Genomic DNA, 72,089 nt, shown 5'->3' on the forward strand with positions numbered 1-72,089 from the left:
GCTCAGACAAATTCATGGGCCCCAGAGCAATGGCATGTGCTGCACTATCAATCTCTACGCCACTAGTGGACATTACAGGACCAGTCTGCCATGTTGCCGTGTTAGTCATACCATAAGTTGTACTAGTTTTTCAAATGGCTTTATTAACTGCAGGTGCAGGAAAACTGACAGGATGCCATGATTAGTCAAACCTATAGAAAGGTCACGTTCCTGTTTAAATATAATATACAAATATAGGTCCAAAAAGGAGAGAATGTACAATGTTCAAAACTTTTTTCCAAACGGCAAGGAGAGGTAATACATACATCTTCAACCGCTTATCCAGGATTGGGTCGCGGGGGCAACAGCTTCAACAGGGAACCCCAGACTTCCGTTTCCCAGGCCACATTAATCACCTCTGACTGAGTGATATTGAGGCGTTCCCAGGCCAGTGTGTAGACATAATCTCTCCAACTAGTCCTGGGTCTTCCCCGGGGTCTCCTCCCAGGAGAGGTAATATCGATCTCAAACCAGATTCAAGAGCAGTTCAGTTTCCAGTGTTGTTTATCTTGTGCGTTTTCAAATATGCTATCGCACAGCGAAGCTCAGTTTATTTGCTCACACTGACTACCACTGTCACAGACCGAACAGTTCCACCTAAAACTGGTGCGCCCTGCCTTCACTGCGCGTGCGCCATTTGGGACCACTGCAGCTCATCTGAGACTGACTCTCTGAGTCTGACTCTCTACATCCAAAGTGATGAAAAGGAATAATGTGATTATTAACCATCACATGACAAAGTAAAACCTCTAATTGTAAAGTCAGTTTTAAGCAGAAACGAGGCAATAATCGGCGAGTCATTACTGACGCTCGTCTTGCTGTTGCTGTCACTTCCTCCGTCTTTTATTATGAAATAATGCTGAATTTATGTGGAAATGATTGCTGAACAAAAGCGTCAGAGATCTGTCGCTGAGATAGATGATGGAGTGCAGTTTGAAGCAGAAACGAGGTGATAATCAGTGGACTGCGCCTGACACACAGAAATGAGGCATGTGCAGTGAAGGCAGGGCAGACTGATTTTTAGGGAGACCGTTCGGTCAGCGACACCGCTGTAGGAAAAGCACTAAAACAATGTTAGTTACAAAATTCAGGAAAATCAATGGATGAGATTTTCCGCTTTAATTCACAGATGAACTCTGAAATGATGTCAGTGGAAGTTTAGTTTGTCAGTCAGAAAGAAATCCTGGAGGCTTTTAACGTTTCCACTTTACAAAGCAGCTGTCACGTCCTTTACACTGGAGTCTATACTTAAAAACTAAAAATCATTCATTTCAATGTCAGTTTGGGCTTTTTATTCAGGGGCATTTATTTGATGGCTACAATTATCTCTGACTTTCCAGATTTGAAAAAGAAACTTATGATTATGATGATCGACAGCACTCATTTCACTCAAGGACCTTTTGTTTCTGCAGATGTTTCTGAAATGTTTTAAGCCATAAGATACTGCTTCAAAAACAAACATTTGCTGAGGTCAAACACAAAACAAAGGCAAGCCAATCTGAAACCAATGCAGAATTTTACAATTGGCAAGATCTCTTTTTATTTTTATTGATAGTTTTGGGTTATTTTTGTGGGGGAAGGGGGTGGTGACCAAGTAGTTGTGACTGTTGAATCTTGTTTGTTGAATATTTTACTGAAATTTGAATTTAAACGTATCTAGGATTTCTTTAACCAATCAGTGCAATGAAGAAAAAAATATTCATTTTTATGATTTCGTTTTGACATTACATCAGTTCTAAGTAGAGTTGTGACTGTGTGTGTGTGTGGGGGGGGAACGAGTGGTTCTGAAGTTTAATGTCAAGGTCAAATTTGTATTTTCATTCCAGGGACTCAAACTAGCAAAAGTTATGCTTCTGTTTTGATGACTTTAACAAGCTTTCAGAAATAATGGTAAAAATGTTTTCTGGTTCTCGTTCAGGACACTTCTTCCCAGTGGCGGCTCCAGAGTTTTTTTTTCTGCAGGTGCTATGAGGGGGCTTGGCATTTTTGTGAGGGTGCTATAGGCTCATGTATCACGACGGCTCTCTGCTAAACCTCTGCCACATTCACGGGTAGGCGTACACATTCTGATCTGTTCCAGTCACTAATGGCATACAGAATGTCCAAAAATCACACACACTAACCTAGGCTATTGTTCAATACAAATATCCACAGACCTACACATGTAGCCTATAGCCTCAGGAGAAAAATGCCAATGTTTTTTATTCTATTTTATTTTTTTCCCTATTCTGCTGTTTTTATCTTAAGATTTTTTGTTTTATTCTATTTATCCCTGGTTTTATTTTTGTTTTTTTCTGTAGCACTTTTGAGATTTTTATTAATGAAAGGTGCATTATAAATGAAATTTATTATTATTATCATCATGACATTGTTGAACATGTCACTGAACATTAAGTTACACTTATTTTGTGTAAAACAATCAGTTGTGTTGATGAATGTTAATTTTCTTTTATGAGTGGAATATTTACCTAATCACATAAATTTGAAGTGTCTTACTGTGGATAACTGAAAGGATGTGACATTTTATGTGACAATTAACCCTCAGAACACGGCCCCGGACAGCAACCAAATCATTGATGCTTTTGCTCTTAACCACAACAGGCGCATCGTGCTGTTATAAAGAAATCAATGGTCATTATCATTTTTTCATGACAGCCATCGTGACACACGAGCCCATAGCACCCTCATAAAAATGCCAACCTCCCCCATAGCACCTGTAGAAAAAAAAATCTCTGGAGCCGACACTGGACGTGTTTAAAGTCTTCATGCCTGTGTGAAAGTGCTGCTGCGGTCCCCACGTGGGCAGAAACTTGAGAAAGCGCATTACCACCTGCTAGTGGTGAAAAGCTGAACTGTATCATTCAGAAAGCAACTTCTGTGCTCACACAGAGGGCGCGGACTTTACCCGCATGCCCTCTGTGTGGCAAAACCAAACCAGCTGATTTCAACAGACAATAAAGCCCGAGCGTATTTTCAGCGGTTGGCCAGTTGCAGAAGTACGAATTCTCGCTTTCGGATTCGCCACTTTGCCGGAAGTGATGCGTACCCGCGCCCTTCTATTACGCTATTAGTGAGCATTCCAACGGGCAGTGTGGTGGCGGTTTGCACACTTGCTTCCAAAGCAGAAGATTTCTGGCTCAAGACCCCCCGTTGCCAATCTCCGTAATGCCAAGATGTGTCAGGAAGGCCATCCGGTGTAAAATTTGTGCCAAATCAACATGCAGATCCATTGGATCTGTTGTGGTGACCCAGAGTGATAAAAGAAAGACGACAAAAACAACTTCTCACCAGGTTTCAACTTATCCCCCCATAAATCAAAGAATAAACAGTCAAAATCATGACAGTGCACATGACCAAATAAATTCAGACTGTTTTTGAGCCTCCTGTACTGACTGATTTATTGCCATATTCAGGAGCCATTTTAATTATTTGCAGCCAACAGTCATAGTGTGTGTTTTCAGGGTACCAGAGGCACACTACAAACCAATGACTCAATTTTATCGGCCAAAATAATGTGCAAAACATCACAGGCCTCCACAGGCTGCTGGCTGTGAGTGCACAGATTTCCTGCAGCTACAATCAGCAATCATCGTGCCGCTGGTATGTCGGTACATTCTCCCTGATTTAATGAAAAGGGAAACTGGTACATTGTCCAAACGTTCAACAGTGATGAGTGAAAGGTCTCCAGTGACCTATCAAGCATTTTTTATTGATTTTTTTTTTAAGTATCAGTGTGTCAGGCTGTTTGCAGAAATATAAAGTGGACATAGTGTCTGTTGCACACTGAAAAAATAGAGATCTTTCCATTAAAGAAAATGTACACAAAAATTATTTCCCACAGCAGTTGACCAGATGTCAGTATTCAGTCAGCAGCTTTGCACACGGACAGGAAATAATATTTCCAACTGAAGTTTGTGTTTCCATTTCTGTATTTCCGTGTCACATTTTCTTTGGGCACTGAGTGAAGATCACATAAGACCCAATAACACACTCCTACAAGGTGTTGCCACATCTGAAAAGAGCAATGTTATGGTTTCACATCAACCAGCAGTTCTTCACAATCCATCCAAGTTTGAGCATCTAACCTTTATAAAGTTCAAGTTGATGCATCTTCCAAAATATTAAAGTACACTTGTTAGAAGGAAACTGTAATCAAAGAAGTGAATAAGATGATGAATAAAATGAAAGGTCAACTGCAAACTTTTAGCAATACTGTAATAACAAATAACAGCCTTTAAATATGAAATTCGTATGATATGGATGCATGTTCCTCAACCATCCAGCAGATGGCAGCACAGCATCTGACTTACCTCTCTTCACATGGACTCTGGAACAGTGTTCGAACTGTCTGTGTTCCAAATGTTTCTAAAGATTTTAGAGGTTTTGCATTTGGTGTAATTTGCAGTACAGATGAAAAGTTTTGGTATCATTTCTTTAGTTTTCAGTAATTGTCATTTTAAACAAACAAAAAGCAAATCTTCAATGGTAGATACCAACCATAATAATAATAATAATAACAATAAATTATCAATCAATCAATCAATTTTTTTATATAGCGCCAAATCACAACAAACAGTTGCCCCAGGGCGCTTTATATTGTAAGGCAAGGCCATACAATAATTATGTAAAACCCCAACGGTCAAAACGACCCCCTGTGAGCAAGCACTTGGCTACAGTGGGAAGGAAAAACTCCCTTTTAACAGGAAGAAACCTCCAGCAGAACCAGGCTCAGGGAGGGGCAGTCTTCTGCTGGGACTGGTTGGGGCTGAGGGAGAGAACCAGGAAAAAGACATGCTGTGGAGGGGAGCAGAGATCGATCACTAATGATTAAATGCAGAGTGGTGCATACAGAGCAAAAAGAGAAAGAAACAGTGCATCATGGGAACCCCCCAGCAGTCTACGTCTATAGCAGCATAACTAAGGGATGGTTCAGGGTCACCTGATCCAGCCCTAACTATAAGCTTTAGCAAAAAGGAAAGTTTTAAGCCTAATCTTAAAAGTAGAGAGGGTGTCTGTCTCCCTGATCTGAATTGGGAGCTGGTTCCACAGGAGAGGAGCCTGAAAGCTGAAGGCTCTGCCTCCCATTCTACTCTTACAAACCCTAGGAACTACAAGTAAGCCTGCAGTCTGAGAGCGAAGCGCTCTATTGGGGTGATATGGTACTACGAGGTCCCTAAGATAAGATGGGACCTGATTATTCAAAACCTTATAAGTAAGAAGAAGAATTTTAAATTCTATTCTAGAATTAACAGGAAGCCAATGAAGAGAGGCCAATATGGGTGAGATATGCTCTCTCCTTCTAGTCCCCGTCAGTACTCTAGCTGCAGCATTTTGAATTAACTGAAGGCTTTTTAGGGAACTTTTAGGACAACCTGATAATAATGAATTACAATAGTCCAGCCTAGAGGAAATAAATGCATGAATTAGTTTTTCAGCATCACTCTGAGACAAGACCTTTCTGATTTTAGAGATATTGCGTAAATGCAAAAAAGCAGTCCTACATATTTGTTTAATATGCGCTTTGAATGACATATCCTGATCAAAAATGACTCCAAGATTTCTCACAGTATTACTAGAGGTCAGGGTAATGCCATCCAGAGTAAGGATCTGGTTAGACACCATGTTTCTAAGATTTGTGGGGCCAAGTACAATAACTTCAGTTTTATCTGAGTTTAAAAGCAGGAAATTAGAGGTCATCCATGTCTTTATGTCTGTAAGACAATCCTGCAGTTTAGCTAATTGGTGTGTGTCCTCTGGCTTCATGGATAGATAAAGCTGGGTATCATCTGCGTAACAATGAAAATTTAAGCAATACCGTCTAATAATACTGCCTAAGGGAAGCATGTATAAAGTGAATAAAATTGGTCCTAGCACAGAACCTTGTGGAACTCCATAATTAACTTTAGTCTGTGAAGAAGATTCCCCATTTACATGAACAAATTGTAATCTATTAGACAAATATGATTCAAACCACCGCAGCGCAGTGCCTTTAATACCTATGGCATGCTCTAATCTCTGTAATAAAATTTTATGGTCAACAGTATCAAAAGCAGCACTGAGGTCTAACAGAACAAGCACAGAGATGAGTCCACTGTCCGAGGCCATAAGAAGATCATTTGTAACCTTCACTAATGCTGTTTCTGTACTATGATGAATTCTAAAACCTGACTGAAACTCTTCAAATAGACCATTCCTCTGCAGATGATCAGTTAGCTGTTTTACAACTACCCTTTCAAGAATTTTTGAGAGAAAAGGAAGGTTGGAGATTGGCCTATAATTAGCTAAGATAGCTGGGTCAAGTGATGGCTTTTTAAGTAATGGTTTAATTACTGCCACCTTAAAAGCCTGTGGTACATAGCCAACTAACAAAGATAGATTGATCATATTTAAGATCGAAGCATTAAATAATGGTAGGGCTTCCTTGAGCAGCCTGGTAGGAATGGGGTCTAATAAACATGTTGATGGTTTGGGTGAAGTAACTAATGAGAATAACTCAGACAGAACAATCGGAGAGAAAGAGTCTAACCAAATACCGGCATCACTGAAAGCAGCCAAAGATAACGATATGTTTTTGGGATGGTTATGAGTAATTTTTTCTCTAATAGTTAAAATTTTGTTAGCAAAGAAAGTCATGAAGTCATTACTAGTTAAAGTTAATGGAATACTCAGCTCAATAGAGCTCTGACTCTTTGTCAGCCTGGCTACAGTGCTGAAAAGAAACCTGGGGTTGTTCTTATTTTCTTCAATTAGTGATGAGTAGAAAGATGTCCTAGCTTTACGGAGGGCTTTTTTATAGAGCAACAGACTCTTTTTCCAGGCTAAGTGAAGATCTTCTAAATTAGTGAGACGCCATTTCCTCTCCAACTTACGGGTTATCTGCTTTAAGGTACGAGTTTGTGAGTTATACCACGGAGTCAGACACTTCTGATTTAAAGCTCTCTTTTTCAGAGGAGCTACAGCATCCAAAGTTGTCTTCAATGAGGATGTAAAACTATTGACGAGATACTCTATCTCCCTTACAGAGTTTAGGTAGCTACTCTGCACTGTGTTGGTATATGGCATTAGAGAACATAAAGAAGGAATCATATCCTTAAACCTAGTTACAGCGCTTTCTGAAAGACTTCTAGTGTAATGAAACTTATTCCCCACTGCTGGGTAGTCCATCAGAGTAAATGTAAATGTTATTAAGAAATGATCAGACAGAAGGGAGTTTTCAGGGAATACTGTTAAGTCTTCTATTTCCATACCATAAGTCAGAACAAGATCTAAGATATGATTAAAGTGGTGGGTGGACTCATTTACTTTTTGAGCAAAGCCAATAGAGTCTAATAATAGATTAAATGCAGTGTTGAGGCTGTCATTCTCAGCATCTGTGTGGATGTTAAAATCGCCCACTATAATTATCTTATCTGAGCTAAGCAATAAGTCAGACAAAAGGTCTGAAAATTCACAGAGAAACTCACAGTAACGACCAGGTGGACGATAGATAATAACAAATAAAACTGGTTTTTGGGACTTTCAATTTGGATGGACAAGACTAAGAGACAAGCTTTCAAATGAATTAAAGCTCTGTCTGGGTTTTGGATTAATTAATAAGCTGGAATGGAAGATTGCTGCTAATCCTCCACCCCGGCCCGTGCTACGAGCATTCTGACAGTTAGTGTGACTCGGGGGTGTTGACTCATTTAAACTAACATATTCATCCTGCTGTAACCAGGTTTCTGTTAGGCAGAATAAATCAATATGTTGATCAATTATTATATCATTTACCAACAGGGACTTAGAAGAGAGAGACCTAATGTTTAATAGACCACATTTAACTGTTTTAGTCTGTGGTGCAGTTGAAGGTGCTATATTATTTTTTCTTTTTGAATTTTTATGCTTAAATAGATTTTTGCTGGTTATTGGTAGTCTGGGAGCAGGCACCGTCTCTACGGGGATGGGGTACTGAGGGGATGGCAGGGGGAGAGAAGCTGCAGAGAGGTGTGTAAGACTACAACTCTCTCAAATTATGATGGTGTATTATTAATCAGACCCTGGCACATGTAATTGGGTGAAGCTGTTGTGGTTCACAGTACACCACGGTGCGTCATGGGTCTTACACTCAATCATCTTCAACTGCTTATCCAAGATCGGGTAATGGGGGCCTGGAGCCTGGTTCACCCTGGACAGGACGCCATTTTGTCACAGGGCCACACATATACACAAACAAACACATTCACATCTATGGACAATTTAAAGTTTCCAGTTCACCTAACCTGGGTGTTGTTGGATGTGGCAGGACCCCAACGAAAACACAGGGAGGACATACAAACTTCACACAGAAAGGCCACAGGTGGGAATCGATCCCATGACCTTATCGCTGTGAGGCAACTTGTTAGAGACAAAGGCTGATCTGATTCATGTTTAATTTTAATCAAAATAGTTTCAGCAGTAGAGTCATTTTTACAGAATTTGAATGTGTGTTGGTCACAGACCAGTCTCACAACCATATCATGCTATAATTTGTCTGTCAGTCTGTTCGTCTACTTCTCCCAGATGCTTTGTCCTATTTTCATCAAACTTGGTATGTTGGATGAAGGTTAACCCAAGAATTTTCCGAAAAAGAGGTGTTTTGCCAAAGGTCAAGGTCATTGGGGTAATTTTTTTCCTTCATTCCGATTTCCACCAAACAATCCACATTTGTAGGTGGGTTGTGGAATTGCCCAGGTGACAAATTTGTAAAAGGTCAATCATTGAGTTGAAGATCTTTGGGGTCAAAGGTCAAAATTTAAGATTTTCAAACTGATTTGCACCAAACCTGGCACACATATGTAGGGTTTCTGGAATTGTTTACAAGATATGAAATTTACTGAAGGTCAATCACTGGGGTCAAGGTTATTGCTGTCAAAGATCAAAAATTAGGTTTCTTATTCGAATTTGCACAAATTTGGCACACATATGGTGCTGGGTTCTAGAATTGCCATAGGTCAGTCATTGGTGTCAAGGTCATGTCTGTTTGTTGGCCAACCCCTCAGGTCCATTTGCTAATTTCTACCACACTTGGTAAGTCGATGAAGGTTGACCTCACATTGCCCTCACTTTGGCAAAGGTGGATTCCATAATGGCCCTGCCATCCTGGAAAGGTCAGCCAGAGGTCAAACATTTAGGTCAAACATCAAAGTCAAGGTCAGTGGGGTCAAATGTCAGATTGATGTAACCCTGACTTTCGTCATGCACATGGGTAGTATCGTGTTATAATCTGCCGTCAGACTGATCTTGATGGCTGTATTCACATTATCGTGGTGAAACGTTTATGTGCATCTCCTCCATGTGTACATGGGACGTTGCGACAGTCTTGCAAGGAAACTTCATATCGTTTGACCTTGATAAACTGCAAATGCAAAAAAAAGTAGCCAACGGAGGGAGGCTAACGCTAATAATATGGACGTGGGAATTTCTGAGAAATTAGTTTCAAGAATAAAAATCAAAGCTGCATGAAGAAACATCAACTTTCAAATGTAGATGTTCAGTTTGTTATAAAAATAGTTCTGAAGTCTGAAATAAGTGACACTAATTTGCTTGAGCTGAGACATGGCCAATGCTGGCAACCGGTGCAAAGCAAAAGAAAGTATAGTGACACCAACAGTGCTGGGGTGGCAAGGCTCTGCAAGGGTCAGTGTGGCGCAAAACGGCAATATTGTGAACACACCACGAGGTTGAAGGTTGCACCTCAGCACCTGATGATTTCACTGGGACTCATTTGAAGGACACTTTAGCAGAGCAAACACTGCCAGAACCGAGTCTCCACAGCATGAGATGAGAGGCTTTCTGAAGACTTCTCCTCCCTCGTTCCTAAAGCTGGTTCCTGCTCCCCTCTGTCCTGCTCCTTGTCTCCACATTTGGCACTTCCAGGCTACAGTCCTCTGTTTTCACAGAAGACGACAAAGGATTATGGGGAGGAGCCACCTCACTTTCCTGCATATCAGTGAGGGTCATGGGGGTCTGAGAGCCGCTGGATAACACCGGGGCTGAGGCAGTAGACAAGGGTCCCAGAGGGCAGTACCGTCTCAGGGAAACACCCTTCAGGTTCACTGCCAGCTCCAGAACCAGCTTCCTAGAGGTCCGCGAGTGACATGACGGTACAGACCATTCTGGGGATGTAAGAGCCAGTCCAATCTGTGCTGTGGATCCACCTGGACCCAGGCTGGAGGCTTCAGACTGTGGCGCCCTGCTAATACACGTCTGTGGGGACACAGCTGATAGTTCGTCCTCCTCTTCCAGACTGTCCACAGCTGAGGACAGTGGCGACAACAGGCCATCTGACCTTCGGAGCTCCACATCCATAGCTGTAAAGCTGCAGGAGGCCCACGTCTGACTGGCGCCCACGTCACACTCGTTCCTGCCTTCCGGTCTGGTGTGGGACCTCTGCTCTGCACCGATGTCAAAGCTGCGGAGCCCCAGAGTGTTTGAGGTGGGTGCAGGGGATTCAAGCAACGGGGTGTGGCTTCTGATGCGTGTTCCACAGTGAAACCAGCGACTCCACAGATGGCCGAGACGCCGACGAGAGGAGGTGTAGCGCCGCGCTGCGTGACGTCTGATCTGCCGACGCATCACCAACCGCAGGTTCTGTAACATAGAGACCTGAAGGAGGCAGAGAGACAGACAGAATTTGAGAAAAATGCAAATTAGGAAAAAACATGTCTCAAGTCAGGCCTACTTTGTAAAGTGTCCAATGTTTATACGAGCGTACTGTTAGCTCCATATATATTTTAGCACAGCATATTAGGCAATACAGCTCTCCTTGGGTGTAGTTCCACATTTGTGAAAGACCAAAACTATTTGGACAACTGGCTGCGGAACCATTGCACATCTGTGGTTCTGTGAATATGGCACAGCGTGACACCAGTGCATGCTTCCAGACTTGACTTAATGTTTTTTTGCGCCACTATGTAAACAATGTATACAATGACCTTGATACTTGCGCGAAATTTGTGTGTCAAGGTGGCTTTACATTGTAGCAGGGAAACTGAATTAAAGCACACATGAAACAGATGGTTAAGGATTTTAAGGCAAACAAGAACAAACATTTTGGGGGGAGGGGGGGGTGCCAAATAGGCTTGATGTGACTTGAAGACTTGACTTGGCAAGGAGAACTGATTGGGTATGAGGAGACTTAAACTGACACGAACCATTGACATAGGGCAGTGGTTTTCAAACTGATTTTCCTTTATATATCATTGGTTGTCTGGATCTGAAATTTCAGTTAAATATATCATATAGCAGAGAAACACACTGATATTTGAGAAGTGAAATGAAGTTTCTAGTATTTACAGAAAGTGTGCAATAATTATTTAAACAAAACTGGGCAGGTACATAAATTTGGGCACCCTGATTTGAATACATGTAACACTAATTATTGGAACACAAAATTGGTTTGGTAAGCTCACTGACCCTTGACCTCCTTACACAGGTGAATCCAATCATGAGAAAGGGTATTTAAAGTGGCTATTTGCAAATGTTTCTCCTCTTTGCATCTCTTCTAATGAGTGGCAACATGGGAGCCTCTAAACAACTCTCAAATAAACTGAAAACAAAGACTGTTCAACATCATGGTTTAAGGGAAGGATACATAAAGCTATCTCGGAGATTTCAGCTGTCAGTTTCCACTGGAAGGAACATAGTGAGGAAATGGAAGCCCACAGGCACGGTACTAGCTAAGGCCCGAAGTTGCAGGCCAAGAAATATCTCAGATAAGCTGAAGCGAAGGATGGTGAGAACAGTCAAAGTCAACCCACAGACCTGCTCCAAAGACCTACAACATGATCTTGCTGTAGATTGTGTCTCTGTGCATCGTTCAACTATACAGCGGACTTTGCACAAGGAGATGCTGTATGACACTGTAATACAGAGGAAGCCTTTTCTGCATACACACCACAAACAGAGTCGCTTGAGGTATGTTAAAGCACTTTTGGACAAGCCAGCTTCATTTTGGAATAAGGTGCTGTGGACTGATGAAACTAAAATTGAGTTATTTTAACATAACAAGGGGAGGTATACATCACTGAAAAAGAACACAGCATTCCAAGAAAAACTCTTGCTACCTACAGTAAAAGTTGGAGGTGGTTCCATCATGAGTGCAGGTACTGGTAATCTTGTTAAAATTGAGGGTCAGATGGATTCCAGTCAATATCAGCAGATTCTTGAGAACAATGTTCATGAATCAGTGACAAAGTTGAAGTTGCGCCGCGGCTGGATCTTTCAACAAGACAACGACCCTAAACACTGCTCAAAATCTACTAATGCATTCTTGCAGAGGAAAAAGCACAATGTTCTGGAATGGCCAACTCAGTCCCCAGAGCTGAATATTATTGAAAATCTGTGGTGTGATTTTAAGCGGGCTGTCCATGCTCGGAAACCAACAAACCTGAGATGTTTTGTAAAGAAGAATGGTCCAAAATACCTTCAACCAGAATCCAGACTCTCATTCAAAGCTATAGGAAGCATTTAGAATGCTGTTATTTCTGCAAAAGGAGGATCTACTAAATATTGATGTATTTTTTCTGTTGGGGTGCCCAAATTTATGCACCTGCCTAATTTTGTTTAAAGAATTATTGCACACTTTCTGTAAATCCTATGAACTTCATTTCACTTCTCAAATATCAGTGTGTTCATCTGCTATATGATATATTTAACTGAAATTTCTGATCCACACAACCAATGATTTATAAAGGAAAATCGTGAAAATTATCAGGGGTGTCCAAACTTTTGCATACCACTGTAAATGCAGTCCATTTACCATTTATTTACATTTAAAAAAACAAAACAAAAACAAAACAACAAAAAAACCACAGATGTTTAAATGTTTGAAATATGACAAAAGATAAAAATAGAAGAATAGAAACACATTGAAAATGTTTGAAAAGGTTGTAAAATGTGTGAAAGAATAGAAAGTTCTTGTTTAAAATGTTTACAAAGGCACACAAAATGTACACTTTTAAAATGTGTTTAAGATGTGTAAAAGAATAAAAAGAAACACACAAAGATGTTGAAATTGTGTGTATGTGTGTTGATGGGGGGGCGCAGAGCTATTAATTTGTTCTCTGAGGGGGCGGCTCACTCTCCCACACTTTGAAAACCCCTGGCATAGAGTAAAAAGGTATAGCGTCAGCCACCCAGGAATTTCAGTAACGCCATCACAGACAAACCATAAAATTGCTATTTGTCATTTTTATTTTCACTTAACCATTCTTCAAGGATCAGGAATCAAGGTTATTGTTATTTTTGTTGTACAGTCAGAGGTACCAACACAACCAATCAACACACTTTAAAGCAAAGCTTAATTAAAAGGCCACAATAACATTAAAATCACACTAGTTAGAATCAGGGATCAGACCCTTCAGTGCACGGGGATCAGACCCTTCAGTGCACGGGGATCAGACCCTTCAGTGCGCGGGGATCAGACCCTTCAGTGCGCGGGGATCAGACCCTTCAGTGCACGGTGATCAGACCCTTCAGTGCACGGTGATCAGACCCTTCAGTGCGCGGGGATCAGACCCTTCAGTGCGCGGTGATCAGACCCTTCAGTGCGCGGGGATCAGACCCTTCAGTGCGCGGGGATCAGACCCTTCAGTGCGCGGGGATCAGACCCTTCAGTGCGCGGGGATCAGACCCTTCAGTGCGCGGTGATCAGACCCTTCAGTGCACGGGGATCAGACCCTTCAGTGCACGGGGATCAGACCCTTTAGTTGATCAGACCCTTCAGTGCGCGGGGATCAGACCCTTCAGTGCGCGGGGATCAGACCCTTTAGTGGATCAGACCCTTCAGTGCACGGGGATCAGACCCTTCAGTGCACGGGGATCAACTGAGCCAAGTCATGGCACCTATTTTAAGACCATGCAAGCGGTTTTGTGTTTGTTTCTTTTAGAGTTTTGACACAATTAAGACCAAATGTGGTGGAATGGCTGAAGATCAGTTGAGGTCAAAGTAATTTGATTTTGAGAAAAAAAAAAAAAAATCGGTTAAAAGTCAAAGTCACAGGCCAAGGTCAAATACTGTAACCTTATATATATATAGGAGATATTTAAATTGGCTATTCCGATTGATTAAAGATACACCAACAGTTACTAATGAACATGAATATGATGTCTCCTTTCTGTTGGTCACATGAACTTTGAAACTGGGTGACTCTGACACGTCAAACTCAAAATCATACCAGTTTTGCCAAAATTTACAAATCTGTATTTGTGTCCGTTCAGAAGGGTAATCGTTGTGATCAGGTGTGCACTGTACATGTGAATTAACATGTATGTAACAGGTACTTGAAATTAAGCACAATTTATGCTGCTACACCCCCCACACCCCCCTAAAAAAACATAACACAGAGCCACCACTGCTCAAATACTGTCGTGTCCAAATAAATATGGACCTGAGGGTGTTCAGGGTGAATAACGTTACCTGTGTGGGATTGTATGCTGGGAAATCCTCCACAGGAGGGATGAGACCCTGAGCGATCAGCTGGCCGTAAGAGGGAGGAGCCTCTCTATGAACAAACTCCGCCTCCATGCGAGTCATCTGAGTTTCAAAAGCTCTAACACAAAGAGAGCAAGACCAGAATTAAAGGGGAAACAGTGAAGTCAGAAAAGACAAGAGCAGTTCCCACCTGTACTCTCTGCTCCTCAGGGAGTAGAGTTTGAGTGCACAGCCCAGTGCAATGACCAGCAGAAGGCCACACACTAAACTGCCAATCAGAGCAGCTGTAATCACTTTCCTCGGCACTGCTGCCAGACAGTCTTTCTCATCGCTGCCGTCTAAGCAGTCCTCCTGACCGTCGCACCGCCACGCCTCAAAGATGCACAGGTTAGTCCCACAGTGGAAGTTGCCAGGTTGGCAGTCGTGGCAGTTCTTCTCGTCTGATCCATCGGGACACTTCTTCTGGTTGTTGCACCGCTCCGAGGCCGGGTAGCAGGAACCGGTATCGGCCTCGCAGGGAAATTCTCCATCCGGGCACACCGGGCAGGCCTCCTCATCGCGGCCATACGGGCAGTGCCAGTAGCCGTCGCATTGCTGCCGTTCAGAGTAACAACCCTGGTCACTGCCACAGGGGCGTTCCCCTGGGAAACAGTAACCTTTGACCTGTGGAGGCCAGAGAGGGAACATGTCAGAGTCTGGACACGGATGTAGTTCTGTGATGATCAACCAGATGTATTAGGAAGAATAAAGTGAAATCACTGTGGGAGGAATTCTACACCAAAACGTTTAGACAGTTTGTGCAGATCTGGATCTGATAGTTGTTATCTGTCCCCCAAAGGGCTCTTTGTACTGCAGTTGGAACACCCATAATCAGCCACACGGGGACTAAACCACAACACTGGACACAATCTGATCCCTGATAACTGATGAGAGCAATAAAATGTATGTAACATAAGAACATTTGGGCATCGCTGAGGAAAACTACAGCAATAATCTTGTTAATCTTGCAGACATGATTGAGGATTATTTGGTTTGATACAGAGATGAACTATGTGTTTTTCCAGTTTTACAATGAATCAGAGTGAATGACATAATGATGGCCTTTCAGATCATGCATTTTTCTGCATCTGGAAGCAAAGAATGCACATGGGGGGGTTCTACGTCACTGTGTTTTTATTCTGGAGGCTGAACAAGTCGGAAAGTTGGAATGTTTGTGAAGACTCATGTGTTCCCGAAAAAGAGTGAAGTAAAAAGCGAAGCACTCAATCTGCAAATCATAAATACAAGATTAGCAGCAAAAAGCATAAGAAGTAACGGACATCACCCTGCTGAGAGGAGCTTTTTTCAGCGACTGTTCATCAGTGAGTCCAGGCGGTGCTGAAGCAGCCGGAGTATTCGAGTAGACACATTCAGTCTGAAATTCTTCACTTTTGGACATATACACACAACCAGTTTGAGCAATGGGGCTTCTGGACATTTGTCTGAGGTGAGTGAGTAACCTGAAAATAAAATGTGATGTTAATGCACCACTGAACACTAAAGTTAACGTTAGTTTAGCCTTTAGCTGCAGGATGTTGAATCAATCACTCAGCCAAGATGACTGAACGCTTTGCATTTGTAAACTGTTCAATCTGGTTTTATTTTTACAAAATAAATCTTCACACTAGTTTTTTAATTGTTATTGCTGTGATTAGAAGAACGGTCTCAACTTTAAATAACTTGGATTTTTTAGCTATTTAGTAATAAGACCTTAAAGAAAACAGCACAGCACTGTTTCATGTTTCTTTATATTTTAAGAAATATATTTCTTCACTTGTCCCACATCAGGAACATTTCAACATTTGCTGTGCAGAGAACCTTGTAAATACAGATGCACTTCAAAACCTCCAATGATGAAGCTGTAGCTCAAAACCTGAAGCCTAGAAGGAAGAAGAGAACATCTCTGCTCTTCAAAATGAAATGAATGTGTCTCCAAAAACTCCACCAAGAGGTTGAAGTTGTGGAGGGGACCTTCCTCCGGTTAAAGGTCCTGAGGATCCAGTTCACCTGTCATCTCTGAAAACAACACCTGCTGCTAAGTTTCTAAATAAAACAAAGGCTCTTTAAGGAGCAACTATTTTATTATTTGAAAAAGCTATTTTAACATTAAATGAATGAATCATTAAACATGTCCATGAAGTCAAAGTTTAGTCAAAAAGACATTTGCACGGGTAGAAGAAGCCCCGCCCATTTTGTGCATATTTTCAAAGCATTCACCGTCACTAGAATAGTCAAATTCATACATTCAACACAACAGTTCAGTCATAGTTTGAAATACCTATACCCTAGCTACCTTTGACGCACACCAACAGACAGTAGTACATGTTCATACTGTCCAGTATGAACACCCCAACCAAGATTAGCCTGTTAGCCTTAGCTTGTTTGGTAACTATGAGATGGGGAAGTGTTTGGGGTTCATTCATCCCACTCAGGCCATGTCAATCTTACCCACACTCCACCTACAGTAGTGTTCAGAATAATAGTAGTGCTATGTGACTAAAAAGATTAATCCAGGTTTTGAGTATATTTCTTATTGTTACATGGGAAACAAGGTACCAGTAGATTCAGTAGATTCTCACAAATCCAACAAGACCAAGCATTCATGATATGCACATTCTTAAGGCTATGAAACTGGGCTATTAGTAAAAAAAAGTAGAAAAGGGGGTGTTCACAATAATAGTAGCATCTGCTGTTGATGCTACAAACTCAAAACTATTATGTTCAAACTGCTTTTTTGTTGAAACACCCATTTCAAGGGCAGGTCCTCTTCAGCATAAGGCAACATGACCTCTTCAAGTATTCTGACATATCCAAACTGATCCATGATACCTGGTATGCGATATATAGGCCCAACACCATAGTAGGAGAAACATGCCCATATCATGATGCTTGCACCACCATGCTTCACTGTCTTCACTGTGAACTGTGGCTTGAATTCAGAGTTTGGGGGTCGTCTCTCAAACTGTCTGCGGCCCTTGGACCCAAAAAAGAACAATTTTACTCTCATCAGTCCACAAATTATTCCTCCATTTCTCTTTAGGCCAGTTGATGTCTTCTTTGGAAAATTGTAACCTCTTCTACACGTCTTTTATTTAACAGCACTTACAGGTAACTCCAGACTGTCTTTGATCATCCTGGAGCTGATCAATGGGTGAGCCTTTGCCATTCTGGTTATTCTTCTATCCATTTTGATGATTGTTTTCCGTTTTCTTCCATGCATCTCTGGTTGTTTGTCCATTTTAAAGCATTGGAGATCACTGTAGATGAACAGCCTATAATTTTTTGCACCTGCGTATAGGTTTTCCCCTCTCCTATCAACTTTTTAATCAAACTACGCTGTTGTTCTGAACAATGTCTTGAACGTCCCATTTTCCTCAGGCTTTCAAAGAGAAAAGCATGTTCAACAGGTGCTGGCTTCATCCTTATATAGGGGACACCTGATTCACACCTGTTTGTTCCACAAAACTGACGAACTCACTGACTGAATGCCACACTACTATTATTGTGAACACCCCCTTTTCTACTTTTTTTTACTAATAGCCCAATTTCATAGCCTTAAGAGTGTGCATATCATGAATGCTTGGTCTTGTTGGATTTGTGAGAATCTACTGAATCTACTGGTACCTTGTTTCCCATGTAACAATACGAAATATACTCAAAACCTGGATTAATCTTTTTAGTCACATAGCACTACTATTATTCTGAACACTACTGTATTTACTCATTTATGGGATGTAAGGATGTTAAAGTTGGGCACTTCCAAGATGGTGACATTTGAAACTGCACCATTTGAGCTTTAAACACACTCTTAAACAAACAAAAAAAAATTTTCCTACCTGATATGTGGCATTGAATCCATGTCCAGGACTGTGAGGCTGTGCCAAGTACAGCACACTCATCTGTCCGCGGCTCGACTCCAACAATGCCGGGCGCCGGTTGTTATGATATGACAGTACTTGTAAGAGATGCTCTGCCCGCTGCACGAGGCCGTCATAGATGTGCAGCAAGTCTCCAGGCCCCAGCTGTAAGTCCAGCTGCAGCACGATGGGCTTCGGATCCTGAGTGTCCAGCATCCAGGAACACCTCAGCTCTCTCGTGGCACTCCGGTTTGTTCTGAAGAAATCAGGGGAAGCAAAGGAGCCATAGAAGTTCCCCAGATGCTTGCCACAGGTTGTGTCAGGACAGCCGAGCTCGTCCGTGCCATCAGGACAGTCTGCGGCTCTGTTGCAGTGCAGCGAGGCGGGCAGACAGCGGGTGGACTGGGCTTCGGTGCATGGGAAAGAACCAAAGGGGCAGAGACCAGCATGGGCTTGGGTGGGAGGAGGAGAGCAGTTGTGTTCATCACTGGCGTCACCACATTCATCCATGCCATTGCACTTCCATGATCGTGGAAGACACTTCCCATTCCCACACAGGAACTCGTCTGATTGACAGCTGCTCTGACCCAGGCGACCTACAGAGGAAACAAACAGCAGAAACACAGAAGAGATAAAAGTAAAACAAAGTGATGGCAAGATTGTGTTAAACATTACAAGCTTACACAAAACCACACAATGCAAAAGCCAGAAATACTAAATGAGATTACTAGGAAAAAGCCACTCCAATTTCTGACAGAAATCCTGTAGGATTCCTACTGATGATTATCTTATAGTATTCCTAATGAAGAAAATCCTACAGGATTCCATCCAACCATCCATTTTCTGAACTTACTTGTTCAAGTTAAGGGACACAGAGAGGCTGAAGCTATTTCCAGCAGTCTTTGAGTGGGAAACAGGGTACACCCTGGATAGGCCCCTACAAGATCCCTATTGTCCAAAATTTCATAACATTCCTACAGACCAATATTTTATAGGATTCCTATTTATGTCAAGCATATAGAGTTCATATTGACCAAAATCACACAGGATTCCAGTTGTCAAAAACCTGTATGGTTCCTATTAACCAAAATCCTCCAGGATTCCTATTGATAAAAATATTATAGGATTCCTGTTGACCAAAATCCTATAGGATTCATATTGATGAAAGTGATTTGGGATTTATATTGGCCGAAATCCTACAGAATTCCTATTGATGAAAATATTATAGGATTCCTGTTGACCAAAATCCTGTAAGATTTATATATAAGTAAAATCCTACTGATGAAACCATTGTAGGATTCCTGTTGACCAAAATCCTATAGGATTCCTCTTCATTTTGTCAAAAATCCTACAACCCCAATTCCGATAAAGTTGGGACATTGTGTAAAATGTACATAAAACAGAATACAATGATTAGCAAATCCTTGTCAACCTATATTCAATTGAATACACCACAAAGACAAGATATTTAATGTTCAAACTTTATTGTTTTTGTGCAAATATTTGCTCATTTTGAAATGGATGCCTGCAACACGTTTCAAAAAAGCTGGGACAGTGGTATGTTTACCACTGTGTTACATCACCTTTCCTTCTAACAACACTCAGTAAGCGTTTGGGAACTGAGGACACTAATTGTTGAAGCTTTGTAGGTGGAATTCTTTCCCATTCTTGCTTGATGTACGACTTCAGTTGCTCAACAGTGCGGTCTCTGTTGGCGTATTTTGCGCTTCATAATGCACCACACAATGTCCAAGATTTCCAAAAACAATTTGAAATGTGGACTCATCAGACCACACCACACTTTTCCACTTTGCGTCAGTCCATTTCAAATGAGATCGGGTCCAGAGAAGGTGGCGGCGTTTCTGGATGATGTATGGCTTTCACTTTGCATGGTAGTATTTTAACTTGCACTTGTAGATGTACTGACGAACTGTGTTAACTGACAATGGTTTTCTGAAGTGTTCCTGAGCCCACGTGGTAAGATCCTTTACAGAATGATGTCTGTTTTTAATGCTGTAGGACACAACTCTCATGGAGTAAACGCTACTCTACGAGGTTGGAGTTATCAACAAGATGCCGCCCAAATCGAACTACGGAGACTTGAAAGAGTCACTTGACTCCCTGGCTGAGGATGTGTCTGCTGTCAAAACGCAGCAGACACAGCTCTTGGAACCTTTGGAGGAGGTTAAACAGCTGCGCCTCCAGAACGAGGAGAAAAGGCGGCGCATCACAGAGCTGGAGCAGCGAGTGGAGGAACTGGAGCAACATTCCCGTATGAACGACGTGGTCATCTCAGGAATCCAAATCAAGCCGCGCTCGTATGCGCGTGCGGTTGTCGGCGATGGCGAGGAGCCCAGTGAGCAGGAGACGCTCTCTGTGGAGCAACAGGTGGCATCCTACCTCCAGAGTAGAGGGATAGAGCTGGACCTGGAGCACATTGAGGCGTGTCACACACTGAGACAAACCGGAGAGAGACCAACTGTCATCGTAAGATTTGTCAACAGAAGAAACAAAAGGGCACTCTTGAAGCAAAGATTCAAACTAAAAGGAACAAATGTATTCATGAACGATCACTTAACCAAAAAGAATGCTGATATAGCCAAGAAAGCAAGATACCTAAAGAAACAGCAAAGAATCCAGCAAATGTGGGTAACAAATTGTAAGATTCTCATCAAACTGAATGGTACACCAGAAGAAGCAAAAGTTATGGTGGTGAGAAATATAGAAGAACTTGACAAATACAACTGAAAGATAAAGGTAACAACGTGAGACTCTATACACCACCATGAACATTACAACAAACACATCCACACCAAGGAACAACAAAGATACAGATCTGCTACAGAGAATCTTACAATTTAAACAAAAGGAACTGGAAACATTTAAATATACTGAGCACAACACACAAGACCAGGAAAATGAAACTGACCCGGTCAACAACCTTCTTGTTTCAATAAATATGAACTGTGATTACTATACACAAGACCAGTATACAAATGTCATGACTTCGGACGACAAACTGTCAATCATACATTTCAACAGCTGAAGTTTGTACACTAATTTTAACTCTATAAAGGAATATTTGCACCAGTTTATATCACCATTTAGTATTATTGCCATATCAGAATCCTGGTTACAAAAGGAAAAAGGTATTGATTTTGATTTAGATGATTATGAGTTGCATTATGTAAACAGGAAAAACAAAACAGGAGGTGGCGTTGCATTATATATTCATAAAACAATTCAGTTTACGGTTGTAGAAAGTATGTCAGTAACAACAGATGGAGTAATGGAATGTCTGACAGTCGAAATATACAACAAAAAGAGAAAAAACATTATTGTAAGTTGTGTATATCGGTCACCTGGTTCAAGTATTGACATTTTTAATGAACAAATGGAAAAAATGTTTTCGGAAATAAGTACTAAAAACATATTTGTCTGTGGGGATTTTAACATAGATCTTTTGAATCCTGAAAAACAGAAATCAATAGATGCTTTTTCTGACACAATGTATAGTATGTCCCTTTATCCAGCAATTACAAAACCAAGCAGAATAACATCTCACAATGCCACAATAATCTATAATATCTTTAACGAATATTATTGAAAATCAAGTAATAAGTGGCCTGTTCATATGTGATATCACTGATCACTTACCTGTTTTTATTGTTTATGACTGTGACTTTAAAAAATGAAACATGACAGAAGTAGTCCACAAACGAATAAGAACAGAAGAAACAATAAATGCCTTCAACAGCAGTTTAAATACACAAGACTGAAACACAGTCTACAGTGAGTCAGATGTAGATGGTGCATATAGCAATTTCATAGAAATTTTCTGCACGTTGTATAATAAACATTGTCCCCTTAAAGAATACTATAAAACTAAAAGATACAATAAATGTCCTTGGCTAACCAAAGGAATATTAAACGCCTGCAAAAAGAAAAACAGCCTTTATAAAAAATTTATTAATTCAAAAACAAAAGAAGCTGAAATAAGATATAAAGTATATAAAAATAAATTAACAGAAGTCATCCGAATAAGTAAAAAGTTGTACTATAATGAAATTTTACAAAAAAATAAAAACATGATTACAACATGAACAATATAGTAAATGGTTTTAATAAATTTTTTGTACATGTTGGCCCCGACTTGGCTGCTGAAATCCCAAATCCAGGAATTCAGCAGTCCAATGAAACCATAAATAGAAACATATATTCAATTTTTCTTTCAGCAACAAATGAACAGGAAATAAAATACATTGTTAATAAATGCAGAAACAAACTATCTACAGACTGTCACGATATAGACATGGTATTAGTCAAAAAAGTCATAAACAACATCTCAAAACCTCTGACCTATATCTGTAATTTGTCATTCCAAACTGGATGTGTTCCGAAAAAAAATGAAAATTGCAAAAGTTATACCACTGTACAAAAATGACAATAAACATATTTTTACCAATTATAGACCAATTTCTTTACTCCCACAGTTTTCAAAAATCCTAGAAAAATTGTTTGACTCTCGTTTGGAAAAATTCATAGAAAAATATGAGTTAATAAACGAAGGTCAATATGGCTTTAGAAAGAAAAGAACCACTTCAATGGCTATTATTGAGGCAATAGAAGAAATCACTAATGCATTGGACAGAAAAAGATATGCTGCTGGAATATTCATTGATCTTAAAAAAGCATTTGATACAATTAACCATTCAATTTTAATCAACAAATTAGAGAATTATGGTATCAGAGGAGTCACAGGAAATTGGATAAAAAGTTATCTTACAGATAGGGTCCAATACGTGAAAATGGGAAATTACAAATCCGAATGTCTTGCCGTTGCTTGTGGTGTCCCCCAGGGGGCAGTGTTGGGTCCCAAATTGTTTAATATGTACATTAACAACATTTTTAATGCATCTAGATCACTGAAACTAATATTATTTGCTGATGATACAAATATATTCTACAGTAGTGACAATTATAATGAACTTATAAATACTGTAAATGACGAACTAAGTAAAATTAAAAAATGGATGGACAGTAACAAATTATCATTAAATTTAAATAAAACAAAAGCAATGATATTTGGTAATTATAAGATTAAATCTAATTTACAAATAAGCATAGACGGTGTCCAAATTGAAAATTTAGCTGAAAACAAATTTTTAGGAGTAATAACAGACAGTAAATTAACATGGAAAGTCCACATCAGACACATAAAAAGGAAAATTTCAAAAAGCCTCTCTATTATGAATAAGGTAAAGCAATTTCTTGATCATAATGCACTCCGTACATTATAGTGCTCCTTAGTTCTCCCATACTTAACATACTGTGTTGAAGTGTGGGGTAACAATTATCAATGTTCAATACAACCACTATTTATATTACAAAAACGAGCAATAAGGATCATACATAGAGCTGGATTTTTAGAACATAGCAATAATCTTTTTATGCAATCAAAATTACTTAAATTTCATGATCTTGTAAAATATTCTACATTACAGATTCTATTCAAGGTATTTAATAAGTCACTGCCAAGTAACATTCAAAAGTTCTTCTCAGTCAAAGAGTGTGCTCATAATCTTAGAGGTTTTGCTAAATTCACATTATTAAAAGTTAGAACAACCCAAAAAAAATTTTGTGTGTCTGTATGTGGAGCAAAGTTATGGAATGGTTTGGATGTCAAACTCAAGCAATGCCAAAATATTCATGAATTCAAGTCACATTATAAACAGAGGGTCTGGGATCGGTATAGAATGATTGAGACTCTTTACATTCATGGCTCATGGCTCTGTATCACAATTGTTGGTTTGTGCATTATATGTTTCTTTCCTTCATATGTTTGGTTCTTTATCGTAATTGGTATTGTTGCTCTCTTATCATTGTTGGTATGTCTTTTATATGTTTGTTTCCTTACCGTAACTGGTATTGTTGCGAAGGCCAGAGGTACAGCTATTCTGGTTGATAAAAAATATTCCATTTGTTCCCTCTACTGTTGTATTAGATAAAAATGGTCGGTTTGTAACAGTGTCTTGCAAACTGCAATAAGATTGTGACCTTGGCTAAACTTTATGTGCCTAATTTTGATTATGTACAATTCTTTCGCATCCTGTTTTCACAGCTCCTGGACTTAAATACCCATTCTTTAATTCTTGGAGGTGACGTTAATTTGTATATAGATGTGGTATTAGACTGCTCATCCTCCAAACCTGCTACTCTTAACAAATCTGCAACCTATGTTAAATCTTTCCTTGAGGATTACAGCCTCACAGATCTTTGGCAGAGGTTATCCTTTCTTTTCTCATGTACACCATGCTTATACCAGAATAGATTTTTTTATTGATAATTTATTGATTAGTCATATTAGTTTTTGCAGCTATGAAAGTATTACAATTTCTGATCATGCCCCCTTTGTACTGAAACGGTTGCCCTCCAATACTTTTGGAGGGCACTGTAGTTTCATCTTTACTGCTTAATAGGTATATTTTCAGTAAAAGAAATTATGTAAGAGTTGGACAACAGATATCCTGCTTACCTCTGATGTAAGAGAGCCGAAAGCCCTGAGCTTGACCGGAACTGTTGGCAGCAGAATGGAATAAAAGCCAAATATGCCCCCTGGTGGAGATGAAGGGAGGAGGTAGTGTAGAACCGCAGAGCCTGGATTCTCCATTCCACATAGGGGTCAGCAAAAGCCAGTCTCCCATACATCCTGCTGACTCTGCGATGTCAAAGCTATGGAAGCTATCAGAGAAGATACAATAATGCGTGAGCAAAAGTGGAACATTGTGATTTCTGCTAGTTTCAGGTGATGGGAGATGACAGTTCTACATGTTTAGTAAAAGCTGTAGGAACTGCTGTTGCACATGTTTCATAGGACCTGTTGAGGAGTATGATTGAGCTCAGCTTGGTGGCCCATGTTGTGTTTGATCTTTGTGCTGATTTGGCCAAATGCATCATGCATTTGGCCAAAACCTTGCAATGTCTCTGAAGGACAGTCATATTAACTCTGGTAGAATGGATGTAAAATTCTGTTTTATGGTAGCATCTGTGGATTTTTTTTTTTTTTTAATTCTTAATGAGTCACTAGCGTGTTGCCTGTGGGGATCCACGGGCTCTAGACTGGGTAGCGTTTATAAAATAGATAGATGACATTTTTCAAGGGTGGTAAGGGTGGTAAGTCTAGAATGTTTTTAGAACCTTAGACCTCAAGAGTTTTTAGAAGAAGAACTCAACCCTTTTATTTCCTGTTCATAACATATTTTTGAATGATAATTTGCTGTCTTAATGTATTTATAAAGTGTTTAGGTTCTTTTTATCATACACACACTATTATTATTATCAGTATTATTATCAGTATTATAATTATTATTCTATTTTAACTTCTATTTTGTCATTTGATTTTTAAATGGACCACAATGGAAATAAGTGTTTTCACTTTCTTGTGTCATCCATGCATTTTTAATGTATTTACAATTATATTATGTACTTACGTTGAACTTACGAAATAAAATCACACACGCATCACCCTAGCAGCTGACTTAGAACTGGTGCAGACCAGGGGAATCCGACTGTTTAATTAAAACATTTACCAAACCCAACCAAACACCTTTAATATATTCATGATTTACTGCCCCCTGCTGGAATGGCATGTGAGTCCAGAATGTAATTATCAATGTCCATTGTTCAGTGTTGTTAGCTAATATCCGTAGTTTCTCCAAAAATATTAGTCCTATTAATGTTGTGTTTTGGTGGCGTTCATCCTTGACCAAAATACATAAGCATACCAAACAGTAAATGTCAGCTCTCCCCAGTTTGACCGTGATCAAAGTTACACACATACACACACACACGCACGCACGCACAGCTTTTTGTCTTTTCTGCATTCCGCTACAAGCAGGTGCTGCTGTTTTTAAACACCCACAAACGCACTACAGTTCTCACTCATGGCAACATGGCACTTAACTAAACTGACTAAAGCAACTGAACTACAAAAACAGAATAAATCAATAACACTAACAACACAGTTAAACTAACATGAACCACAATAACATTTAAAACCCCAAAACCCTGAACTCCCATGGTGCATTGCAGCACAACAACCAATGTTCACTGTTGTTAGCTAAAATAGTACTAGTCCTATCAACTTTCCGTTTTTGTAGCATTCATCCTTGGCCCAAAATACATAAGCATACCAAACAGCAAATGGCAGCTCTCCTCGGTTTTTCTGTGATCAAAGTTCTACACACACACACACACACACACACACACACACACACACACACACACACACACACACACACACACACACACACACACACACACACACACACACACACACACACACACGGAGAGGTTCTTGTCTTTTCCACATTCTACCGCAAGCAGGTGCTTCTACTTTTAGACACAGACAGAGATGTGGCGGAAGACATCAAACGTAAAACACATTTCGCTCATGGTACCAGCAAAAAGACACTTAACTCACTCATGGCAACAGCAACATGACACTTAGCTAAACTGACTAAATGACCTGAACTACAAAACACAATAAAACAATAACACTAACAACATTGTTAAACTAATATGAACCACAATAGCAACATTTAAAACCCCAAAACCCTGAACTCCCATGGTACATGGGAGTCCATGGGAGTTGTGTTCATGTTGGCGATCCTCCTGTCCTGTGCACCAATAGCATTTCTTGTATATTTGTCCGTGAATTGTTCTGTAATTTATGTTTTGTAGCATGGCCCAAGCAGAGGGTCACCCCTTTGAGTCTGGTCTGCTTGAGGTTTCTTCCTCAGAGGGAGTTTTTCCTTACCACTGTTGCTCTGGGGGTTGGTAAGGTTAGACCTTACCTGTGTGAAGCGCTTTGAGTCAACTCTGTTGTGATTTGGCGCTATATCAATGAAAATTGAAATTACATTGCAACACAACAGCCATTGTTTACTTGTTAGCTGAAATCACTAATTTCTCAAAAAATATTTGTCCTATCAACTTTCTATTTTTGCAGTGTTTATCCTTGACCCAAAATACATAAGCATACGAAACGGCAAATGTCAGCTCTCCCTGGTTTCTCCGTAATAGAAGCCATACACATGTATGCACACAGAGGCCACATGGCTATTATAATATAGAATTTGTATTCTATATTAGAACTGCATTACAGCACAACATAAAACATAAAGAATTTCCTTACAAAATGAGATTTTAAATGTATTTTCTTGTCAGAACAGACATAATTTGACAATTTGACAGCCGGCTGCTTTTCAGCTCACAAGCCAAACTGACAGAATGAATACACGCTGCCCCCTCATTGGCATAAACTCTCACTGTTAATTCTCAGCAATCAATGTGGCATTTCAATTGCAGTTCTTATTTGGAATTCCACAATTTTCTCACATTCGAGATGATTTAGGACCACGAATGTTGTGAAGGTGGAGCATATCTGTGTGTGGTTCTACCTGATGGTAATGACCTCTCCCTGGCTTCCCTGGATATGCCAGCTGCAGTTGATCCCAGGGTGGTAGTTTAAAGGCCATGACGGAGTGTAGATCACACCCCTCCGCTCAGTATGAACCTCCACCCGTTCACTGCAAGCTGCTGGAAAACACAGACACAGATGGAGACATGCATATTAGTGTGCATATGCACAAAAACGGACAAATCAACACATTATTACCCTGAGCAGCCCACACTCTGTATGTTCGAAACCTCCTGACTGCACAGGAGATGGGGCCACTGTCTGTGTGCCATTCGTTGAGAGCTGAGGTGCATAAACACAAAGATCGTAAAATCTTATTACCCTCAGCAGCCCAGCTTCTGTACTTTTGAAGGAGGTGAGGCCATTCTGCCTCTGTGACCTGTGTCCAACTCAGTGACAGCTGTAAGAAACTACAGAGAACAATTCCTATAAATTACAATTTCCATTTCAAAATAATTGCCACTGCAGTTTAGAATTCTGTAAATGCCAAAATACAGGATGGCCCAATAAAATGTTACCACTTTTTTAATTCATACAATTTCCAAAATAACAAAGATTTCTTTTTCATTTTCAGGAATATCAACAAGACCAACATCTGTCACCAAATTTGGAGAATTCTTCTTGAGATGTGTGACAATGTCATCACAAACGTCAATGTGTGTGTTGCAGCTGTAATCCAAAGAAGAGGAGCGTGGACTGAACATGTCATCAACTACTGAACTGTGCGGAAAACAAGAGACAAAGTGGGAAACCTTTGGTATCAAATGTTAATTTGATGCTTCTGTTACAAGTCTATAAATAAAGTTCTCATTTCAAAAACTGGTGTACGATCAAAAGTGGTAACGTTTTAGCCAGGCGCTATGTTAACCAATTCTGGATTGAAATTTGCAAAGACATCCAAACATCAGAAGATACGGGAAACATGAGAAAGATGTGTGACGAATCAAGAAGGCCCTGGAATGTGCACCAACCAAGACAGCATCCCTCAAGTCCAAGACAGGAGACCTCATCTCAGACCCTGCAAAGAAAATGTAGCGCTGGGTTGAGCACTACCTGGATGTATATGGAACAGAAAACACTGTCACAGAGCAAGCCATGTACTCCAAACCACAACTGCCTACACTGGAAGACCTAAACTGTGAGCCAACTGAAGAGGAGCTCAACAAGGCCCTCAAACAGCTGGCCAGTGGCAAAGCAGCGGGTAGCGATGGCATTCCCCCAGAGGTCATAAAGTGCGAATCCTCAGTCCTGTTAGAACCACTGACTAACCTTCTAAAGTTATGCTGGAAGGTAGGTTTAGTACCACAGGAAATGCAGGACTCAAACTGCATCAACCTGTACAAAAACAAGGGTGACCAAAGCTGCTGTGACTACTACCGAGGGATATCACTGCTAGTCGTTGCAGGAAAAGTGTTTGCCAGAGTAGTACTCTCTTAACTTCAAAAGCTTGCAGCTAGAGTCTACCCAGAATCTCAGTGTGGTTTTAGAGCTGGCTGCTCAACAACTGACATGGTCTTCTCCTTATGGCAAGTGCAGGAGAAGCATAGGGAGCAGCATAGATCCCTCTATATAGCCTTTATCGATCTGACCAAGGCGTTTGATTTTGTCAGCAGAGGAGGCCTCTTCAGGACTTTGTACAGGATAGGATGTCCCCCAAAGCTTCTCAGTGTTCTGCAATCATTTCACGAGGACAAGGAATGCACCACTGTAGCTGATGGAAGCAGATTCAAACCATTCACCATTACCAGCAGTGTTAAACAGGGATGTGTCCAAGCCCCAATACTCTTCAGGATATTTTTCTCATGTGTACTGTACCATGCGTTCTATGACCACTCTGAAGGCATCAACCTACACACAAGGTCTGATGGCAAGATGTTCAACAAGGCCAGACTTAGGGCCAAGACTAGAGTATGTTGTGTTTTAATACATGAGTTGCTATTCGCTGATGATGCTGCCCTTGTGACACACAGCGAGCAGGACCTACCATACTGACTGATGGAGCACCATACGTTGTGGATAGCTTTACCTATCTGGATTTAAAAGTAAGCTGCAATGTATCTCTCGACTTAGAGCTGAACACTCGCATTGCGAGCGTGGACAAACTGTAAACTCACAACAAACACCAAGATCCGTATCTATGAAGCATGCATACTGAGCACCTTACTCTACGGCAGCGAAACCTGGGCCACATACGCATCACAAGAAGATCGTTTCAACAGCTTCCACCTACGCTGCCTCAGATGCAGCCTGAAGATAAAGTGGCAGGACAGAGTCACAAACAATGAAGTGCTAGAGAAGGCCAAGTCCGTTAGCATACATACACTGCTTTCTAAGCGCAGACTGAGATGGTTGGGGCACATGAACAGAATGGCTGATGGCAGGATCCCCAAGGACCTCCTCTACGGAGAACTGGCAGAGGGGAGGTGTACGATCGGCAGACCGCGCCTCAGGTTCAAGGACGTCTGTAAAAGAGATATGAAATTTGCTGGAATAGACTGGGAGACCTGGCAACAGATGGCACCCAACCGGATCACCTGACATCATGTGACATCAACTGGAATAAAACATGCCGAGCTACAAAGAAGAACTTGCAGTGAAGACAAAGAGGCCAAGAAGGAAAAGAAATTGTCCAAACTAGGAGCACAGACCATCATCTATCGAGACAGAAGGAGCCAACAATATATCTTCTTCTTCTTTGTCTTTCGGCTGTTCCCGTTAGGGGTCGCCACAGCAGATCAATCGTTTCCATCTCACCCTGTCCTCTGTATCTTCCTCTGTCACACCAACCACCTTCATGTCCTCTCTATATATCATATTTAATTTTTTGTGGTGGGTGTATAAGATGTCTTTTTTGTGTTATATACAGTAGCGCTGCGGGAGCACCCCCAATTTCGTTGTCTCCCCAATACAATGACAATAAAGACTATTATGTCATTTCAAAAAGTTTACCAAAAGTAAATTGCCCATAGATGGCAATAAGTACAAAACCACACTAAAATGCACAAAATGCAACATAAAATAAATGCTGTGCATTTTGTGTCGCTCACTCCCCCAGTAAACTAATCCATGAAAAAAAAAAAAAAATCCATAAGTATTTCAACATTTAATACACTAAATTACATTTTTCCAGGAATTTCAACTTCTTTGAATGTCAGACTGAACTCACCTTTTGTCTCCTGCAGCTGGCAACATAGTTGCTAATAATTATTCCTGAGCTTTGCAAAGTGCTAAACTCCCCAACGGCGCTTCATTATTTTACCCAGTGACACTTTGACATGTAGGCATGAGAACCTGGGAATCAAACCAACATCCCTTTGGTTAGCAAACTTCTGCTCCTGAGCTCCAGCTGCTTCAGCACATCTGGGCAGCATCACATTTTTGCTACTTAAAATAAGCCCTGTGACCCTTAACTGGAGTAAGCCGGTATAGAAAATGGGTGGATGGATGTTAAAATAGAGTGTAACAAACTTTTAGTTAAGCCAAGACTCAGTCGTCTTGGTGCCGGCAGTGACTGTCCAGCATCATAACACAGCAGAGCGTCCACCAGCTTCCTGCTGAGTGTCAGTCGGCTGAAGGTGGAAGCGTTTAGAGCTCGGTGATGGATATCGACTGTCTGAGCGTTCAAACACACCAGCTGCACTCAACAGTCAGAGTGTGATGTCACTGCCACACCCTTCTGCACACATGCCGCTGCTTCGGCCGCGGCTTTCTTCCACAGTTTATTTTTGATCATTAGTGACAGGATCAAAGGTGATCTTATGTCAGAGTGACAATGCCTCAGGGACCCTCAGCGGACACAGACAGCACCTTTAATGACACGCAAAGCCTCAAAAGCGTTTATCAGTGTAGCATTTACAGGATTAAAATAGAGGAAAATTATGAAAAAAAAAAGACATTGCACAAAACCAGCAATGATCATGTAAAAGTCATTATTTACTGATGTCACATTTGTTTCTATTCAATTTGCAACAAACTGTAGAAGCTTGTTTTTACTTTGAAGTTGAGAGAGAGAGAGAGAGAGAGAGAGAGAGAGAGACTGACTGCATGCAGTGAGGCAGTGATGTAATCCTGAGAGCAGCATCTGTGTTGCCAGGTCTGTTTATTATAAGCAACTTGAATCAGTTTTTTTATACATATTATGTATGACTCAGAGATGTCGCCCCCCCCCCTTTTCCAAAACGCTTTCTTCATTTGTGCAACATGATCCAAATACCAATCATCAAAAATCAATATGAATGGTTAAATATCTTCTCCCGCTGTTACATCACAGAGGAACATAAACATCATTCTTAATACAAAGTTTCATTGTGAATAAGGGTTGTGGCTGAATTACCGCTTCAGTATTACGATTTTTAAAATACATTCATGAAATTAACACATGGGCCACCATGACTTTGTGGGGGGAAATATTTAAAAGATGCAAAAATATATGAGGCTGCCTCAACTTCATTGATTTCTGCAAATGTAAAATTCCTAAAGTGAATACCAAATAATAATAATCATAATAACATTATGATTATTATTATATGAAGAATGATAATAAAATGGGAGGAGACGGTGGCTTAGTGGTTAGCACTGTTGTCTCACAGCAAGAAGGTTGTGGGTTTGCGTTCCCCTGCGGGTCCTTTCTGTGTGGAGTTTGCATGTTCTCCCCGTGTTTGTGTGGGTTCCCTCTGGGTGCACCGGCTTCCTGCAGGTTAGGTGAATTGGAAACTTTAAATTGACCGTAGGTGTGAATGTGTTTGTTTGTCTGTCTGTATGTGGCCCTGCGTCCCGCCTCATGCCCCATGATTGCTGGGATAGGCTCCAGCCTCCTGTGAACCTCGATTGGAGTAAGTGGAAAGAAACTGAATTTCAAGAAAGGAAGAGTTGGTAAAATTTTGGCTGTGACCTTAAACTGTTTCATTTTGTCTCTTTCCTTGTCAATGTGAAAGAAAATTTCCTTTGAACTCTTCTCTGTCTGGACTCTTACATCTATGACATCACAAAGATATGTAATCTTTGGCCATGTGAACAATAAGCTCAAAGGATGTAATCTGTTTTTTTTTTTAAAGGTGTCCAACATCTTTGTTCTACTACTACTATTATGTTTTATTAATTTTTATTTTCATGTTTTAAATTATTATTGTGCATGTTCCTGTTATGTTCTTTTTCTTTTTTGATTACTATGTTTTTTTATGTACGCTGGAAATATTTGAGCCACTGTCAATTTTCAGGTTTTCCCACCAACACTTCAAATGTGAGAGACAGAATCTAAAAAAAAAACAAAACACAACAAAAAAACAGAAAATCACATTGTATGATTTTTAAATAATTAATTTGCATTTTATTGCATAAAATAAGTACTTGAACACCTACCAACCAGCAAGAATTCTGTTCTCACACCTATTTTTTAATTAATTGCACCTGTTTGAACTCGTTACCTGTGAAAAAGGCACCTGTCCACACCGGTATACAATTTTGTCCACACTGTCTAAGGACATCAGGGACAAAATTGTAGACCTGCACAAGGCTGGGATGGGCTACAGGACAAGAGGCAAGCAGCTTGGTGAGAAGGCAACAACTGTTGGCGCAATTAATATAAAATGGAAGAAACACAAGATGACTGTCAATCTTCCTCGGTCTGGGACTCCATGCAAGATCTCACCTTGTGTGGTAAGGATGATTCTGAGAAAGCCCAGAACTACACGGGAGGACCTGGTCAATGACCTGAAGAGAGCTGGGACCACAGCTGCAAAGATTATCATGGTTTAAAATCCTGCAAGACACACAAGGTCCCCCTGCTCACATGAGCACATGTCCAGGCCCGTTTGAAGTTCGCCAATGACATTCTCCTCTGTATGATCCAGAGGAGGCACTGGAGAAGGTCACATGATCAGATGAGACCAAAATAGAGCTTTTTGGCATCAACCTCACTCGCTGTGTTGAGAGGATGAGAACAACCCCAAGAAAACCATCCCAACTGTGAAGCATGGGGGTGGAAACATCATACTCTGGGGGTGCTCTTCTGCAAAGGGGACAGGACGACTGCACCGTACTGAAGGCAAGATGGATGGGGTCAAGCATTGGGAGATTTTGGCAAACAACCTCCTTCCTTCAGTAAGAGCATTGAAGATGGGTCGTGACTGGGTCTTCCAGCATGACAATGACCCCAAAATCAGCCAGGGCAACTAAGGAGGGGCTCCGTAAGAAGCATTTCAAGGTCCTGGAGTGGCCAAGCCAGTATCCAGACCTGAACCCAAAAGAAAATCTTTGGTGGGAGCTGAAATTCAAAACCTGAAAGATCTGGAGAAGATCCCTGCTGCAGTGTGGAAACATGGTCAAGAACTACAGGAAACATCTGACCTCTGTAACTGCAAACAAAGGTTTCTGTACCAAATATTAAGGTCTATAGTTCTATGGTATTAAATACTTATTTCATGCAACAAAATGCAAATTAATTATTTAAAAATCATACAATGTGATTTTCTGTCTCTCACAGTTGAAGTGTACCTAAGATAAAAATTGCAGACCTCTCCATCCTTTGTAGGTGGGAAAACTTGCTAAATCAACAGCCTCACTGTATGGTGTTTTATTGGATTTTATTGCTTTTTATTCTGTATTTATGGGAGGAAAAACTGTTGGTTTGCATATAAATATGATGCAGATTAGATTTGCCTTCTGTATAGGATTTTTTTCATATTGACAAAACCAGCATCTTATCACAGTCACATGATCTCCCTTACCAAAAAGTAGTATATGCAAGTATGTTTCAAGTATACTTCTAGTTTACTTTTTATATACTTATCAGTACTATTTTTTGGTAAGGGCTCCTGAGCAACCCATCTTAATAAATGCTAACAAAAATAAAATAAAATAAAATAAGGACATGCCATCTGGCTTAATGTTATGATTTTTTTAAAAATATTAAGACTGTTTTGGAATTCACATAAATAATCCATAGGTAGTGTGGTCCAAAACCGTCTCCTTAATATACTGAAATAAATATTGTTTATCCTTCATGGTGGTTCCTATGGTGCGCGTTGCATTGTGGGAGGCTGAATCCAGCCAAGTACACTCTGTGTGACAGTCTAATAAAAAAAAAAATACAAATACCAGAACGAATTTGTAAAACTGATAAATTACAGACACTGATGCTTGTTTTGCTTTGTTTTGTTTTTTCAGCGAAATCTGGCAACAACCTGACATTTGTGAAAGAGCATCCATGTTTCCACACCGACACTGATCATCTGTCCACCACAGATCAATAACCGCACAGGTCTCTGCAGAATATCATCACACTCACAGTCACAACACGAAAACACTAATCACACACACAAAGCATCACAAACTGCGGGGGCTTTTAATGTGCAGACAAAGCTGTGAAAACCGTGAGGAACGTAAACGCAACACGGCTGTGGTTGTTTTATTGTGACATCACACGGACACGAGCAGGATTTTGTCTTTTCGGGTTGAAGTTGGAGGTTTGCTTTCTTACCAGCACAGAGCAGAGCGCAGCGGAACAGCAGGCCCGTCACTCCCATGATGCCCCACTCTTACGTCGGACACAGTCTGGTCCACATCTGGACCATCTACTTGCAGCTCAGCCGCACCGCGAAACCACAAAAGTCCCAGATGTGAAGCTGCACACCGTTCTTTCCAGCGACAACAATCTAGGGTTAAGCCACGTAAAATAACAGAAGTTTCCGGTCACTTTCTTCAAAATAAAACCCAAGCAAGCTGGAGCAATATTGACAATCGTTTCCTTTTTTAAATAAAATGTATTATTATTAATAATTTTGTCTTTTATGCAATACTGTGTTTTATGTACAGTGCTTCATGTATTTTTCCTACATACTACATTCGAGGAGTCCAAGATTCAAGTATTTTGCCTGACCAACATTTCTTACTCACTGGTATTCAAACACCAATTAAGGGTCACGGGGGGGCTGGAGCCTATCCCAGAGGTCATAGGGCATGGGTGGGGTCAGGAGTGCCAAAAAGGGGAGAATAGGAAGAAGATTCTAGAGGCCCATGATTGACAGGGGCCCAGAGAGGCCCCTAATACAATTTTAATACTGACAAAATAATACGGGGGGGTGATTTATTTTCATGGTGCCCAAAATTCCTGGTGGCGCCCATGGGCAGGGTACACCCTGAACAGAATGCCAGCCTGTTGCAAGGCCATATATAGACAAACAAACACATTCATACCCGCACGCACACCTACGGACGATTTAAAGTTTCCAATCCACCAACCCTGCATGTCTTTGGATGTTGGAGGAAGCCGGAGCACCCGGAGGGAAACCACACAAACACGGGGAGAACAAGCAAACGCCACACAGAAAGGCACAGGTGGAAATTGATCCCATGATGTTCTTGCTGTGAGGAAACAGTGCTAACCACTAAGACACTGTGCTGCCCGCCTGACAAACGCTATTACATATTTAAATGATGTAAAGCAAAAAAAGACGTTATCGTTAAGGCTCAAAGGACTTCTTTGTTTTTTTTCTGGATGGTGCAAAATATATCTTTTGATATATTTTTCCTGAAGTAAAAAAAAAGCCATTGTAGAAGGTTTTATTTTGAAGTCTGAGCCACCGTATTTCCGCTCGGATTTTTTGTTTTTGGTGAATTTCACGAGACAAAGTGATTCATATTTTTCTTTGTGCATGGATGGATTTGTTTCTTCATACTATACTGTAGACGGCCAGATTAAGTTGTGGTTATGAGCATACAGAACTTAGTTTAAAGTGTCGCTAAATCCTGATTTTTCCGCGTTTACTGTCTGACACGATGAGAAAAATCCAGGCACACTTTTCCGGTGTCCGATTCAGAACGTTTCACTAACTGCCCCCACGTGGTCAAATGGGCGTATTGCAAAAGGGTGTTCCAGGTTGCTCGAGGAGCCACAGAACGAGGTTGTCGACGCGGCGACAAAAAGTGATGCAGCAATTTATGATGTATGGAACATATAGATTAAGTTAGCTGTTTTCGTTGACAACCGAAGGCTCAATAAAAAGGCAAAGAAAGTAATTAAAAGAGGAGCGCAGGAAAATAGGCACCGCTGGGATTCGAACCCAGGATCTCCTGTTTACTAGACAGGCGCTTTAACCAACTAAGCCACGGCGCCGGTTAGGGTCTAAGTGGAGAAATATATGTACTGTAATGTATGTACTGGCCAAGGAGCCATATATATATATATATATATATATATATATGTATATATATATATATATGTATATATATATATATATATGTATATATATATATATGTATATATATATATATATATATATATATATATATATATATATATATATATATATATATATATATATATATATATATGGATAATTCAATTGGCTACTTGGCCAGTACCTTTAATAATAATATATATATTTTTTTGGACCCCTATTAAAAACGACGGAAAATAAAAACTGACCAAATTCTTAAAAGACTGCTTTGAGCTAGATATTTCAATAGGGCGAATTCTTGCAGTGGCGTGTCCAGATGTATTTGACTGGGGTGGCCCTGGGGAAGAAGGAGAAGTGGTTCATTGTGGTGCTGTGTTATAGTGTACCTGTAGTGCATTTTAAAAAATAGCTATTTAAATAATTACGCATGATACTAGTGATCCCGTCAGGTTACACTGGTAGTGAGTCCTCGTCAAGTACACTTGAGTTCTAAGCCGCTGATCTGTCCGTCAGGTAAGGTTGGTGACATGTTGCCTTCTACATGGACTGTTCCAGCCCCGGTAGTGACGCACGGTCATTGATTTTTCGATTGGCTGGGTTGCAGTGGACTGGTCAGCCCTGTCGGTCGGCCAGCATTGACAACAATGGCAGAGTGCAAAGCTTACGGGTGCAGCAACAACAAGCTGAAAAACCCAGGTAAACATTTCTTTTGCGTGCGTAAACCAACGGACGACACGAAGTTGGAGTTAGTCAAACACTAAAAACCCTCCTGTTCAGACGGAATTCAGTGGTATTTGAAGACCACTTCACGGCGAACTGCTACCTGCGAGATATGCAGGCAGAACTGTTGGGCACAAAGCCCAAGTGTTTACACTTAAAACCATATGCAGTTCCGAAGCAATTTGTGCACAGAAGTGTCAGGAATGGCGACAGACGAGAAAAGAGTCTGATCAAACGGAATACATCAAAGGTACGATACTAAACTTGTGGTTTTATATAATAAGTACGCCAATTGTTTTAATATTTTAATGTATAAGTTTTAATATAAGCACAGTTTTAATATAAACCCTCTGGAGTCATTCAACGCGGATCCGTATCAAAATTCACATGACCGATTTTTGCTGCGTTATTATTATTATGGTAATGTGTGTGGAGCGGTTCTCCGTTCGTGCGCTTGTCCAACACGCCCTCAAACGGACTACTCACTCCCTTTCCTCCTCTCAGCTTGCAGCAGTTTCAAGGGGAAAGAAACCATGACTGTCCTTTTATGATTTAGTGTTAAACGCACACTCAAAACCAAACCAAAATTGATCATAAACCCACGTTTTTGATTGCGGAGGCGCTGCATTCACCACGCTCGGGGGGGAAAAAACATTCTCCTTTATCAATGGTGGAAAAACACGACATAAACCAATCAAAACCACTGATTCCACATGGATTGTTTGGTGGACCCCACATGGATTGTTCTTGAGGAAAAAAAAAATATTGCCTACCTACCTCACTGACCTCCTCACTCCACATACCTCTGGCAGAACCCGGTCAGGCCAACAGCACCGTCTGCTCCCGCCCAGGACACGGCTCAAGACCATGGGGGACCGGGCCTTCGAGGCTGCTGCTTCCCGCCTGTGGAACGCCCTCCCAGATCACCTCAGGGCCCCACAGATGGTGGATGCTTTTAAGAAAGGATTAAAAACCTTCCTTTTTAGAAAAGCTTACAGCTAGTTTTTAACTAATGTATGTATGATGTATTGTAATTTTATCTTCTCTTTTATTGCTGTTTTATGTGCACTTTAAGATTTGCATTCAAATATAAAGTGCGGTACAAATAAAATGTATTATTATTATTATTATTGCATGTAAATTGCTGTACAAAAAAAAAACCCACCTGAAGCACTCCTCTATTTTAATGCAAATAGATGTATATAACTTTGTTTTTGCAACATTTTTACACATTTTTGAAAGTTACAATTTATGTTTGCATTCTAAGTTATAAAAATGGTTTGTTAAAGATGCTTGTGGTGTTCACTGTAAAAAAAAAAACAACCCTTTTCATATCCAAATTTCATGTTTTTACAGTTTTTAGATACACAATGTCAGAATGGAAGAAAAAGTGCAAAATCACACAGGTGAGGTTCTACCCCAGACTCCAGAGGGTTAATATAGTAAACTGAAAAAAGAAGAAATAGTCGTGGTATAAAGTAATGAAATATCAGAAGATAAGAATTTGAACATAGTGTACATATCTCTCAATTACAGATGTTCACTACACTACTGCAGACTTCAGCTTCGATTGCCCCAAAAAGCACTCCCGGTAAGACAAGGTCACAAGCTGAAGAATGTGCTCCAGATGACATCACAAGTCCATGTTACCACCCAAATGCAAGTCCTTACTGTCTGTACAATGTCATGAAACAAGCAAACAGTTTTGTGGGAGACAAATCTTGTTGTGTGGGCCGCCAGAAGAGGAGGTACTGCTGGCCCACCACCAGAGGGCGCCCTGCCTGAAGTGCGGGCTTCAGGCACGAGAGGGCGCTGCCACCATGGACACAGCCGGGGGTGACAGCTGTCACTCATTACCTCTTGACAGCTGTCACCCATCTACTCAACATCATCTCACTCCATAAAGACCAGACGTCATCTCCGCCTCGTTGCCGAGATATCATACTTCATAGGAGGTACTACTCTCAGCCTTTTTTTTGAGATTTATAAATCTGTGATTGTGAGTGTTTGCAGGAGAACCGGTCGTTTTGGTGGAGGCTGTGCATGACGGCGCTCCTTTTCCTCTGAGACCACTGCAACGTGTTGAGTGAGAGGTGGAGGTGGCATTCCCACCGTTGTTGTTACTGGGTGTACACACACCCACACTTGACTGTCTTTGTTCTTCGCCAGCAGTACCAGATCCGACAGTCGGGGACGGTGATCACCTGGGAATTCGGGACTTGGCGGCTCCAGTATTCACCAGGTTCTGGGGCGGCGGAAATCGTGTGGTTCCGGCTCTTCTCAGGACAGACGTCTTCTATCCTCGAGCCTGCCCACACGTCACCTCTGTGTATTGACTGTTCTGATATTCTGTGATTGTCTGTATGTTCGTTGTGCACATTCACAACATTAAATTGTTATATTTTGGCTCATCTATTGACCGTTCATTTGCGCCCCCTGTTGTGGGTCCGTGTCACTACACTTTCCCAACAAATCTAACTGGTTTATTTCCATATTATGATCAAATAAGCATTATAATGTACCTAAGTATTTATGTGGACCAAATAATCTTTTCATCCAGTACAGCCCTTCATTTGTGAAAAAACATATTATGAATTTCAATCATAATAGCTTATTCCTGTGACTGATGAAAAATAGACAGAAGAACAAACAGAGCATCTCAGAATGCTGACCACTGAAAGCCAACCATTGACTTTGGCAGGAGATGGCAGATGTGACAGTCCAGGATTCAGTGCAAAATACTGTAGCCTACTTATTCATTTATGGATAGTACTACTCAGAAAATTGTAGATTTCGAACTTGTCCAGGTAACCCAAACAACTAGTTCTGAAGCCATGGAAAAACTGGGATTCTGCAAATCATTAAACCACCTCCTTGATCAGGGTATTAGAGTAGAAAATATTGGAGGAGTGGGGTACAATTAGTTATACCTAACAGCTAACGTTAGCTTATCTAGCCGGCCTTAGCAACGTTCATCGTAGCTTACAAAATATAGTTGGTTCCTTTGTGTTTGATAACAATCTTCTCCTGTGATGTCTTATCCTTCTTATGTCTTATTACTTATTATATTATACGAGGTCTGTGAGAAAAGAAAGGGACCTATTTATTTTTTTTCAAAAACTATAAGGATTTGAATCACGTGCGATTACGTCAGCCAAGCTTGAACCCTCGTGCGCATGCGTGAGTTTTTTCACGCCTGTCGGTTGCGTCATTCGCCTGTGGGCAGGCTTTGAGTGAGTACTGGTCCACCCCTCCCGTCGGAATTCCTTTGTCTGACTAGTTGCTGAGAGACTGGCGCTTTGCTTTATCAAAATTTTTTCAGAAACTGTGAGGCAGATCCAAGTGGACACCATTTGAGAAATTCAGACGGTTTTCTGTGAAAATTTTAAGGGCTGATGAGAGATTATCAATCAATCAATCAATCAATTTTTTTATATAGCGCCAAATCATATGGAGTGAATATGGAGTGTTACTGTCGCTTTAAGGACTACCCACGGAGCCGGACGGCGCGCCGCGCCCCGAGCCGCCGTCATCAGCCTGTTTCGAGCTGAAAACTTCCAAATTTAAGCCTCTGTTGACCCAGGACGTCGTGAGAGAACAGAGAAGTTTCAGAAGAGGTCGGGATCAGCAGTTTATCCAGACATTCCACTGTTAAAGGAGATTTTGTAATGAAAGACGTGGGGATGGATTCGCGAGTCGGGACGCAGCGGCTCATCGAGCGGCGCCACATGAAAACGCCTCCGTGTTGATAACCATTCGTAAGATTTAGGCAGCTTTCGATGGCTTTCAGTTGAGTGAGTATCCGAGAAATTGTTTAACAGCTGGGCATGTTCAAACTTGTCCTGTGAGACTTTCAACGGAGGTGCTTTGCTGTGGCGCCGCGCCATGAGCGGCTGGGTGCCGACGCGCGAATCCGTCTGCACGTCTTTCATTACAAAATCTCCTTTAACAGTGGAATGTCCGGATAAACTGCTGATCCCGACCTCTTCTGAAACTTCTCTGTTCTCTCACGACGTCCTGGCTCAACAGAGGCTTAAATTTGGAAGTTTTCAGCTCAAAACAGGCTGACGAATTTTGATAAAGCAAAGCGCCAGTCTCTCAGCAAGTAGTCAGACAAAGAAATTCCGATGGGAGGGGTGGACCAGTGCTCACTCAAAGCCTGCCCACAGGCGAATGACGCAACCGACAGGCATGAAAAAACTCACGCATGCGCACGAGGGTTCAAGCTTGTCTGATGTAATCACACGTGATTCAAGTCCATATAGTTTTTGAAAAAAATAAAAAGGTCCGTTTCTTTTCTCACAGACCTCGTATATACCTTTTTCTTAAGCTGCTTGGCTGGGTAGGGAGAGTTCCCATGGGATAAAAAAGCTTTTCAACCTACCATCCCTGGTTCTCAAGACCAGGCTCCTAAGTGGCTCTACTCTACTCTTTTCTACTCTCCTATTTTACTCTTCCTTTTTAGATATTTAGATATACCTTTGTATACTGGCATAGTTCCACCTTAGATTTGGAATATAATATATAAGATATACCTTACTGAATTTTCATGCAGGTAATAGAGCACAAAGGAAAAGAGAGTATACTCCAAAATTCAGCATCAGTCATCAATTTGATGTTTATCAAATGGCTAATAACTTAAAGAAAAAACTGAAAAAGCTGACCAAACAAAAAAGACATTCTACACTTGCTCTATGGACACAAAGCATCATCAACCATATGTGGTTCAGTGCACGCCAGTGTGATGGAAACCAGACAAGCTCATAGAGCTGTTTACCAGTATAACCTACCATATTGCTGGCAAACACAAATGGTTTGATAACAAATATGTAAATGAATGCTTGCATGAACCACTGACACCAGCACAACAGAAACGAAAGCACTGAATACATAACACCAGATTATTACACAAAATGAGGCATAATAATTTGGAGTAATTTTTGATCCTACATTGTCCTTTGACCTCCACATTAGAAATATTATGAGGACTGCTTTCTTCCACCTGCGAAATATAGTGAAGATTCGTCCCATCCTGGTTATGGCTGATGCTGAGACCCTGATTCATGTGTTTGTCTCTTCTAGATTGGACTACTGCAATGTTCTATTTTCTGGTTTACCGCAGTCCAGCATTAGGGGTCTCCAACTGATTCAAAATGCTGCTGCCAGACTTTTGACAGGAAGCAGAAAGTTTGACCACATTACAGCTATTTTGGCTTCTTTTCACTGGCTTCATTTCCCAGTGAAATCAGATTTTAAGGTTCTGCTACTAGTCTATAAAATTGTTCATGGACTGGCACCTCCCTACTTAGCTGACCTAATTAAACCCTACGTACCGGCCCGAGCTTTGCGTTCTCAAGGTGCAGGACTACTTTGTGTCCCTAGGGTGAATTAGAAGTCTGCAGGTCACAGAGCTTTCTCTTATCATGCCCCTGTTCTGTGGAATGATCTCCCTGCGTTAATAAAACAGTCAGATTCTGTAGAGACTTTCAAGTCCAGACTTAAGACACACTTATTTTCCCTTTCCTATGACTAGCATACTGGTATAGTATATGTCTATGCTTTTTACCCCTTTTAAATTAATTTTATTAGTGAAGCTTAGGGCTAGTGGTCGGCGATCACCTTAGTATTTCCTTTATTTTTCTTGTTGCGTAATGCTGACAAATTATACTGTATTTGTTGTCTTTCTGATTCCTCATTCTGTTCTCTCTCTCTCTCTCTCTCTCTCTCTCTCTCCTCTCTCTCTCTCTCTCTGTTTAAGGTGCGGCTCCATCCAGAGATGGGTGTGGTGTCTGTTTTCTGCTTCTGTACCCTCCTGTCCTGTGTATCGGCAACATTTCCTCCATTTTTATTTTGTGAATTGTTCTGTAAATTGTGTTGGTAGCATGGGCCAAGCAGAGGGTCACCCCCTTGAGTCTGGTCTGCTTGAGGTTTCTTCCTCAAATCATCAGAGAGTTTTTCCTTACCACTGTCGCCTGTGTGCTTTGGGGGTTGGTAAAGTTAGATCTTACTTGTGTGAAGCACCTTGAGGCAACTTTGTTGTGATTTTGTGCTATAATAAATGAAATAAATTGAAATTGAAATTGAGGCAGCTTTGCTTATTTTGCCAAACAGGCAGCTTGGAGAACTTCCATTCCAAGCTGCTGGCATAATGCCCAAAGAGACAAGAGTTTGATTTCCCTTGCATGTCTGCTTGGGTAAAACTTGGCAGCATTAGACCACAATGCTAATGTTGAAAGGAAACAGGTGTGGTCAAGCAGTCACAAAAGGCAGCAGTCAGGTTGGCAAACCCAAATTTAGGCAAGTCTGGAAGAAACAATCTCACAACTGGGTAGCTAGAACGACATATGAGCCCACTAAACATGAACACATGAAAGATTTAATTGTTCGGGTTATTCAGTTCAAAGAACAAGAAATCACTTACTGATATCAAAAAGACCATCAACTAAAACTATTGCACCGATTCCGGCACCACCAAAAATTGATCTTGTGAATAAACATGCATCAAGATTTGACATAAATATGAATTAGTCTTTACAGGTTTTAGGTTGATGCATTTTAACCATAACCTTTGTCTTACTGCTTGACCCTCCTGACAATACTTGGATATTTGGAAAACGGCAATAGAAGATTCAGACCAAACGCACACACAAAGGCAGTCTTGCATATACTCTTTATTAACCATGTGATAAACTCAACCAAAAAATTTTAATTACAAAATTAACTTTGAAAATGTAACATGTACAGTTAGTCCACATAATCTTCTGAATGGTTCTGGCTTCTCCTCACTTCTTTGTAGCCCTCATAAACTCCATTAGGCAATGGAAATGCCTATATTGTACACAGCATGATGGCACTGGTGTCTGGACATGTCTGCCCAACACTTGTCCCCTGTGTGTGTATCTTGTGAAGCAGCGATATGCCATGAGCCGGTACTGTCTGGAAAGAGAGAGTTATTGTATATTAAGAAGCTTTGATGTGATGTTCTTTAATGGATGGGGGGTCAAACAGTTTGTGTATCAAACTATTTTTATATGATTGTTGTTTGGGAATAATATAATTGTATATATGTCAGCTGTTACAACTTTCAAAGGCCCATCATGAAATTGATGTACTATTTTTTGGGGGGGGGGGGGGGGGGTTATATGTTGAAAATACAAGTTAATGTTGGCAAAAAGGGAATGATTGTCTCATTGTAATTGCAACATTATATATGTTTTGTTCACTGGTTCACCACTGTTTATTCAACCATGAAACACAGGTCTTATAAATAAACAGAATATTAAAGTATATATTCTCAGAGGGAATTACCATTTGTACATTACTGCTGTAAAATGTTTATTTCCAGTTTATTGTTTTTGACTTCAATTCTACATGATAATATATGGACATATTTGTTACACTGGTTGACTTTGAAAGACAGCATTAAAATATTTCTTGCAAGGAGGGGAGTTACACTCTCTGAAAATAAATATTTATTGCATTTCCGTTCAAGTTGTGTCTGGTGGTTCTGTCTGCATATAATAGCAGTTAACATTTTAACAGAATTGTTATCTCCATGTACTTTCTTCCAACCATGTACACACTAAATAAACACACACTGAACATAATTCAATCAATTATTTACGTTTTAAAAATCTAGTATATCAAGGTTTATTCAACATATTCTGAAGTTAATTGACTCGGAACTGTTTGTCAGCTTTCCTTCAGGTGCTGGTCCTCGGAGGTACCTGCGGATCATGCCATCAATAAAGGTCATTTCCAGGGACGGTTTGTTCAGTATATATTTGTGAAGATGTAGAGTTGAAGTTATGCAGCTGTCTAATAAGCGGTCTGCAATGAGTTCATGCTCTTTCCAACAGTATGACTCCATGTCTGTTCACACAACAGAGCAATGCCCGCATCAGCACCATGGAGTGCTAGCCATTTTGGAACTGCCGTCACGCATATCTCTGGCTGCATTTTCCTCCTCGGAATCACTGGAATGCGAGGACCCGTCCCCCGAAGCCTCCTCCTGCCTCTCCAGTTCATACAGGTAGCAGTTTACACCGACTTCATCAAAGTGATAACACGTAATTTCGCTTAAAGTCAACTGCTGCCATGTAGTAGTTCTTGTTTGTCTTTCTGAGGTGATAATCGGTGAATTGCTGCTGGCGCTTTGAAATGACGCATGCGCAGTGAAGGCAGAGCGGACTGATCAGATGGGATGACCAATCAGACCGTGACCCTCGACCTGTGGTTTGATGTTCCTGGCAAAAGCTCATCACTCTTGTGTTCCACTATGTCAGAAATTACACTCGGGTGGGGTTTTTTTTGTCTGTATCTCTTATCTGTTTGAGCTACTGCAGCAGACAGAAGTTTCTAAATGTTTCAAGTGTAGGCCAATGAATAGTATTTGATCAGCACTGGGCATCCTTGGTGAGGGTCAACTTTTTTGGGTGTATCTGTTGGGCCTAGTGCAGCAGGTAATTTCTCTGGTATCAGCCATTCTGTACCCTATCAGATGTCTCACAGGATATAAACTTTGTTTCAAGTGGTACCAATAATGTTTGATCCAGCCAAAATTTTTACACCCTTTTTGAGTGTCTGGCAGGCCTAATGCAGCAGAGATTATGTCTAGCATGAACCACTTTTTACTCAGTGTGACTTTGTGGACCTATCTGTTTGATCAAGATGTTTTTTAAGCCTCTTTTGGGGGTCCCCAGGGGCCAAACGCAGCAGGGGGTTCCTGGAAGACATCAAGTTCTTCGCATGCCCTATCATTCTCTATGTGATCCTGTATGCCACAATTAGTACCAAGTTCGTTTGACCAAACAGCTCTTGGCTGCTGGTCTAAAATGGTACTGTATGTTATCTTATGGCCCAGTCACACGGCATACAACGATACCTGAATGAAGTAAAAAAAGCCACAGTCATAAATCGTCAAGAAAAGGTGGACGAATGAGCTTTCACTTTTGCCATGACTGAATAGCCTGCGAATCAAGAGCACAAAAGGAACAAAAGAGGAACAAAATGAAACCAAAGCTAACATTGACTTGGACGCTTTAAAGGAAACACGCCTGGAGCCACTGCTGGAGCAGTGTGTGTCTGCGTCCTGCTCTGTGTTCCACGACTCGGCGCTGGGACGGAGCTCTGTAGTGCCTGAGTCCTGGAGAAGCTTCAAAGAGAAGTGCACAATGCGATGTGGGCACATCGGTGGATCCACCTGCTCTGGTTGCTCGTCCAGAACAAAAGAGGGATCATCTCTTCCATCATCAGAATCCTCACTGTCTGGTTCAGACTAATGACACACTGCGCGCTCTGTCTTGCTGCAGTTCAAAAGAAAAAAACTGAAGCGCTTGCTCAACATTCATAAGACGCCTCATTTTTACAAAACAAAAACAAAACCAAAAAAAAAAAAAACACTACCACACTAACCACACATGCAAAATACTCTATCAAAAATAATACACACACCAAATATTTTTCAAATCCCTCAAAATGTTCCCATTTCTTGTCTCAGCTTTGAGAGTAAGACAGCGGGGGAGACAGGCACTGCATACATGAATCAGCCACACACACACGCGCGTGCTTTACCTTTTCACTAGCCGATTCACTCTGGATTAATGCATTCAGTCTTTGGATGTGTTGTAGTGCATGCACACGTACACTCGCGCACAAAATTCATACATAATTCAGCGACTGAAATGTTGTTCAGAGAAGAATGCAGCCATTTAATTGCGATCACACTGGGTTTTCTGTTTTCATATGTCACACTACTTTGGATCAAAGCTGTTCACAAGTGAATGTCCGCTGCTGCTGGAACTTTTTCACACTGGCTGCTCAAAGTCATGCTTCTGTAAACTGCCGCCAGGTTTGCACAAACTGAGGTGCAGCTCTGAGAGATGACCACAGACGATACGAAATTACGTTGTGTCTTCATCCCGGACGCTTCACACTCGGCTGCAAACCGCTCCAGTGCACGCTGAAGGTCCTGATTTGACGAAGCCAACAGAACCACATCATCCGCAAACAGCAGAGACGAGATTCTGTGGTTCCCAAATTGGACCCCCTCTACACCCTGATTGTGCCTAGAAATTCTGTCCATAAAGGTAATGAACAGAACCGGTGACAAAGGGCAGCCCTGGCGGAGGCCGACATGCACTGGAAACAGGCTTGACTTACTACCGAACCAAGCTCCTGCTGCGGTCGTACAGGGACCGGATAGCCCTTAACAAAGGACCCCGGACCCCGTACTCCCGGAGCACCCCCCACAGGGTGCCTCAAGGGACACGGTCGAATGCCTTCTCCAGATCCACAAAACACATGTGGACTGGTTGGGCGAACTCCCATGAACCCTCGAGCACCCGATGGAGGGTGTAGAGCTGGTCCAGTGTGCCGCGGCCAGGACGAAAACCACACTGTTCCTCCTGAATCCAAGGTTCAACTATCGGTCGAATTCTCCTCTCCAGTACTATGGAATAGACCTTACTGGGGAGGCTGAGGAGTGTGATCCCCCTGTAGTTGGAACACACCCTTCAGTCCCCCTTCTTAAACAGAGGGACCACCACCCCGGTCTGCCAATCCAGAGGCACTGTCCCCGAGTGCCATACGATGTTGCAGAGACATGTCAACCAAGACAGTCCCACAACATCCAAAGACTTAAGGTACTCTGGACGGATTTCATCCACCCCAGGAGCCTTGCCACCGTGGAGCTTTCTGACCACCTCTGTGACTTTGGCCTGGGTGATGGATGAGTCCGCCTCTGAGTCCCCAGTCTCTGCTTCCTCTTTGGAAGATGTGACGATTGGATTGAGGAGATCCTCGAAGTATTCCTTCCACCTCCCGAGAGCATCCCCAGTCAGGTTCAATAGCTCCACCCACACTGTCTACAGTGTGGGTGGAGAGCTGTTTCCGCCTCTGGAGGCGTCGGACGGTTTGCCAGAATTTCTTCGAGGCCGACCGATAGTCCTCCTTCATGGCCTCCCCAAACTCCTCCCAGACCCGAGGTTTTGTCTCTGCGACCACACAGGCTGCAGTCCCCCAGGAGAACAATGGAGTCCCCAGTCAGAGCACTATCTAGTACCCCTCCCAGGGACTCCAAGAAGTTCGGGTACTCTGCACTGCCGCTCGGCCCGCAGGCTGAGATAACAGTGAGAGACCTGTCCCCAACCCGAAGGCGTAGGGACGCCCTCTTGTTCACCGGGATGAACTCCAACACATGGCAACTGAGCTGGGGAGCAATGAGCAATGCTACCCCTGCTGGCCGCCTCTCCCTGTGGGCAACGCCAAAAAAGTGGAGCACCCAGCCTGTCACCGGGAGATGGGTAAATGTATTTTATAACTTTAAAAATGGCACCGATGCTAACGCGTTAGCATGTCTATGGTGTTTTCAATGTTAAAGTTAGCATTAAACTGTTTGCATCTCAGCACGTTTGTGTGCATTTGTTTTCTGTATAATAATAATTATAATAATAATTCTGTATTATAATAATGGCTCAGCGTTTGTTGTTGTAAAAGAGTCAAATGTATTACAAATTGTAAGATTTTTAAAATTTATTTTTGTTTATATATTATTATTATTAATAATAATAATAATAATAATGCTACAATACAATTTTATAGAAAGAGACAAAAATAACCTGATTTAAAACACAACAGAAAATATAAAACCAACTAACAATAAACATAAATAAATAAATATTGAAATAAGTGTTTCCTGTGAACACCTAGTGACTCTCACACCTCCACTTCATCCCTGTTTTATTTAAGTTTAACGATGATTTGTTTCGGTCAAACCATATTTTCAATGTGTTAATTTCTTTAGTAATTTCCTCCAGAACTATCTGCCAAGTTACAAAACTGCTGCATCCTGTTAAGAGCAGAATACTACTGGAATGAATTTGAATAAAGGAAGTTGTTTTTTTTTCTCTCATCTAAATGGATGCTGCTCTCACTGCAGTTTATTGTCCGGAATAGTCCCAGATTGCATTTCAGAGCTTCTAAAATTCAAACATTTTCATGTGGGTGGTGGTGGGGTAATTTTGGGTTACAGCTTTTTTTTTTCATTTTTCAACACTTTCATCCCTGAATATGTCAATCGTGAGTCACTTTTGTGCAGATTAAAGTCACTAACTGGGACTCCTGTCTTGTCGGGAGAAAGAAACAAGAATCATCCTCCGTTCTGTTCACACAGCTCCAAACGCTGCGCGGCTCTCTACCGAGTCAAGTTAGAACAATAGAATCCAGTCGGAATTAATACATTCAAAGCAAAACGCCGTTTAAATCAAATGACACCTCTTTACAAATGTTGTAATACAAACTGCAATCGATCAAAATGTTTTTTCCTCCCAAAATGAGACGTCCTGCGCTGACGTGCAGCAGCTGGCTGAGCTCAGCTCAGAGGTATGGAGAGACATTCATGCCAAAATGTCTGAAAGGAAATGCTTTTGACAAAAACTAGATTTTGTTTATTTTTATTTATGTCCAGAGATCAAGGATCCAGTGACCAATTTCATATTTATTTATTTTAAGACTCAATAAAATACATAGAAAACCTGTAAAGCCTACTTTTAGTACACAGAAAATTCACAAGAGGTAACGATAAGGGAATCGGATCGATAAGCAGAATCGATCATGGTATCGATATCGATAAAATCTTATCAATACCCATCCCTACTCCTCAGGTGCACGCAGTACTGGCCAACACCAGGATCATGGACCGTGTATTGGCGGAGGAGGCTGACAAATTCTTCCTGGCCGGCCAGCACCACGGCATGACCAGCACCCCCCGCGGAGGAGCTCCATCTCTCCTCCACAGCAGCGCTCACAAACCAGCTTCTATAGTGTATGAAAACATTCAGCTGGTCGAACGAAGTCAAACTAAATGCTACAAAAATTAAGCAAATGATAAGAAACCGTCAAGAACAACAGCAAAACGAAATACGGACGAATTGAGGTTTTCGGCAGCATTCGTTCAAGTTTTTCAACAGTTTAAAAATCCTGACAAAGCACCAGCTGCAGGAACGAAGCTTCGTGAAGGTTAAACAATACCAATGAAAGTCCAGACTTCTTGTTTCATTTGGGCTTCGTTGTCCGTTAGTGCCGTGTGACTGGGCCATTAGACCACTTCTTCATGTCATCCTCCCCCTTCTCTATTAATGTTGCCTCGTTTGAGCTGTGACAGCTGCTACGTCTCTCACCCTCATAAAACGTGGATTCGCGCAAACAGTTAACATGTAAACAAATGCTGGTTCCAGTTCACACCAGAAGTCTCACCCATAATTCATGCGAGGTCTCATGGGGGCGAGGAATAAGGTGGATAGGAACAAACTCTATTGCATTAACTTTGACTATCAGATTCATCATAGCAACTTTGGTGTGCTGATGTAGTATCCTAAACTTGTCTGCTACCTGCTGGTTGGTTAGTTGATGCTGGATATATAATCACAGCTATGCGCCGCTCAGCTATCAATTTAAGATAGCAAATGCTCAGAAATGTACGATGGGAAATCGTTCCTAAATGAGAACATAATTGAGAGTAGAAAAAAAATGTGGTGTCTCGTCTGATGAAGAGGGCGGCCACCACTGCGATGTAGTAATTTTTGTGTGTTGCCCATGTGGATCCACAGGTTTATGTTTATAAAATTTGATTTGATTTTTTTTTTTTTGATTTTTTTAATTGGACCACAATGGAAATGTTTTCATTTTCGTCATCCATATATTTTTAACATATTACAATTATATTGTGTACTTACATTGAACTTACTCAATAAAATCATGCATGCATGCACTCACGCTTGTAATATAAAAATGATTTACTGCCCCCTGCTGGAATGGCATGCAAGTCCAACATCCATTGTCGAGTGTTTTAGTCCCGTCAACATTCCGTTTTGGTGGCCTTCATCCTTGACCAAAATACAAGAGCTTTTTGTCTTTTCTGCATTCTCCCGCTGTTTCTATTTTTACACATGCACAGAGACGGTGGCGGAAGACATCACAGCCGTTTTCAGTCATGATAACAGCAAAATGACACTTAACTAAACCAACTGAATTCCTCATCAACCAATGATTTTAGTCCCCTGGTATTGAAACACAAAGCAAGTGAATGAATGAATATGCAGTGAAAAGTGCAAACTGAGTTTGTGTTTGGTTTAAAAAAAAAAAAATAATAATAATAAAAAGCACTGTTTACTATTTCCATGGATGCTTAGGATGAAAAAAAAAAGACAGCAATCCAAAGTCTTGGTAAATTAAAAGTCAGCAACTATTCGCGGCAAAGCTGCGAAACCCAACTGCCCAAGGCGGTCGGAAAGGGGGATGAGGAAGGAAGTTAAGTGCCTGTGGTGCATTTTGGTGCATTATTTGGATTAAATTTGGACTTGAAAGAGCTGTTAAATTTCTCTTGTGATCTCATGCAGTATCGCATGTTCTACCATCCTGTAGGAGTATACGTATACAGAATATAACAACACAATAGTTTACAAATATAGCTAACTCATGCAAAAAACTTTATTTAGTTTGTTTTTGATTGGGCTCAAAGACTAGGCAATTAAAATCTCAACATTCAAAGAACTAGTTAACTTCATAATGCTTTCAGACTAGAATAAAGATACATACAGTAGTGTTCAGAATAATAGTAGTGCTATGTGACTAACAAGATTAATCCAGGTTTTGAGTATATTTCTTATTGTTACATGGGAAACAAGGTACCAGTTGATTCAGTAGATTCTCACAAATCCAACAAGACCAAGCATTCATGATATGCACACTCTTAAGGCTATGAAATTGGGCTATTAGTAAAAAAAAAAAAGTAGAAAAGGGGGTGTTCACAATAATAGTAGTGTGGCATTCAGTCAGTGAGTTTGTCAATTTTGTGGAACAAACAGGTGTGAATCAGGTGTCCCCTATGTACGGATGAAGCCAGCACCTGTTGAACATGCTTTTCTCTTTGAAAGCCTGAGGAAAATGGGACGTTCAAGACATTGTTCAGAAGAACAGCGTAATTTGATTAAAAAGTTGATTGGAGAGGGAAAACGTATACGCAGGTGCAAAAAAATATAGGCTGTTCATCTACAATGATCTCCAATGTTTTAAAATGGACAAAAAAAAAAAAACAGACGCGTGGAACAAAACAGAAAACAACCATCAAAATGGATAGAAGAATAACCAGAATGGCAAAGGCTCACCCATTGATCAGCTCCAGCATGATCAAAGACAGTCTAGAGTTACCTGTAAGTGCTGTGACAGTTAGAAGATGCCTGTGTGAAGCTAATTTATTTGCAAGAATCCCCCGCAAAGTCCCTCTGTTAAATAAAAGACGTGTAGAAGAGGTTACAATTTGGCAAAGAACACATCAACTGGCCTAAAGAGAAATGGAGGAATATTTTGTGGACTAATGAGAGTAAAATTGTTCTTTTTGAGTCCAAGGGCCGCAGACAGTTTGTGAGACGACCCCCAAACTCTGAATTCAAGCCACAGTTCACAGTGAAGACAGTGAAGTATGGTGGTGCAAGCATCATGATATGGGCATGCTTCTCCTACTATGGTGTTGGGCCTATATATCGCATACCAGGTATCATGGATCAGTTTGGATATGTCAAAATACTTGAAGAGGTCATGTTGCCTTATGCTGAAGAGGACATGCCCTTGAAATGGGTGTTTCAACAAGACAATGACCCCAAGCACACTAGTAAACGAGCAAAATCTTGGTTCCAAACCAACAAAATTAATGCCTGAAAAAATCATGAAAAACTGTGGTTATACAACTAAATACTAGTTTAGTGATTCACAGGATTGCTAAAAAAGCAGTTTGAACATAATAGTTTTGAGTTTGTAGCATCAACAGCAGATGCTACTATTATTGTGAACACCCCCTTTTCTTTTTTTACTAATAGCCCAATTTCATAGCCTTAAGAGTGTGCATATCATGAATGCTTGGTCTTGTTGGATTTGTGAGAATCTACTGGTACCTTGTTTCCCATGTAACAATAAGAAATATACTCAAAACCTGGATTAATCTTTTTAGTCACATAGCACTACTATTATTCTGAACACTACTGTAACAACATAATCCTGATGAGATTCTGCTTAGGAACAATTCACTTTTGTATGCCGTCACAGATGACATTACCATGTATACATACTATTATAGTAAATACATATAAAATCAGCCTATTTGTCTGCTCTGAACACTGACATGGCATCTAATCAGTCATTCTATACTGAGTGTGTCACATTTTCTTCTTACAGAACTACATAAACACATCAACCAATGTTCCACATCCTGGTTTCTCTCCTGTGTAAAATCATATTTGAATATCACACTGACTAAATTAATATGGATGTACAAAACATGAATATCAATCTAAAGTATCTACTATACTGGCTTCTCTCCTGTGTATAATCATCATATGACACATAAATTTCCTGTGAATCCAGCACTATTGACTAGATTTGAAATATTTGAGAATACTTCCTTCCTTTTCTGGCCTGATGACTTCTTTTTAGTTTCATCAGAAGAGCTTGAATCAGTAATATTACCCTCAGTGGAAACTGCAGCAGATGTTTGGCTGGTGCTGGCTACTTTCTGGTGGTGTTGGGCTTACTGAGTGGGCCCACCTGCAGGTGTTCGACTAGTACGGGTGCTGGCTGCTTCATCTGATGCACTGGAGTTCTGGTTTTCATGCCATACTCTCAATGACATGTTTGACACCTCAGTCTCTGCTTTTGCTTTTTTTTTTTTTTTGCATTTAACCACTTGGCAGCTTATTCTTGCATGTTTTTCCTTTTCTCTTCTTTCCTGTTTCTTTTCATCCATAAACTCCAAATACTTTCTCCATGAGGTCCTACAGTTGGTCCTCGTCTTTCCATGCTGCAGCTTGTTTCTCCTTTGGCTTTTAGGTGGTACTTTATTCGTGAGATTGCTGCTTATTCTTTTGCTTCTGTTTTTAATTATGCATTTGAATTTTTTTATGTTGAACTGTTCTATGTGAGGTGACTTGAGATGGCTTTTGTTGTGATTTGGCGCTTTATAAGATGATTAAATTGAAATTGAATTAAACAACATTTTATTGTCTTAAAGTAAATAAATATATGAAATTTGTCACTGGATCCTTAAACTTTGGACATAAACTCTACATGGTGGATCCTTGATCTCTGGACATAAATAGAAATAAACAAAATCTGTAGTTTTTGTCAAAAGAATTTCCTTTCAGACATTTTGGCATGAATGTCTTTCCATATATCTGAGCTGAGCCAGCTGTGCTGTATGTTCCCATCAGTTTAATTCATAACAGAATGTCTCATTTTGGGAAGGAAAAAAAACGTTAGTCGATTGTAGTTTTTCTGTATTACAGCGTTTGGAAAGAGGTGCCATTTTATTTAAAGCAGCAATTTTGTGTCAACGGAACAGAGGACGATTCTCATTTCTTGAGTACGAGGTCTGAGAGAAAAGTATCCGACCTTTTCATTTTTTTTTGGATTTGAATCACGTGTGATTGCATCGCCAAGCTTGAACCTTCGTGCGCATGCGTGAGTTTTGTTCACGCCTGTCGGTTGCGTCATTCGCCTGTGAGCAGGCTTTGTGTGAGCACTGATCCACCCGTTTTTTATTGCAAATAAATCTGAACGATTTGGAGCTTTGCTGCATCAATTTTTTTACAGAAACAGAGACCTCCAGGTGGACACCATTCGGAAAATTAATATGGCTTTCAGGGACGATTTTATAGTATTACACAGATTAAGGAGTGATCCAGACGGTTTAAAGACCGCCCACAAGTGCTGAGAGCGTGGCGTGCTCTGAGCGCCGATCGACAGGCTTAAACCCTGCTGAAACCAGATCATTTCCAACGTGAAGGCTTTGTTGATCTGGGATGTCGTCTGACTTTCACAAAAAGGCAGAAGGCGTGGATATCAGCACTTTTTCGGCACATTCCACTGTTACAGGTTTTTTCATGGAAAGAAAAGCAGAGGGACGTGCCACGGAGCCGTTCATTATGCGGCACAAAACCACCTGTGTTGGTCTCTCAGGACGGCTTTCAGGTGGATTTCAGACGGCTGTCGGCTGCTTTTCACTCATGTGATTATCCGCGAAATTGAGCATGAGCTGGACATGACCCAACATGTCCTGTGAGGCTTCATCACGGCGTTGCTTTGTGCCATGCGGACCGCAACGCGCGGAACTCCTCCGCACGTCTGTCTCAATGTGCCGAAAAAGTGCTGATGTCCACGTCTTTTCACAATTCCTGTGCTAGTCAGACGACCTATCGGATCAAGACAGCGTCCAGTTTAGAAATGAATGGCACATTCCACTGTTACAGGCGTTTTTGTCATGGAAAGAGGAGCGGAGTTCCGCGTGTCGCGGTGGAACCGCATGGCGCAAAGCAACGCCGTGATGAAGCCGCACAGGACATGTTGGGGCATGTCCAGCTCATGCTCAATTTCTCAGATAATCACACGACTGAAAAGCAACCGACAGCCGTCTGAAATCCACCTGAAAGCCGTCCTGTGAGACCAACACGGAGGTGCTTTTGTGCCGCGTAATGAACGGCTCCCTGGTACGTCCCTCCGCTTTTCCTTCCATGAAAAAAAACCTGTAACAGTGGAATGTGCCGAAAAAGTGCTGATATCCACGCCTTCTGCCTTTTTGTGAAAGTCAGACGATGTCCCGGATCAACAAAGCCTTCACGTTGGAAATGATCTGGTTGTTTCAGCAGGGTTTAAGCCTGTCGATCGGCGCTCGGAGCACGGCGTGCTCTCAGCAGTTGTGGGCGGTCTTTAAACCGCCTGGATCACTCCTTAATCGTGTAATCCCCATAAAATCGTCCCTGAAAGCCATATTAATTTTCCGAACGGTGTCCACCTGGAGGTCTCTCAGTTTCTGGAAAAAAAAATTGATGCAGCAAAGCTCCAAATCGTTCCATTTATTCGCAATAAAAAACGACGAGAGGGGTGGACCAGTGCTCACACAAAGCCTGCTCACAGGCGAATGACGCAACCGACAGACATGAAAAAACTCACGCATGCACAAAGGTTCAAACTTGGCTGATGCAATCACACGTGATTCAAATCCATATGGTTTTTGAAAAGAAAAAAAAAATAAATAAAAAGGTCGGATACTTTTCTCAGAGACCTCGTACATGACAAGAGTCCCAGTTAGTGACTTTAATCCACACAAAAGCGACTCACGATATTTTAATGGGTTTGAGAGAAGTTAAGAAGCAGACTTGCTGCTTCTGATGAGCAGCGAATCAAAGAACCACGAGCCAGTGGTTCGAAGCATCGCTTCGCATCAAAGTGGAGTCGCGCTGCAGAAACGGTTGATTACAGAGCCGCTGCAGACCAAACCCTGAATATCCATAAGACTTTATTCATACGTCCGTATGACTCTGAAACTCGGAAAAATCCGTATAATTTACGGACAATCCGTATAGGTTGACATGTATGGATTTGAGGAAACAAAAAATTTGCTAGTTCTTTAAGACGGCGAGATTTTGCAAGAAGACGGAAATCCGTCCAGACTGTGAATAAACATCCAATTTACTTATGTTTTAATAACCGCGACCTTTGATTGGACTAAGCGGTAGAAGATGGGTGGATGGATGTTTGTGATTTCAAGGCAGAAAAAGGCCTCGAGACAGTACAAGGATTATATAGTTTAGCAATTTATTCAACAACTTCGTATCATAGAAGTATGCTGCCCGGTTTGGTGGTTAAGTGCAGGAACCAAAGCTTTTTACATGCAGATGGTTTCAGCACAGATTGAAGCTATAATGTGCCCCCTTACTTCTCATTTTTCCTTTGAAGAGGGGGGGAAAGAAAAAAAATAATTCACAGCAGCTGATGAAACTTTTCCAACAACCAGGTCAATGACATTAACAACTAAATTTTCTGTCTTGGACTTAAAATATAAAGGAAAACAAGTAAAAATCTACAATGAAAATAAAGCAGTAAAAATCAAAACCTTTACAAAAGACACTGAGTAAATTAATCCAATACATACGTCCAGGGACCTGCACGTTATTCATACACTGCTCAGCGGCTTTTCTGTGTATGCACATTGGTTAGTTTTTAAATTAATTATTGTAAATACTATGAAAACAAAAAGGCAAGACACACAGACAAGCTCAGAAACAGATCTTTAACATTAAACGGCTCTGGAGTCCCTGCTCATCCGCGGGACTTGAACAGAGGGATGAATTAACACCAGATCACGGTCACAGTGGCGTGGAATGTCGCAACCATTTGTTTCTGATACGTTACAGGTGCTTTGGGGGGAGGGGGGGACTGCGCATTTTAAATGACTTCTCCCTTAGCTTTACTAAATCTGTTTTCTGTGCAGCAGTGCGATAAACTTTGTGGCTGCCCAGAGTGTAAGAATGAGTTCCTCAGACCAAGATCAAACCAACTCAAGCACACAGGTCAACAATAGGAAGAATAAGAAGGATTAACACTTCAGGTGACACGACTCCATATGGTAGGTAGCTTTGATCTGTGCCTGGTGAACTCGGTGTTTCTATCTGACCTATCGCCCTGTTTGCTATGCAGCGTTCACATTCTCTCGCCTTGCTGGGTGAGGGTCTTGTGTTTGTGCGCACATGAGAGAATGAGACTACTGGTGGGCACACTGCACCCCCGGACCGTGGTGGCCACCCTCTTCATCAGAGCTGTCGTTGTAGGCCTCTCTGCGGCCACCTGATGACGAGCTCTGGTTAACATCGTAATCCTGCAGGTCCACCTCCTCCGTGTCTCCAGTGATGATTGGTGGCTCTGACCGTGAGGGCAGCATGTCCTCCAGCTCCTACAGAGGAAACACAGCCAGAAGGTTAGCGCTCACAGCAAACGTCTCTCTCACTCACACACACACGTCAGTGAGTGCAACAAGAAACTGCAGTGTTTCAGAAAGGTTAACATCAGCCCACAATTCCATGAGGAGAATCTCTTTTTACACATTCGAGATAATGTAGTAATACAGTCAAAGTGTACTTTTAAACTAAACTTATAAATGTGACCACATTGCACGTGTACGTGGCTTTCATCCTGCGAGCTTAAGAGCAGAGTTGTTACAAGGTGTTTTTAAGTTCAAATTTGTCTTTTATTAAAGAGGCTTTTAATCATGTTGACGATGGTTTTAATGACATCTAGTGGTAATGTGTCATACAGCAGCCAGTCGGAGGTTACATAGGCTGTGCGGTCCCGTGATCCTCACAGTTTCACATACTGACATGACCCCATACAAAACTAGTATATTCGCTATCTGAGCATGCGCAAAAAAAAAAGAAAAAAAGAAGCCTGTTCTGTACTGAGTTTACCTTTTCTGTGTGCAGAAAAGAGAGCTGGTTTCAATTTATGGAGAAAAATAACCCGCCTGTAAACCTGATTCTGGTCCACAATCTCAGTCTATGACAGTGGAGCCAACAAAGTTTGGATTTGAATAAAACCAACAAGTGAGCAGCTCCAAGCAGAACACACACTGCAGCAAGAACTGAGATAAAAAGAAAATTTGCAGAGGACAACCATCAACCACAACAATGAGAGAGCGTTAGAAGTCTTACATTACTGTTTCATTCTGAGAGGTTTTCGGTTTTGGCGGCCTCTCAGCAGATGAGGAGGAAATATTTTGTGATAGTAATTCACGTTCATCAGTAAAGTAAGAAACCAGACTTTTTTTAAAACTAGTGTTCATGAATAAATCAACGTATTAATTTATTAATGAATTAATAAATTAATTAAAATTACATAATTAACAGGGAAAAGGGTTGAGCTCCTCTTCTAAAAATGTTGTCTAAGGTTCTAAAAACATTCTGGATTCACAAACAATTCCAACGCATTATAGAAACTGCATAATTTATTACCACCCTTGAAAAATTTCAGTTACCCATTTTATAAAGACGACGCAATCTACAGCCCATGGATCCCCACGGACAATGCACTAGTAGTAAAAATAATAATAATGATAGCAATAATAATGATAATAACAAGAGAGTTGCAGCAGTGATGTCTGAAATCCGTCCTCTGGCACTGTTAGCGATCATGCTACATATAAACCGTTCCACAGCCAGCACTCATGGTTGCAGGCATGCAGGTGGTAAAATAATTTGTTAACAGCAGTCAATCTAATTAACTGTGCGAAGCACTTTGACATGCATCACCTTAAAGTGTTGAATAATAACGTTATTATCATTATCACTAGTGTGCTTGATAATGAGTCATCAGAAGTGTTTGTGTGCAAATTAGGGCTGGGCAACTAACCAAAAACATATTAAAGGCAACAGCTGGAGCCAGTTTAATTGTGGTAATTCTGTTAATAATTCAGCAGTTTGTTCCAAGTTGTAAGACGATGCTACCTGCCAGCTACAGAGTCTGACATTTTCAACATAAAAAACAAACAAAAATGAGATCATCACAGCACCTCCACCTAGCAGAAACCAATTTAATAGGGGAAAAAAGAAAGGTTGCATCTGCTGGCGTCTGACACCCAAAATATTCTAAACCTGAAAAATACATGACGTGTGCGTGTGTATGCACTGTGAAGACAAAACCAACACGACAGACAGATGAGTGACGTCATACCGCAAGTTTCTCAGGACTGATCCAGTTGTTGCTGGGGAACTGGACATCAAACTTGACATACAGATCTCCCTTCTCAAAGGGGTTACGATACTGTGGCATGCCTTCTCCTCGCACCACCCTCACTGAGCCTGGACAAGTTAAAATAGAAAATATAATGCAATGCTAAAACACCCTCAGGTGTATGAGCAATGTGTTGTTTATAATTTGCAGTGGTTAATTAATTATTAAGGTCCTGTTTTCAATCAAAAACAATGTTTATGTTTAAATGGCATCTGTGGGAGGCTTTGCATGTGTATGTGTACATGAGCTTTTGACAAGAGTGGAAGTTGTGCAAATTAAGGAATATTTGTAGATCACCCTATGTGCATTTGCAACTCCATAGGAAGTTAATGGAAGCTAGCATACATGCTAATGTCTTGTTAATGACTGCTGTTATTAGGTTACAAAAACAGCACTTTAAATTTTAGAAGTGTTTATTTCTCACTAGCTTTTACATAATATGAGAAATGTGTATATAAACACAAAATGAAGCAGTTTTGGAGAGAGCAGCCATTGATGTCACAGTGCAGCTCTCCTCTGATTGGCTGTCACGCCTGCCACTCAAAAACAAACCAAACAGATTGAAACAGAATTTGACCTTTTAACCTCTTAAAATAGGTCAAGGTTAGCCATCTTTGAACATGTCCAAGGTCTGTGTCCCAAGAATGTTCCCTGTGATTTTGAAAACTCTGGCAGTAATAAGACTGGAGTTATGCTGAGCACAGAGATGGGTGCAAAGACTTCGCAGTATCCGAAGGCCATATTGAATGGCCTCGGATAAAAACTGAGTTGCTTCAAGGCAAAACAACTTAAAATGTAAAAAGAAAGCCAATACCTGGTTCAATGACTTTGCCGGCAGGGTACTTAACAACGATTTGTCTGCCATCTAAATGTTTCAGCATAAACTGGAAACCGCACAGCGCCTCCACAAGGCCAATCTTGTGGTTCATAAAGAGGTCGTTGCCATCACGCTTGAATGTCTGAAAATGAAGAGAGAGAGAGAGAAAAAAGAAAGTGACATTTGTCAGATTGTCACAGCGGCTTTTATCACAGATACAGAGGTGACACCCTTGAGTGATGCCGGATCCTAATGAAGGAACTCAGACACGTGCCATCCTCGAGAATACATGGTGATCATATATACTGTTCAGGAACAAGTTTAAAATTTAAAAAATAATGGCATTCTTTATCATCAGCAATTATTCAGATATGACATGACAATATCAAGAGCTAAAAGTAACTCAGTAGTACAGAATTATTTTTAGCTTAAACTGTGACCACAAGCAGCTACCAGTGCAGCGCAGGTCAACCTGTAACCTGCTGGTACTTGCGGGTTGACCCACAGGTCACGCAAGTCAGAAAGTGACAGATCTCACAAAGAAATCATTGACAGATATCTAAATGGCATACAACAGACTAAGATGTGATAATCCTTGTTTTTTCTATCAGTGTCTAATGTTTTTGAAAACACATTTTACCTCAATGATATTGAATCCATCACAACATAGACTCCTTGGCTCCGCCCATAGGCCAGCTCAGATTTGGGTCATTACTCAGGGTTCTCACCAGCATTATAACAGCGTAACGGACTGTTACACTGATATAAAACGTCACACTGCAGCTGGGCTGTTACGTTGTTTTTGAGTGTGTGTGACGGGAAAATAATAATTCTGCCTTTTGTGCTCATTCAAGTCTCTAAACGAGACTCTTTCTGCAAGAATCGTCCCCCGCTTCACACAGACAGTTTTTATTTGTTCGTCATTAACATGCCTTTTTTGTGGAGCAGCTAACGACATGGCTCTCTGCCGTGGACTGGAAGATAAATATCTCCTGCTTCTCTGGTTCCTAAACTAAAGTTAGTGTCCCTTGTGAAAATAATAATGATAATATCCTCCGCTCTGTGTCTGTTGCGGGATTTGCTGTGGCTCTCTGCCGAGGTGGAAAGACGGATCATTCTGCAATCAACTTCAAAGCGAATTGCCGTTTTAAATCAAATGACACCTGTTTCCAAACGTTGGAAAAAAAGAAACTACAACCTCATCTGAAAAAAAGCAGTTTTTCCCCAAAATGAGACGTGCTCCGTTCCATCAGGGGAACTTATCCCAGTGTCTCAGTGCTCCAGACTGAGCACAGCAGCGCAACAGCGCTTCATGCGCAAGTACTATATGGGAGGCCGGGACCAAAGTAACATTTTACATTTAATATCCCTCTGAAACACTGTTGCCTGCATTTTGAGGGCCAAATTTTGTTAAGCAATTGTTTTTTTTTATCTTTGTGACAACCTTACTTTAAAGCCAAAAGAAAGACGCATCAGACCAAAACATGAAAGAGTGAAGAAATGTGTGTCACTGCACAGGAGAGAATTTATACACAGCAATTTATTATAGAAAATCCTTACAAATTTTTTTTTTTAACTTCAAGATTAATTTCTGATTACATTCTGGAGAAGAGGAAAAAAAAAAGAGAAGAAGGCGGCCCTTTATAACCTCATAAAGCAAAAGCTTCAGTGGGGTTGAAGCTTAAGCACTCCCCGGTTTCTTAAGGTGATTTTTCCATCCCATTACGCTGAGAAAAATATCCTGCTGAGAACCCTGTTACTCAGTGCATATTTTATCAGATGGGAAAGTGCAGATCAGCTCTCATTCAGGGCTGTGAAATGAAAATTGTGAAATCTGAGGAAAATTTGCAGGGGGTCTGGAGGGCGCAGGAGCTGTGGTCTAGGGCGTGGTGGGGACCCAGAAACCAAATTAATTTTTTATGTAATGATACATTTTCACCATCTCCTGGAACAAAAAAAAAAAATATCTCAAAATTAGTGCACATTTAAATGATCCTATATTCAACCTTTCATTTTAACTGTCAATCATAATGTTGAAATAACAGAATATGACATGGAAGTAGGACCTGGAAAGAATTTCCTTTTAATTGTAAACCAAATTATGCATTAACTCAGAACAGTTAAACTACACAAAATTTATGAAGACTGAAAAGACTGTTAAAGCATTTCAAAAAAAAAAAAAGCCGAGAGAATATTTAGAAAATCATGGTATAATTATTAACATACCTTATTTTAAAAAAGCCACATATTGTGTAAATCCACTCAAAGCCAGTGTCTTTTTCCCATGAAAAAAAGTCTACATTAATAAAAACTTATTTACATTCTTATGTAAATTCATGTAAATCCATTACTTAAAGCCACAATCTTTTTTTCCAATGAAAGAAAGCCTAGATTAATGATAGAAAAGTCACAATCTTTTCTAACATCCCATTTGAACAGCACAATGCTTATTTTCCAGAGAGAAAAATTCTTACTGTGTTTTCCTGAGGGCACAGTTCACTTTCCCCGTTCTTTCAGGTGTGTTCATGAAGCCAGCGACAATTCCTTGGATTCTTGTCCTTATCAGACTTTTTCAAACCATCTTTCTTGCTATCTTCTCTCTGTCCGATCATGCTCCGTGACACAGACAAGCTGAAAAATTCTTCTTTTAAAAACTTGAGAGCTAAGTTTGCAGTGTCCACCTGTTACTTTTAGCTTAAGCGTCTCGCAGGAACCACACAGCGTCACCGCAGCAACCAACCATTCCCGCTTTACGCCAACTGTCATAACAGCCAAGCTTTGAGTGGCATTTATCCTCCGCGAAGTTCTGCGGATCTGAGGAAACTGATTTGTATCTTCTAACCAGGGCTTTGAACCGGTTCAAGGAACGAAAACCGGGAACTTTTCCTGTTTTACATGGAACAGAAACGAAACCAGAAATTTTATTTCCGTAGCCTACAAAAGTCATTCTTCTCCTGCGCAAGTTTCTATGACCCGCTGGGGTTCACTTCCTGTGTGACGTCGTTCGCTGACTGAATGGAGAGAGCGGGAAGGTGGACTACTATCACGTCTCCACATCTTAAATAAGAGGTAAATATTGCAGTCTATCTTTATTCAAAAACCTGATCACTGAATGGGCTGAGGGATTTTGTGGTTGCCCACCAAGTGGCATAGCCACGTGACTTTATAATGTCATTGACGTTTGTGTTGACAATCCTTCGGTTAACAATAAACAACACATTTGAAATAATTGTTTATTATTTCTTGTCTAATTTAATGAAGGCTGTAATAGAATTTGCCTACATATGGCTTAAGCTTGATGAGACGGATAATTTTATAGCCATTTTTTAAACAGCTGACGGAACGTAATTAACCGTTCCAGGAATGAAATTTTTTTGTTCTAACCGGTTCGGGAACGTCTATTTAATGGTGGAACCCAAAACCGGAAACGTTAAAATGCCGTTTCTGTCCGGAACGAACCAATTGTGAAAAAAAATATGGTTCAAAGCCCTGCTTCTAACACACAGAGCAGTGTCAGCGGACTTATAAAACTTGCACGATGTCGAAAACAAAAAAACAACAAAAAAAAACAAACAAAAACGCTTTGCGATAGACATTTTAAAAACTCAATGACAATCACGATTAAAGAGTACAACACTAACCCCCCACCCTCCTCCCCATGACCAAATCGGTGGAGTTTTCACAGCCCTGCTCATGGCAGGAATGGGTGTTTTTTTTGTGTTTTTTTTTTTTTTTAATAAAAAAAATTAAAAAATAAAAAACACAAACCTTGACCCTGTGCATCAATAACAGGTATAAAGTTGGGAGAAATGGTCCACCCACCTCATGTTCTTTTTCTTGCAGAACAAGTACAATATCTCCTGGCTCGACGCCAGGTGCCTGGTCGGCTTCTCCTCCAAAGGTAATTTTCTGGCCATGCTTCATGCCTTTGTCCACATGCACCTCCAGAATCTTCACCTCCTTCACAACCTTCTTGCCTTCACATTTTTTACACCGGTCTTTGTCACTAATAACTTCACCTGAGGAAATACGTTCCAACACAGGCAGTTAATACATAGTAAAAATGTCAGACTGCCGTTTCACCTGTTGAGCCGTACACCTTACCTTCTCCATTACAATCGGTACACACCGACTGCATCTGTTGGACCATCCCTGGGGCCAGCTGTCTGATCACTACACGCATGCCACGACCCCTACAAGTTGTGCACTTTTGTACAGCGCCCGTCTTACCACCTTGCCTGTGTAAATACCCATGAAGAAAGAAAAAGATGATCTGTAATATCCTGTACTTCTCCATTGTTCAGCTCTGAATTGAAAGGACACTGTTGGCATTTCAACTTACCCATTACAAGTGCTACAGAGTACATTCTTGCTAAGTTGCAGTTTTGTCGTTTTTCCATTATAAAGATCTTCCAGTGATACCCTGTGGAAAAAAAGCATGCACGCTTTAGTACAAAACAACTTACAAAAACAAAAGGACAGGAGCCAATACCAATTCCAAAAGCATCAACAAAAGATCAAGAATTTTACTTCACTTGCTTAATAATTAGCCAAGAGGTGAACATGAGAGCTTACTTGAGCGGATGGACCATATCCTCTCCTCTCCTTCGACCCCCATTTCGGGAACGACTGCTCTGGCCACCCATGAAACCAAAGAGTCCACCTCCAAAGATGTGGGAGAAGATGTCGTCCATACCCGGGCCACCTCCACCTCCTTCCCGCAAGCCTTGTTCTCCATAGCGATCATACAAGTCTTTCTTTTCAGGGTTGGTCAGCACATCATAGGCAAAGCTAATTTCTTTGAACTGCAGTCAGAAGACAAAGCAAAATGCAAGGACATAAAAAAAAACTCACAATTTGATTAGACACAATCTGTATCTATCTATAAAGCAAGAAGCATCTGTGTGAGTGAGAGTATGTGGCTCGCATATCTCTCCAACTGTTTGTTAGATCAGCCTCAGCTATCTGATATGGCTTGCGGATGGCACAATGAGGTGCATCCTTTATTATGAAAATTTTGGGAATTAATTTTCAAAACCTTTATTTTGATTAACATTGTAACATTCATACTTCCAAGATGGTGTGACTCGGTGATGGTACTGCCAGCAAAGTTAAACAACATCAGACAGTACATGATGCTCACACCATTTCACAACAAAAATACTGCAAGTACCATTTAATGATCAGCTGCTCCGAGGGAAGTGTCCAGCCAGCATCCCAGCCCCCGTTAGTGTTCCTTGCGACTGCGACTGAGTTTAACTTGACAACACCGAGATGTTAGCTAAAATCCTTTTTTTTTTTGCCAACACCAACAAATTTCCCACTATTTGCACAACATTTCAGTAAATACATAAGCTAAATAAAATCTTATATTTGCCATGAGTTCAAGTTTAAATAAACTGCTGAAGTGGAATACTGTGTTTCAAATATTCCAAATGTTCTGTTTACTTTTGTCTGCGTCTCTTCCAATAGCCTGTTTTATAGGAATCATTTTATTTCCATATAAGTGATAACAGATTTTTTTATAGTAATTAAACCCATATGACATTTTCCTGTGCTGCTGTGCATTACAAAGCAAAATTCAGTGTAAATCATCTGAGTAGAGCCTTTCTCACAGATATTTATGTTTTGAGGACCAGCCCCCCCCAAACACCTTTGTTTGCATACAAAAAATTCACAAATTTCTGATTATTTAGCTGATCTTACCTTGTCACCCGCATTTGGGTTCTTGTCTGGGTGGTATTCTTTTGCCAGTTTCCTGTATGCCTAGAATTACATAAGAGGACACATTTATTTCTTAATACTGTCATTGCTGCCATTTATTCATTTATTTTCCAATATATTGTGGTGTACAGGTGAAAGTTCAGCAGTTTGTTAATCACAAACTTTTCTTCTCCTGCCTTTGAAATGAATGTATTTTCACCACTACAATTCCTATTCACTGCCATTTCCTTTGCCATGTCCTCCACATGCTAAAACCAACATGGGTCCTGGACAAGTACCATTCAGACAGACAGCTGATCCATCAACGACCTCCTGCAAGTGTCTGTGTGTCAAAGTAGGCATGTATGTGCCACATGCTGGTGATGAATTCGCGCCCTCTTGAACTCTTCTAGCTGGGGCCGTCACCACTGAGGCAACTGCATTCTGGATCACGATCAGTGAAGCATGCTGCATGCCTACTATGTTGTAGCTGATGTTGCATCACAATACAGGACTTACACTTCCAAGTCTCCCAAAGTAATCACTGATTTGACACAAAGGCATTCCAGTAGTACCAAAGGATCCTCTGAAGAAATGTTCTATTAATGACTGAGTCATGCTGGGTCTTCTCCAAACCAGCTTGAGTCCAGAGCTGATAGGATGGATCAGGGTTGGGAATGGCCACAAGTCCATGTCTGAACTCCAGTCATGAGCTTTTACTTCTTAAGGATCAATGCCATCAATTGCATGTAGCGTCTCCTTGTAGCGAAATCGCTGCTTCATCGAAAGGATTGCTGTAGCGCGTCAAAACAGAGCATACAAAACAGAGGTGTTTTTAAAAGACACTGAACATTTCTGCTTCGGCTTTTGCCTGTAGTGGGTTTCCCCACAAAATGGTGCTACACGATGCATCATAGATACAACCCCCCCCCCCAAAAAAACCCAAAACAAATGAAAAGGGGTCTATGGGATCCTAGCAGACAGCCTGTTGTCGGCCACCCCAGTGGAAAAACAACGCACATTGAGGAGTCCGATGCGAAACAGCGGACGATTCTCATTTCTGGCCCAAGTCCCGGTCAGTGATTGCAATCAGCAGAAAGGTGAGTCAGGCTGGACATCTTTAACTGGCTTTGACAAAGGTTGATCGATAACTGTCTCTGTATATCAAATCGAAATCAAATCAATTTTATATATAGCGCCAAATCACAACAAACAGTTGCCCCAAGGCGCTTTATATTGTAAGGCAAAGCCATACAATAATTATGGAAAAACCCCAACGGTCAAAACGACCCCCTGTGAGCAAGCACTTCTTACCTTATAAGTAAGAAGAAGAATTTTAAATTCTATTCTAGAATTAACAGGAAGCCAATGAAGAGAGGCCAATATAGATGAAATATGCTCTCTTCTTCTAGTCCTCGTCAGTACTCTAGCTGCAGCATTTTGAATTAACTGAAGGCTTTTCAGGGAACATTTAGGACAACCTGATAATAATGAATTACAATAGTCCAGCCTAGAGGAAATAAATGCATGAATTAGTTTTTCAGCATCACTCTGAGACAAGACCTTTCTAATTTTAGAGATATTACGCAAATGCAAAAAAAGCAGTCCTACATATTTGCTTAATATGCGCATTGAAGGACATATCCTGATCAGAAATGACTCCAAGATTTCTCACAGTATTACTAGAGGTCAGGGTAATGCCATCCAGAGTAAGGATCTGGTTAGACACCATGTTTCTAAGATTTGTGGGGCCAAGTACAATAACTTCAGTTTTATCTGAGTTTAAAAGCAGGAAATTAGAGGTCATCCATGTCTACGTCTGTAACACAATCCTGCAGTTTAGCTAATTGGTGTGTGTCCTCTGGCTTCATGGATAGATAAAGCTGGGTATCATCTGCGTAACAATGAAAATTTAAGCAATGCTGTCTAATAATACTGCCTAAGGGAAGCATGTATAAAGTGAATAAAATTGGTCCTAGCACAGAACCTTGCGGAACTCCATAATTAACCTTAGTCTGTGAAGAAGATTCCCCATTTACATGAACAAATTGTAATCTATTAGATAAATATGATTCAAACCACCGCAACGCAGTGCCTTTAATACCTATGGCATGCTCTAATCTCTGTAATAAAATTTTATGGTCAACAGTATCAAAAGCAGCACTGAGGTCTAACAGGACAAGCACAGAGATGAGTCCAATTCTGAGGCCAAAAGAAGATGATTTGTAACCTTCACTAATGCTGTTTCTGTACTATGATGAATTCTAAAACCTGACTGAAACTCTTCAAATAGACCATTCCTCTGCAGATGATCAGTTAGCTGTTTTACAACTACCCTTTCAAGAATTTTTGAGAGAAAAGGAAGGTTGGAGATTGGCCTATAATTAGCTAAGATAGCTGGGTCAAGTGATGGCTTTTTAAGTAATGGTTTAATTACTGCCACCTTAAAAGCCTGTGGTACATAGCCAACTAATAAAGATAGATTGATCATATTTAAGATCGAAGCATTAATTAATGGTAGGGCTTCCTTGAGCAGCCTGGTAGGAATGGGGTCTAATAGACATGTTGATGGTTTGGAGGAAGTAACTAATGAAAATAACTCTGACAGAACAATCGGAGAGAAAGAGTCTAACCAAATACCGGCATCACTGAAAGCAGCCAAAGATAACGATATGTCTTTGGGATGGTTATGAGTAATTTTTTTCTCTAATAGTTAAAATTTTATTAGCAAAGAAAGTCATGAAGTCATTACTAGTTAAAGTTAAAGGAATACTCGGCTCAATAGAGCTCTGACTCTTTGTCAGCCTGGCTACAGTGCTGAAAAGAAACCTGGGGTTGTCCTTATTTTCTTCAATAAGTGATGAGTAGTAAGATGTCCTAGCTTTACGGAGGGCTTTTTTATAGAGCAACAGACTCTTTTTCCAGGCTAAGTGAAGATCTTCTAAATTAGTGAGACGCCATTTCCTCTCCAACTTACGGGTTATCTGCTTTAAGCTGCGAGTTTGTGAGTTATACCACGGAGTCAGGCACTTCTGATTTAAGGCTCTCTTTTTCAGAGGAGCTACAGCATCCAAAGTTGTCCTCAATGAGGATGTAAAACTATTAACGAGAATCTATCTCACTCACAGAGTTTAGGTAGCTACTCTGCCCTGTGTTGGTATATGGCATTGGAGAACATAAAGAAGGAATCATATCCTTAAACCTAGTTACAGCGCTTTCTGAAAGACTTCTACTGTAATGAAACTTATTTCCCACTGGGGGAGTGGGTAGTCCATCAGAGTAAATGTTATTAAGAAATGATCAGACAGAAGGGGGTTTTCAGGGAATACTGTTAAGTCTTCAATTTCCATACCATAAGTCAGAACAAGATCTAAGGTATGATTAAAGTGGTGGGTGGACTCATTGACATTTTGAGCAAAGCCAATCGAGTCTAACAATAGATTAAATGCAGTGTTGAGACTGTCATTCTCAACATCTGTGTGGATGTTAAAATCGCCCACTATAATTATCTTATCTGAGCTAAGCACTAAGTCAGACAAAAGGTCCGAAAATTCACAAAGAAACTCACAGTAACGACCAGGTGGACGATAGATAACAAATAAAACTGGTTTTTGGGACTTCCAATTTGGATGGACAAGACTAAGAGTCAAGCTTTCAAATGAATTAAAGCTCTGTCTGGGTTTTTGATTAATTAATAAGCTGGAGTGGAAGATTGCTGCTAATCCTCCGCCTTGGCCAGTGCTACGAGCGTTCTGGCAGTTAGTGTGACTCAGGGGTGTTGACTCATTTAAACTAACATATTCACCCTGCTGTAACCAGGTTTCTGTAAGGCAGAATAAATCAATATGTTGATCAATTATTATATCATTTACTAACAGGGACTTAGAAGAGAGAGAGCTAATGTTTAATAGACCACATTTAACTGTTTTAGTCTGTGGTGCAGTTGAGGGTGCTATATTATTTTTTTCCTTTTTGAATTTTTATGCTTAAATAGATTTTTGCTTGTTATTGGTGTTCTGGGAGCAGGTACCGTCTCTACAGGGATGGGGTAATGAGGGGATGGCAGGGGGAGAGAAGCTGCAGAGAGGTGTGTAAGACTACAACTCTGCTTCCTGGTCCCAACCCTGGGTAGTCATGGTTTGGAGGATTTAATAAAATTGGCCAGATTTCTAGAAATGAGAGCTGGTCCATCCAAAGTGGGATGGAGCACTATATATAGCACTGTATATACACAACATACAATAAATAAAGGGCACAGGATATTGCACATATGAAGATGCTACAAGGAAAAAGTTGCTACCAGATGCTACAGTGTATTCTATACCCTACATTCTATACGGCACAGTTCTATCGATTTGTATTCAGCCGTCCCAGAATCTGCGTGTTTTGCACCTCAGGCTACAGTACTGTCTACCTGAGGGCAGGAAGGAAAACAGTTTGTTAAAGGGATGTGGTCCGTTAGGCAGCACGGTGGCTTTGTGGTTAGCACTGTTGCCTCACAGGGAGAACATCGTGGGTTCAATTCCCGTGGCCTTTCTGTGTGGAGTTTGCATGTTCTCCCCGTGTTTGCGTGGGTTTCCTCCGGGTGCTCCAGTCTATTTGTGGCCCTGCGACAGACTGGCGTCCTGTCCTGGGTGTATCCCACCTTGAGCTCTATGACTGCTGGGATAGGCTCCAGCCCCCCGTGACCCTTAATTGGACTAAGCGGTAAAAGATGAATGAATGAATGTGGTCCACTAAAGCCAGGTATGTGGTCTGGACCTGCAGCCTTCTGTGGGTTTTTTTCCCCCCCAAGGTCTGACAGACAGCTGGATCAAGGGCCAGAACCACCTCACCCTGGAGTGAAGTGGCCTTGGCCACTGGAGTGTGCTTGCATGAGCAAACCTTGAACCTTCGTGCGCATGCGTGAACTTTTTCACACCTGCCGACTGCATCATTTTCTGGTAAGCAGCCTTTGTGTGGGACGTTTGCTGTGCGCTCGGCAGATTTTCATTTCAAAGAAAAAGGCGGAACGACTGGAGCAGCGCCGCATCGAATTTTGCCAGACACTGGGCGACAGCCAGGTGGAAACCATTCGGATGATTCAGACGGCTTTTGGTGACTTTTCAGTCGTGCGAGTATCCGAATTGTGGAAGAGGTGGGCATGTCACAGCATGTTCTGTGAGACTTCAACACAAAGGCGCATATGCGCCGCATT

The 72,089-nt window shown here is 41.0% G+C and overlaps 2 protein-coding genes and 1 non-coding gene across 4 annotated transcripts in view; all 3 read right to left on the minus strand.

The window, feature by feature from the left end:
- Positions 1–8,343: 8,343 nt before the first annotated feature.
- lrp3 (low density lipoprotein receptor-related protein 3) lies at positions 8,344–35,522 on the minus strand. 2 transcript variants are annotated; one of them, XM_034185303.1, is made up of 7 exons: positions 35,346–35,522; positions 27,849–27,984; positions 24,923–25,128; positions 18,367–18,983; positions 14,682–15,154; positions 14,477–14,609; positions 8,344–10,662 (listed from the first exon to the last, which is right to left on the minus strand). In XM_034185303.1, exons 1-7 carry the CDS (start codon positions 35,389–35,391, stop codon positions 9,874–9,876), a joined length of 2,400 nt encoding a protein of 799 aa, XP_034041194.1. In that variant the 5' UTR covers positions 35,392–35,522; the 3' UTR covers positions 8,344–9,873. The 2 variants fall into 2 exon arrangements, with proteins under 2 accessions (XP_034041194.1, XP_034041184.1); XM_034185293.1 differs by having other exon boundaries at positions 27,849–27,987.
- A 1,384-nt stretch (positions 35,523–36,906) lies between these two features.
- On the minus strand, positions 36,907–36,980 carry trnat-agu. The gene has a single exon. It is a non-coding gene; the product is annotated as a tRNA-Thr (tRNA).
- Positions 36,981–57,391: 20,411 nt separating this feature from the next.
- Positions 57,392–72,089, minus strand: part of dnaja2a (DnaJ heat shock protein family (Hsp40) member A2a) — a 20,727-nt gene continuing 6,029 nt past the window's right edge. The window contains exons 2-9 of the mRNA XM_034185311.1: positions 66,896–66,955; positions 65,765–65,994; positions 65,532–65,612; positions 65,294–65,427; positions 65,012–65,208; positions 61,187–61,331; positions 60,313–60,440; positions 57,392–58,540 (exon numbers count right to left, since the gene is read on the minus strand). Of these exons, the coding sequence (XP_034041202.1) occupies positions 58,352–58,540; positions 60,313–60,440; positions 61,187–61,331; positions 65,012–65,208; positions 65,294–65,427; positions 65,532–65,612; positions 65,765–65,994; positions 66,896–66,955 (1,164 nt within the window). The 3' untranslated portion in view covers positions 57,392–58,351. The remainder of the gene's footprint in view (positions 58,541–60,312; positions 60,441–61,186; positions 61,332–65,011; positions 65,209–65,293; positions 65,428–65,531; positions 65,613–65,764; positions 65,995–66,895; positions 66,956–72,089) is intronic.

This window comes from Thalassophryne amazonica, chromosome 2, assembly GCF_902500255.1.
Source record: "Thalassophryne amazonica chromosome 2, fThaAma1.1, whole genome shotgun sequence".
NCBI lineage: Eukaryota > Metazoa > Chordata > Actinopteri > Batrachoidiformes > Batrachoididae > Thalassophryne > Thalassophryne amazonica.

Bases quoted from the DNA above. Each gene is read 5' to 3' on its own strand.
- lrp3 (XM_034185293.1), bottom strand. From the start codon at position 35,391: ATGGGAGTGACGGGCCTGCTGTTCCGCTGCGCTCTGCTCTGTGCTG. The intron at 25,129-27,848 runs GTAGAACCACAC...CTTCTCTGATAG, and splicing joins GGAGAGGTCATTACCATCAG to CTTCCATAGCTTTGACATCG. The intron at 15,155-18,366 runs GTAGGAAAATTT...TGGCCTCCACAG, and splicing joins GATTCAATGCCACATATCAG to GTCAAAGGTTACTGTTTCCC.